Here is a 72,089-nt window from a genome sequence, read left to right on the forward strand (position 1 = left end):
AAGAGAACACTGAGGGGGAGAGATAGGTAGGACAACAGACACGATATTATCAGGATAATTTCAAGGTGCTAATGTGCATTTATAAAGGAGTACTTCATGATGATTAGGCTCTATCACTAATATTGCACTGTGCCCTATAAGGCTCACAGGAACACATGGGCTACTTGCACAGTGAACAAGTCTGTATGATCATGTTCACACACCACCAAGAAACCTGAAGACACAAAAGAGAATAGTAAAACCAAAAACACTCAGTTTGAAAAAATGTTGCAGTAATCCGCAAGTGCTAGTAAAAGATGTAAAAAACAGGGTATTTGGTTGATACGTTTTTTGCAAAAAATGTATACTAAGCTGCTCTACCAATCTTCACGGTATACCCTTATCAGAGCAGTCCTAACTAATGTATGCAATCCCTATCTGATGTATTTAAAAACCTGATCATCTGTATATAACCTGTGTGAACAGGGTTCAGAGAGGAAAAATCCATGTGTGCATACAGGGTAGAACAGCTATTGTGCAGATAGCCCAAGAGGAGTGGTGGAACTCCCCAGTCTTGTAGACACAAGAGAACAATTATGGAAACAGGAACACATGGGCTACTTGCACAGTGAACAAGTCTGTATGATCATGTTCACACACCACCAAGAAACCTGAAGACACAAAAGAGAATAGTAAAACCAAAAACACTCAGTTTGAAAAAATGTTGCAGTAATCCGCAAGTGCTAGTAAAAGATGTAAAAAACAGGGTATTTGGTTGATACGTTTTTTGCAAAAAATGTATACTAAGCTGCTCTACCAATCTTCACGGTATACCCTTATCAGAGCAGTCCTAACTAATGTATGCAATCCCTATCTGATGTATTTAAAAACCTGATCATCTGTATATAACCTGTGTGAACAGGGTTCAGAGAGGAAAAATCCATGTGTGCATACAGGGTAGAACAGCTATTGTGCAGATAGCCCAAGAGGAGTGGTGGAACTCCCCAGTCTTGTAGACACAAGAGAACAATTATGGAAACAGGAACACATGGGCTACTTGCACAGTGAACAAGTCTGTATGATCATGTTCACACACCACCAAGAAACCTGAAGACACAAAAGAGAATAGTAAAACCAAAAACACTCAGTTTGAAAAAATGTTGCAGTAATCCGCAAGTGCTAGTAAAAGATGTAAAAAACAGGGTATTTGGTTGATACGTTTTTTGCAAAAAATGTATACTAAGCTGCTCTACCAATCTTCACGGTATACCCTTATCAGAGCAGTCCTAACTAATGTATGCAATCCCTATCTGATGTATTTAAAAACCTGATCATCTGTATATAACCTGTGTGAACAGGGTTCAGAGAGGAAAAATCCATGTGTGCATACAGGGTAGAACAGCTATTGTGCAGATAGCCCAAGAGGAGTGGTGGAACTCCCCAGTCTTGTAGACACAAGAGAACAATTATGGAAACAGGAACACATGGGCTACTTGCACAGTGAACAAGTCTGTATGATCATGTTCACACACCACCAAGAAACCTGAAGACACAAAAGAGAATAGTAAAACCAAAAACACTCAGTTTGAAAAAATGTTGCAGTAATCCGCAAGTGCTAGTAAAAGATGTAAAAAACAGGGTATTTGGTTGATACGTTTTTTGCAAAAAATGTATACTAAGCTGCTCTACCAATCTTCACGGTATACCCTTATCAGAGCAGTCCTAACTAATGTATGCAATCCCTATCTGATGTATTTAAAAACCTGATCATCTGTATATAACCTGTGTGAACAGGGTTCAGAGAGGAAAAATCCATGTGTGCATACAGGGTAGAACAGCTATTGTGCAGATAGCCCAAGAGGAGTGGTGGAACTCCCCAGTCTTGTAGACACAAGAGAACAATTATGGAAACAGGAACACATGGGCTACTTGCACAGTGAACAAGTCTGTATGATCATGTTCACACACCACCAAGAAACCTGAAGACACAAAAGAGAATAGTAAAACCAAAAACACTCAGTTTGAAAAAATGTTGCAGTAATCCGCAAGTGCTAGTAAAAGATGTAAAAAACAGGGTATTTGGTTGATACGTTTTTTGCAAAAAATGTATACTAAGCTGCTCTACCAATCTTCACGGTATACCCTTATCAGAGCAGTCCTAACTAATGTATGCAATCCCTATCTGATGTATTTAAAAACCTGATCATCTGTATATAACCTGTGTGAACAGGGTTCAGAGAGGAAAAATCCATGTGTGCATACAGGGTAGAACAGCTATTGTGCAGATAGCCCAAGAGGAGTGGTGGAACTCCCCAGTCTTGTAGACACAAGAGAACAATTATGGAAACAGGAACACATGGGCTACTTGCACAGTGAACAAGTCTGTATGATCATGTTCACACACCACCAAGAAACCTGAAGACACAAAAGAGAATAGTAAAACCAAAAACACTCAGTTTGAAAAAATGTTGCAGTAATCCGCAAGTGCTAGTAAAAGATGTAAAAAACAGGGTATTTGGTTGATACGTTTTTTGCAAAAAATGTATACTAAGCTGCTCTACCAATCTTCACGGTATACCCTTATCAGAGCAGTCCTAACTAATGTATGCAATCCCTATCTGATGTATTTAAAAACCTGATCATCTGTATATAACCTGTGTGAACAGGGTTCAGAGAGGAAAAATCCATGTGTGCATACAGGGTAGAACAGCTATTGTGCAGATAGCCCAAGAGGAGTGGTGGAACTCCCCAGTCTTGTAGACACAAGAGAACAATTATGGAAACAGGAACACATGGGCTACTTGCACAGTGAACAAGTCTGTATGATCATGTTCACACACCACCAAGAAACCTGAAGACACAAAAGAGAATAGTAAAACCAAAAACACTCAGTTTGAAAAAATGTTGCAGTAATCCGCAAGTGCTAGTAAAAGATGTAAAAAACAGGGTATTTGGTTGATACGTTTTTTGCAAAAAATGTATACTAAGCTGCTCTACCAATCTTCACGGTATACCCTTATCAGAGCAGTCCTAACTAATGTATGCAATCCCTATCTGATGTATTTAAAAACCTGATCATCTGTATATAACCTGTGTGAACAGGGTTCAGAGAGGAAAAATCCATGTGTGCATACAGGGTAGAACAGCTATTGTGCAGATAGCCCAAGAGGAGTGGTGGAACTCCCCAGTCTTGTAGACACAAGAGAACAATTATGGAAACAGGAACACATGGGCTACTTGCACAGTGAACAAGTCTGTATGATCATGTTCACACACCACCAAGAAACCTGAAGACACAAAAGAGAATAGTAAAACCAAAAACACTCAGTTTGAAAAAATGTTGCAGTAATCCGCAAGTGCTAGTAAAAGATGTAAAAAACAGGGTATTTGGTTGATACGTTTTTTGCAAAAAATGTATACTAAGCTGCTCTACCAATCTTCACGGTATACCCTTATCAGAGCAGTCCTAACTAATGTATGCAATCCCTATCTGATGTATTTAAAAACCTGATCATCTGTATATAACCTGTGTGAACAGGGTTCAGAGAGGAAAAATCCATGTGTGCATACAGGGTAGAACAGCTATTGTGCAGATAGCCCAAGAGGAGTGGTGGAACTCCCCAGTCTTGTAGACACAAGAGAACAATTATGGAAACAGGAACACATGGGCTACTTGCACAGTGAACAAGTCTGTATGATCATGTTCACACACCACCAAGAAACCTGAAGACACAAAAGAGAATAGTAAAACCAAAAACACTCAGTTTGAAAAAATGTTGCAGTAATCCGCAAGTGCTAGTAAAAGATGTAAAAAACAGGGTATTTGGTTGATACGTTTTTTGCAAAAAATGTATACTAAGCTGCTCTACCAATCTTCACGGTATACCCTTATCAGAGCAGTCCTAACTAATGTATGCAATCCCTATCTGATGTATTTAAAAACCTGATCATCTGTATATAACCTGTGTGAACAGGGTTCAGAGAGGAAAAATTGTTCTCTTGTGTCTACAAGACTGGGGAGTTCCACCACTCCTCTTGGGCTATCTGCACAATAGCTGTTCTACCCTGTATGCACACATGGATTTTTCCTCTCTGAACCCTGTTCACACAGGTTATATACAGATGATCAGGTTTTTAAATACATCAGATAGGGATTGCATACATTAGTTAGGACTGCTCTGATAAGGGTATACCGTGAAGATTGGTAGAGCAGCTTAGTATACATTTTTTGCAAAAAACGTATCAACCAAATACCCTGTTTTTTACATCTTTTACTAGCACTTGCGGATTACTGCAACATTTTTTCAAACTGAGTGTTTTTGGTTTTACTATTCTCTTTTGTGTCTTCAGGTTTCTTGGTGGTGTGTGAACATGATCATACAGACTTGTTCACTGTGCAAGTAGCCCATGTGTTCCTGTTTCCATAATTGTTCTCTTGTGTCTACAAGACTGGGGAGTTCCACCACTCCTCTTGGGCTATCTGCACAATAGCTGTTCTACCCTGTATGCACACATGGATTTTTCCTCTCTGAACCCTGTTCACACAGGTTATATACAGATGATCAGGTTTTTAAATACATCAGATAGGGATTGCATACATTAGTTAGGACTGCTCTGATAAGGGTATACCGTGAAGATTGGTAGAGCAGCTTAGTATACATTTTTTGCAAAAAACGTATCAACCAAATACCCTGTTTTTTACATCTTTTACTAGCACTTGCGGATTACTGCAACATTTTTTCAAACTGAGTGTTTTTGGTTTTACTATTCTCTTTTGTGTCTTCAGGTTTCTTGGTGGTGTGTGAACATGATCATACAGACTTGTTCACTGTGCAAGTAGCCCATGTGTTCCTGTTTCCATAATTGTTCTCTTGTGTCTACAAGACTGGGGAGTTCCACCACTCCTCTTGGGCTATCTGCACAATAGCTGTTCTACCCTGTATGCACACATGGATTTTTCCTCTCTGAACCCTGTTCACACAGGTTATATACAGATGATCAGGTTTTTAAATACATCAGATAGGGATTGCATACATTAGTTAGGACTGCTCTGATAAGGGTATACCGTGAAGATTGGTAGAGCAGCTTAGTATACATTTTTTGCAAAAAACGTATCAACCAAATACCCTGTTTTTTACATCTTTTACTAGCACTTGCGGATTACTGCAACATTTTTTCAAACTGAGTGTTTTTGGTTTTACTATTCTCTTTTGTGTCTTCAGGTTTCTTGGTGGTGTGTGAACATGATCATACAGACTTGTTCACTGTGCAAGTAGCCCATGTGTTCCTGTTTCCATAATTGTTCTCTTGTGTCTACAAGACTGGGGAGTTCCACCACTCCTCTTGGGCTATCTGCACAATAGCTGTTCTACCCTGTATGCACACATGGATTTTTCCTCTCTGAACCCTGTTCACACAGGTTATATACAGATGATCAGGTTTTTAAATACATCAGATAGGGATTGCATACATTAGTTAGGACTGCTCTGATAAGGGTATACCGTGAAGATTGGTAGAGCAGCTTAGTATACATTTTTTGCAAAAAACGTATCAACCAAATACCCTGTTTTTTACATCTTTTACTAGCACTTGCGGATTACTGCAACATTTTTTCAAACTGAGTGTTTTTGGTTTTACTATTCTCTTTTGTGTCTTCAGGTTTCTTGGTGGTGTGTGAACATGATCATACAGACTTGTTCACTGTGCAAGTAGCCCATGTGTTCCTGTTTCCATAATTGTTCTCTTGTGTCTACAAGACTGGGGAGTTCCACCACTCCTCTTGGGCTATCTGCACAATAGCTGTTCTACCCTGTATGCACACATGGATTTTTCCTCTCTGAACCCTGTTCACACAGGTTATATACAGATGATCAGGTTTTTAAATACATCAGATAGGGATTGCATACATTAGTTAGGACTGCTCTGATAAGGGTATACCGTGAAGATTGGTAGAGCAGCTTAGTATACATTTTTTGCAAAAAACGTATCAACCAAATACCCTGTTTTTTACATCTTTTACTAGCACTTGCGGATTACTGCAACATTTTTTCAAACTGAGTGTTTTTGGTTTTACTATTCTCTTTTGTGTCTTCAGGTTTCTTGGTGGTGTGTGAACATGATCATACAGACTTGTTCACTGTGCAAGTAGCCCATGTGTTCCTGTTTCCATAATTGTTCTCTTGTGTCTACAAGACTGGGGAGTTCCACCACTCCTCTTGGGCTATCTGCACAATAGCTGTTCTACCCTGTATGCACACATGGATTTTTCCTCTCTGAACCCTGTTCACACAGGTTATATACAGATGATCAGGTTTTTAAATACATCAGATAGGGATTGCATACATTAGTTAGGACTGCTCTGATAAGGGTATACCGTGAAGATTGGTAGAGCAGCTTAGTATACATTTTTTGCAAAAAACGTATCAACCAAATACCCTGTTTTTTACATCTTTTACTAGCACTTGCGGATTACTGCAACATTTTTTCAAACTGAGTGTTTTTGGTTTTACTATTCTCTTTTGTGTCTTCCTATAAGGCTCACACCTAATAATATAAACCTAGATACACATTTAACGAATGGCACTTATTATTTTACCAAATTGTTTAGAGGTTATACAGGTAGATCACAAGATCAAATCTAACAACGTCTATTGCACAAATATAATACTGTGTCCACAAACAATGGTCCGTTGACCATAGAAATAGAAAAACTTATCTGCTATCGTTAAGTGATATTTAAACGGCCTCCACGAGTTTCCCTCCCATGATTAGAGTTCATCAGGAGGCAATGGATCCCAGAGTGTCAGACAATTCACGACATCATGAAGAAAAGCAGCCTGGTTGTAAGTGCGCCATTTGACTTTTTGAATATAAAATTTGCTAGAATAATTAGTGGACGCCATGTCGCGTTTGGAGAACCCCTGATGTGCCTAAATAGTGGAAACGTCCCACAAGTGACACCATTTTGGAAACTAGACCCCTCGGGGAACTCCTCTAGGTGTCTGATGAGCACCTTTTAACCCCCTGGTGTTTCACAGAAGTTAATTATGTTGAGCTGTAAAAAATAAAAAAAAAATTCCCACAAAAATGTTTTCAGTCCCAAATTTTTTCCCACGAGTTAACAGAAGACAAATTGTTCAATTTCTCGTGAGTACAACAATATCCCATATGTTGTTGAAAACTACTTTTCAGGCACAGTGCAAAGCTCAGCATGGAAGAAGCGCCATATTGGAGTTCAGAGTTTGCTTCACTGGTTTGAGGGTGCCATGTCACATTGGCAGAGTCTTTGAGGTGCCAGAACAGAACTCCCCACCCCCATTAATGACACTTATTTTACAAACCACACCTTTCAATTAATTCATCTAGGGGTGCAGTGATCACTTTGACACCACAGGTGTGTCTCACAATTTTATACCGTTGGGCAGTGAAGAAAAAATAATTACATTTTTACCAGCAAAATTTTGTTTTAGCCCCAGAGTTTACATTTTCACAAGGATAAATGGGTAAAAATGGCACCAAAATGTCTCATATTTTCTGCTGAATGTAGAAATCCGCCATATGTGGCTGTACAGTACTGCTTAGCCATACGGCGAGACTCGGGAGGGACGGAGCGCTAATTGCCTTCTGGAGCACAGATTTTGCTAGAATAGTTTGTGGACTCCATATATAGAGCCCATAAGTGCTAGAAGAGCAGAATCCCCTTCAAATGACCCCATTTTGGAGATTACACACCTCTAGGAATTTGCCTACTGATGAAGTGATGAATGTGACTCCATGGGTGTTTTCCAGAAACAAGCAGCAGTGGATGTTGCTGAGTGAAATTAATAATAATAATCATCTTTATTTTTATATAGCGCTAACATATTCCGCAGCGCTTTACAGTTTTGCACACATTATCATCACTGTCCCCGATTGGGCTCACAATCTAGAATTCCTATCAGTATGTCTTTGGAATGTGGGAGGAAACCGGAGTGCCCGGAGGAAACCCACGCAAACACGGAGAGAACATACAAACTCTTTGCAGATGTTGTCCTGGGTGGGATTAGAACCCAGGACCCCAGCGCTGCAAGGCTGTAGTGCTAACCACTGCGCCACCATTGCAGTGCCCTGTACGCTGTAGTGCATTATGCCCAGTTCATGCTCCTAGCGACACCTGTAAATTAGATGGACTCTCTCATCACTGCAGAAATGCCAAACGTGTGGATGATAAATGTGGTACAAGCACACTGTGGGGCTCAGAAGGGAGGGGGGGGCATTTGGAAGCTCAGAATTTGCTGAATTTCTTTTGGAAGGCGAGCAGCTATAGCACTTTTACAAAGCCTTTGTACTAGCAGTAATATGAAAGTTCCCTATAAATCCATTAACAGATGATAGACCTGAGTGAGAACTTGCTTTTTTTGTGGATTGATTTGAATCTTTTGTTAGGAACATTTTACATAACATTTGGGATCACATCTGGCGCTCTGCGCTGAGTTCTAACATCGGCGTTTACATCTAAATGTCAGTGATGTGATTCAGATGAAACCTCAAAGGAATCTATTCCTATTATGCGGCAGCAGAGTTAATCTGGACTCTGTCTGGCCTCTGTTCAGTTTTGTCCTTTTCAGAGGTGCATAAAACTGGCTGACCGCGTTTTGTTCACGCCTAAAAAGACGGCAGCTAAACAGTGTCCTCAGTACCTCCATCTGCCTCATAGGTGATCACACGCACACAGCCTCTGCGCGAAAAATCGCCTAGACGTACTCAGTATGTCTAAAATCTGTAAGTACCATCCGACCATGACGTATGAGTATGTACAAGGTCGGAAAGGGGTTAAAAAAAATGGCGTCTTGCTGAAAATTTAGTATTCATTTTTGGCACAATTGGAGGCCTGTCAAAATTACTAAAAAATATTTCTACTTGATTCTGTTACAGGAGAAAGGCATTTATATACTGAAAATGCGTGCAGAAGCCAGACTCAATTGACCATTTGGTTTTGGAGATATTGTGGCCAATCGGCTATTCTAGCACCATAAAGTGATTCTTCCTCGTGCTCATAGAATTTCTGCAGAGCTTCTCTCTTTTCTGGGATGAAATCTGTCCTCTCGAATGGACTCAGTCGAACGCTTCTCCAAGCGACATGAACGAGCCTCGTACCGAGTGTGAGTGTACAGCTCTTGCTGTCCAATAATCATTCCCATCATGTCCATTACTTTAACCAATTCCCGACTACCCATTGTAGATAAACATTGGCGCTTGCTGGGCTTTGTGCAGCACCAACGGTTCTCTACCGTCGGTGGTCTCGCAGCGCTGAGGACCCCCAGTGTCCTGCATATGCTGAAATTCCAGTGCAGAGCGGTAGCTCTGACGGGTGACCTCATTGGGACCTGATTGGATCACGTCCCAATGATGTTAACCCTTTGCCATCTTCTAGATGCCGCTATTGTGGCATTTAGAAGAGAGGGAGAGCGTTGATTCATCTTTCCCAACGATCCCCGTGATCACATCTCATCATGGGGGAGCCGAGTGTTGTCATGACAGGCAGAGGTCACATGACCTCCGGGCCTGCCAACTCCTGTGGCCTGTGTCAAACTCAGTCACATGCATTGCAATACATGTGTATTGCAATGCATGAGACCAGTGATCAGAAAAATAAAAATTTAAGTCACATACAGGTTTTTTAAAACTTTTAAAAAAAATCACAAAATAAATAAAAAAGAACAAATATTAAACCAATAAATACATATATTTATGTAAAAACAAAAAAGTACAGATATTTTGTATCGCTGAGTCCGGAACAACCCGACCTATAAAATTGTCCCAATAGTTAACCCCTTCAGTGAACGTTAAAAAAATGAAAGAGCAAAAAACTTTTCTTTTTCATCATACCGCTGAACAAAAAGTGGAATAAAATGCTATCAAAAAGTCAAATGGAAATAAAAATGGTACCAATAATAACATCTTGTCCTGCAAAAAAACAAGCTGTCATACAGCTCCATCAGTCAAATAGAAAAGGTAAAGCTCTCAGAATAAAGCGATGCAAAAACAATTATTTTTTTCTATAAAAAGTTTTTATTGTGTAAAAGTGGCAAAATATAAAAAAAATGATATAAATGTGTTATTGCTGTAATCGTAATGACCCGAAAAATAAAGCTGCCTTATCAATTTTACCACATACGGAACGGCATTAAAAAAAAAAAAACAATTCCTGAATCACTTGTTTTTGCTCATTCTGCCTCCCAAAATCTGACTAGAAAACGATCAAAAAATGTCATGTGCCCGAAAATGGTACCACTAAAATCGTCAACTTGTCCCACATAAAAACAAGCCGTCACATGATTCTGTTGGCAGAAATATGTAAAAATTATAGCTCTCAAATTTGGCAATGCAAAAACATGTTTTCTTTAAAAAAAAAAAAAAGTGTTTTTTAGTGTGTGACAGCAACCAAATATAAAAACCCAATATAAATCTGGTATGTCTGTGATCGCACGGACCCGAAGAATAAAGTCGTCTAATCACTTATGCTGCAGGAGGAACAGCGTAAAAAATGAAACCAATTCTTCTGCTGTTGATTTATTCATTCTGCCTCACAAAGATCATAGTAAGTCTCGGCTCACATTTATCCTGCACTCTACACTGAGCGCTCACACTGGGGCTTCTGTGTGAATCTCTGAAATACGGGATTCAGACAGAACCCCTGGCTGAAGATTCCCTATAACAAGGCAGATGGAGGCAGTGTGGACGATGTCTGATCTGTGTTCTGGCACCTTTGAAAAGAATTACGCCGCTGAACATAGGCCAGATGGAGTCCAGTGTAACTCTGCTACCTCATTATAGTGAATGAATCCCTCAGAGGTTTCATCTGAATCACGTCACCCAGGCAATTAAATGGAAACCCCAAAGTAAGTGCTCAGCGTAGAGCGCCGGATAAATGTGATCCTAAATGTTATGTAAAATGTTCCCAATAAAAGCTTCAACTTAATCTACAAAAAAAACAAGTCTCCACTTAGATCTGTCATCTATTAACTGAAATATAGGGGCTTCCATGTTACTGGTAGTACAAAGGCTCTGGAAAAGCGCTATGAATTCTCGCCCACCAAAAGAAATCAAATGAATTCTGCGCTCCCAAATCCAAATGCCCCCTCCCTTCTGAGACTGACAGTGTGCCTAAACCACATGTTTGACATTTCTGTAGCGATGAGAGTGCCTAATTTACGGGTGTGTGTCTCCAGAAGCATGGGCTGGGTACAATGTACTGGTCACTACAACCTACTGGTCACTGCAACATAATGGTGTAATTTCCAAAATGGAGATATTTGAGGGGGTTCTGCTGTTCTGGAACCCCAGGGTCTCTGTCAATGTGACATGGCACCCTCAAACCAGTGAAGCAAAATCTGCACTGTAATATGATCTGAGCTATAACCAGAGTATATACAAACACAATTTCCCCTGAGTATACAGGAAAACAAAGGCATGCCAAAAGATAAGAAAAAATACTTTATTCAATAATATATAAAATAAAAACCACAAAAATAACCAAACAGAAAAATTCTACTAAAAACAAGCAAACATAAGGCAGCACAATATACCGGTCATAATAATAGAGATATGTATAAGATATAAGTACACCAGGGAGTATATAAGCAAATATATGTATATAAACTGCAACATTGCATAATCTACTGGGCTGTATATGTAAAGCAATCATAAATTATCAAAAAATGCCCCTATAACAGGTACAATGGGCAGCCACTTGCAGCATTATAAAGCCTACAATGATGAAAAATGCTAAAAAATACACCATGGAATGTGTATATATAACAATTATAGTTATATGGACAGACATAGGCGCAGAAAAAACAAAATATTATGCACAATAACTGCCACAAGAAGCTATCTACAACAGCAGGGGATGCAATATAAAGTGCAATCAGTGCTATATAGTTTATGGTTGAGAGTCAACCCATTCAGTGCGATACATTATCCCCCTGCAAGTAATGCAAGACAATTTTAGCAGATGTATAAGTGCATCAAGGATGAAAACCGCCATCTGACCATTGTACAGCAAAATATGTGTGATGAAAAACTTACATAAGTACAAGGACCGGACTTGTGTGTCTCTGTTGCGACCCCGACAGCGCCGTTTCGCCGCTCAGGCTTCTTCCATATGGGGGCTGGTGGGGGGCTCCTGCATTTCTATAACCAGAGTAGTAGTTTTTGACCATATATGGGGTATTGGCGTCCAGAGGAGAAATTGCGTAGCAAATTGTACTGTTCATTTTCTACTATTACCCTTTTTGAAAATTGCAAACTTGGAGTCAAAGCAACAGTTTAGTGGAAAAAATAGTAATATTTAATTTACTCAGCCCAATGTTATACAAGTTTGTGTTAAAAATACATACTCAGGAAAAGTTGCACATCAAATTTTGTTATCCATTTTCTAGTGTTACCCTTGTGAAAATAAAAAAATTGGAGCTAAAACAATATTTTTGTGGGAAAAAAATTGATTTTTTCTTTATTTTCATGGCTCAACATTGTAAAATTCTGCAAATCTAAATAAATTCCTTGAGGTGTGAAGTTTCCAAAGTGGGGTAATTTGTGGGGGATTTCCACTGTTTAAGCACCTCGGGCTCACCAAATGCGAAATGGCATTGGCTATCCATTTGAGCCCAAACAGTAGTTTCCTTCCAATTATGTGGTATCGACATACTCAGTAGAAATTACACAACACATTTTTTTCTTGCTAACCTTGAGAAAATAAGAAAATTGGGGCTAAAATAACATTTTTGTGGTAAAAACTTATTAAATGTTCATTTTTTCCTTCCACATTCCATAAATTCCTGTGAAGCACCTGAAGGGTTAATACACTTATTGAATATGGCTTTGAGCACCTTGAGGGGTGCAGTTTTTAGAATGGTGTGTCACTTTTGGGTATTTTCTGTCATATATGCTCCTCAAAGTCACTTCAAATGTTTTGTGTTCCGTAAAAAAGATGGTTTTGTAAATTTTATGGAAAAATGAAAAGTTGCTGATCAACTTTTAACCCTTCTAACTTTGTAACAGAAAAAAATTCTATTTCAAAACTTGTGCTGATGTAAAGTAGACATGTTGTAAATGTTATTTCTGAAGTATTTTGTGTGGCATGACTGGTTTAAAGGCATAAAAATTAAAAGTTTGAAAATGTCACAATTTTTGTAAAATTTCCTATGTTTTCAGAAATAAACGCAAGTTATATTGAAAAAATGTTACCGCTATTATGTCGTCATGAAATGTCATGAAAAAACATTCTCAGAATCACAGGGATATGTTGAAGCGTTCTAGAGTCATTACCTCATAAAATGACACTGGTCAGAGTTGAAAAAAATAAGCCTGGTTACAAAGGTGAAAACTGGCTATGGAGCGACAGGGTTAATAATTGGCATAAAGATAATTATTGCCAAAGACGTAGCTATCTTCACAATCTTTGCATCCGAATGAAGATGTTTTTGAGCAAAAGTCCAAATAAATGAGTTGAGCTATTTGTTGTTATTTTGCATTTTTGCTTCAACACAACTTTCAGCAAATCATCCAATGACAGCTCTTCATAAATTGGCTTTTTACCTCCAATAGCTTCGAGGTGGTTTATCGTGATAGAAGGTTACCAGTGTAGCTTCAGCTTTATGCCAAGTGCTCCAGCTCTCTTTACCAGGTGAGCAGTTGTCATGTTGCGGGTTATCATCAGTGCAACTTCTATGATAGTATGTGGCCCATATTTCTGTCCTCATTTCTTTGACTTAGGGTAAGTTCACATTAGCGTTTGAGTCCGCGTGCGTCGTTTTGACGTGCCCGCCGAAAGCAAGAAAATGCAACATGTATTAGAATCTGTTTAGTTTGTTACTATCCGCCATTTTCTTGTGGAGTTCTGGCTGCTGGTCTTTTTCCTCTGGTGCTGGATTTGTCTTGGGTCAGGTGTTTGTTTCACTCTTTATTAACCAGCACCTTCCTCCCAGTCCTTGCAGGACAACAGTGTTAATCTGCTTGAGCACTAGCTTGGTGCTTTGCTTTGTGTTCTGTGTGTGTTATTTGTGCAGTGCTGGTACCTCTGGTTCTGCCAGAATGGCCGAAACGTTGTAACTTTTTATGGCAGAATAAATCTCTTTTTGGATATCTATCACCTGGTATGGATGCTGCTCTCTCTTATTCTTTTATGATCATGTGGTCAGTCACATGATGGAAAGAGTCAGGTGGTCTGGGGTTTAAGTAAATGTGCTCTGTAAGCAGTCTGTGTTCAGCAAGCTTGGGGAGAGGAGTCTCCAGTGGCTTTGTGTCTTGTAGAGGACAGACTGATCCTGCGGTGCTCCAGAGCGGGGTGCCACTCACAACGTATTGACTGTGTTGCAGCGTTTTTGTTTTTCGTTGTTGTTTTAACTGTTTTAGCCTGAAAGGCTGAGATTATTTTCCCTCGTGTTGGTTTATGTCATTTTATAATAAACCTACCCAGGATTTAAAGAGACAGTGTTCATATTTTTCCTACCTCCGTATACCGCCACGTGAGTTGAACTGCCACAGATGGACATTTAAAATTACACTAAATGTCTCCAATATACTTTGGTCTATGGGGTAAGATTTCTCCTTGTGGAGAGTGACATACCAGCTCTGGCTTGTCAAGATAAGGAGGCTTATTTGCCTTGCAATGCTCCTCTGGGAAATTTTATATGCAAATTGCCTCTTCAGAGAGAAAGTGGACTTGAACTCTATGGCGCCACCTGTTGGAAGTAGCTATCCTACAAGTCACAAGACTTGCAAGACTCGTTAAAGGGTTAATTGTGACTTGTAGAATCGCTACTTCCAATAGGTGGCGCTATAGAGTTCAAGTCCTCTTTCTCTCTGAAGAGGCAATTTGCATATCCAATATACTTTGTATTAAAACTCTGTGCTTCTCTGGCAATCTCAAAAACATTTCAGTGATAGCATCGATCTCCATTTTATTATGGAGCACGTTTCTTTGTGTGTTTCATACCATTCATGGAATTCCTCAGTTTTGTCTTCCTCTTTCTTTTTGTTCCACACACTACACGCTTGACAGAACCTACTTTTAACCGCAGCGTTGAGAACTTTTTCCGAATCTTTTCCAGTTAGAGTCGACACACCTAATACATTTTTTCCATGTTCTGTCGCTGGATACGGTTAAATGTGCTGCAACATTTCCAGTTTCTTCTGCTTGCAAACTGTGTTGGTTGCCTCAAAATATCAGTTTTTTAGAACAATATGGACACGCTTTATAATCTCTCGACCCTTTTTTTATCCATTAAATTTTTTTTTAACTTCTAAAATTCACTAATAACTTTGTTAGCATCCACTCATCTCGACGATCACCTATAGCAACTGGAGTGTAGCTTTCAGCATTGAAGCTGCTGAGGTAAAGTGAAAGCTGAGCTCTGATTGGTTGCTATGGACAACTGGAACAGTCCGACTGTGATGCAGTTTTATTAACTGAGATTTGAGATCCTTCAGAACACATTTTCATACTTGATACTTATTCCTAAGGCGGGAAAAGAACATCTGGATTGCTCTAATTATCGTCCGATAGCCTTATTAAACTCAGACTTGAAAATATTTACCCGTATGTTGGCTAATAGACTTAATCAGTGGCTACCCCTGCCTATTAGTAAGGATCAGGTAGGCATTGTCCCTTTTTGCCAGGGAGAGGACAACACCAGAAAGACAATAGATTTGATTGATGTGTCCAACAAAAATAAAACACAAAGGCTTATTTTAAGCTTAGACGCAGAGAAGGCATTTGAGTGACTTAATTGGTCTTTCTTGTTTGAAACAGTGAAAACAATTGGTATCTCGGGAGCTTTTTTTACAGCATTAAAGGCATTGTATAAATCCCCATCAGCCTCATTAAATTGCCCTTTTGTGTCTCCCCCTCTTTTCTCATCTCTAATGGCACTAGACAGGGATGCCCTCCTTCCCCCCTATTATACGTAATGTGTATAGAGCCTCTAGCAGCAATGATACATCAAAATCATATCTCAGGGGTAGAAGTCAAGAATAAGGTATTTAAGATTTCATTGTTTGCCGATGACATTTTACTGACGCTCACTAAACTTCATATAACACTCCCCAACCTCATAGTCACGTTGAAGGAGTATGGACAGCTGTTGGGATATAAATTTAATACCTCTAAAACAGAGGTCTTACCCTTGAACATTCCCCCTAATATCCTTGACTATTTAAAGACAAACTTTAAATTTAAATGGAAAACCGAGGCTATTAAATACTTGAGGGTTAATCTGTCCTCTTCCTATAACAATTTATATAATTATATCTGTCCCTCTCTTGTTGGAGAGTTGAGGAGACTTTTGACTAAGTGGATGCTACTTTCGCTCTCACCCATTGGCCGGATAGCTTCAGTTAAGATGACTCTCCTGCCTAAGCTACTTTATTATTTTGAGACTCTCCCCATTAAGGTCCCCCTTGGGGAACTTGGGTTTCTCCAAGCTGCTATAATGAAGTTCATATGGAACGAAAGATGCCATAGAATATCCAAAAGTGTTCCCACATCTCATAGATCATGAGGGAGCTTGTCTGTGCCAGATATCGTTAAATACTGTTGAGCAGCACACCTGAGGAGGATTCCCTTGTGGGCTTCATTATGGGCTTACAATCTTTGGACTAAAATAGAAAAAATATGGTTCGCTCCAATCCACCCAAACTAACTTTTGTGGTGAACTAAGTCTATTAAGATACCATTTACTTTGTTGGGCCCTATGTAGTTTACGAGGGATCTGTGGCTCTCATGTGCAAGGCGTTTTGGTTTGGCCTCTCCCAATTCCCCAATGATATCTTTTATATACCAGCCTCTGGTGCCAAACAGTTTGGAACCGACAATGGTCCACCCCCGGATTTTGGCAGGATTATTTAGATTTGCAGATTTGGTGGATGTGAACACATTGGAAGTTCTCTCGTTTGATTATATAAAATCTAAATTTTCTATAACTTATAGAGTTCTTCCAATTCATGCAGATTAAGCACCTGTCGTCTTGACTATATGGCTCAATGAAGGTTTCTCAACCGATGAAATTTGAGATGCTTTGTAAGAAAGGCACGTCAACTAAAGGGTTAATATCAGATATTTACAGGATCTTGGGTTCTCCTTGGACTGACCCTCCTTGAAACATCTGTATATGGTTAGATGGGAGTATCTTCTGGGAAGGAAGTCATCTCCCCAATGCTGTCAGAATATATGGGAAAAGGCATCCAAATCCTCTATCTGCACCCTTTATAAGGAAAACCAATATACAATTTTGATGTTTTGGTATCACACTCCAGAGCTCCTTCATAGACTGAACCACCAGCTCCCAAATATTTGCTGGTGTTATTGCTCAGCACCGGGTTCTCAGTTCTACATTTTTTGGTCTTTCCCTTGGATGGCTGGATTTTGGGAAAAGGTGAAAACCTTAAGGCCGGCTTCACACTCAGCGTATGAAAATACGGTCCGTATATTACGGCCGTAATACGCTGAAAAGTCCCGAAAATAGTGGTCCGTAGCTCCTCCGTAGGCAGGGTGTTTCAGCGTTTTTTGCGCATGGCATCCTCCGTATGTAATCCGTATGGCAGCCGTAATGCGTGAGGACAACCAGCAGAGGGCGCCTCTTATGATCTCGAGCAAGGGAGCTTTCTAGGAAAGTTCCCACGATCTAGGAACAGCCAGCAGAGGGCACCTCACCGCAAATGAAGCTAAATATAGGTCATTGACCTATATTTAGCTTCATTCGCCGGGGTTTTGCAGAAATGAGCAGCCTGCATTAGCGGAGCTCGTGTCTGCAAAATATTTTAACCCCTTCAGATGGATCTACATCGTTGGACCTTACAGATCCTCGGAAGGTAAGGATATTGTTGGTTTATTTTTTTTTTTTAATTTACAGATCGAGGGTCTTCAGTGAGTGGATTGAGAGTAGAATAAATTAATACAGCAGCCTTTGTGATTTTTTCAATAAATTAATTTTTAATAATGTGTGTGTGTTTTTTTTTAACCCTTTACTAGTATTGGATTAATAATGGATAGGTGTCATAATTGACGCCTCTCCATTATTAATCTGGCTTAATGTCACCTTACAATAGCAAGGTGGCATTAACCCTTCATTACCCCATATCCCACCGCTACACGGGAATGGGAAGAGAGTGGCCAAGTGCCAGAATAGGCGCATCTTCCAGATGTGCCTTTTCTGGGGTGGCTGGGGGCAGATGTTTTTAGCCAGGGGGGGCCAATAACCATGGACCCTCTCCAGGCTATTAATATCTGCCCTCAGTCACTGGCTTTACCACTCTGGCGGAGAAAATTGTGCGGGAGCCCACGCCAATTTTTTCCGCCATTTAACCCCTTATTTTACTAGCTAGAACGGCCAAATTTTGCATATACACACTACTGACATTAGTAGTGTGGAATATGCAAAAAAAATGGTGATATGAGATGGTTTACTGTATGTAAACCATGTCACATATCATGTCGGGTTTAGGAAGGAGAAAGCAAAAGCCGGTAATTGAATTACCGGCTTTTCACTCTAACAGCGCTGCGTATTCCTCGCAAGTCACACTGCTGGTCCGTGTGTAATCCGTATTTTTGGGGCTTCCATAGACTTTCATTGACGTTTTATTTGCGCAATACGGTGACAAACGCAGCATGCTGCGATTTTCTACGGCCGTAGAAAGCCGTATAATACGGATCAGTTTAATAAGGCAGATAGGAGCAGGGGCATAGAGAATAATTGTGCCGTATTTTTTGCGAGTTTTACGGACGTAGTTTCTGCCCTCTTACGTCCGTAAAACTCGCAAGTGTGAAGCCGGCCTAATACAAAAAGTTCTATATGTGAAGGTTGATCTGGAGCCTTCTATATACCTACTAAATGTTTCCCCTAGAGGGATTGGGAAGAATTCGACCAGACTGCTGTTACATCTGTTGATGGCAGCTAGATGTTTGATTGTCCTTCATTGAAGACAGACTACTCCCTCCTCTTATCAGACAGTTTTGGATAGAATAGCCAACATCTGCAGGATGGAGCACATGACAGCCTTATTGAATGCGAGTTTGGATAGATTTGAGATCGTATGGGCTCCCTGGGACTATTTTAGGGCCCAAAACAACATTAGCATGTTGGTTTTTGAACAGGTTTTTTCTTCCCTTCCCTATGTGTATGTCTCGTCTTATTTAGGATTGTGATTTTATAAAAATTGTAATATGAGTATGGGAATGGAGTCATCTTAACTTGGTATCATTTAGCACTGCTGTTGCACTTTCTGTCTTTTTCTGTTCTATTGCACAATATGTGTTGCTGCCACTGGGGGAAACGTCTTCCAAGAGTTCATTCTAATTGTACTCCATTCTTTCTGACCCTCTGATTGTAGCATTTTATAAAATTAAATAAAAATTACACACAAGGCAGACAGAATGCTCCATTGTACATTGTGCATTCAGAGAGGATGCCGGAGATCGCTCCCTATAAGGTGCCATAACTTTTTCAATATTGCAAATCAAGCTAAATCGTTTTACAGATCTATTGTCTACACTAAATACATGAAAAATATGGAAAAATAAATATGTTTTTCCCCGATCCGCTAGACTGGAATACCCCTTTAACAGAAACTATTTAAATGAGCTGCTGTTAGACCTTTTTAACATTGACCTTTTTAGCACTATTTTTTTCATATGTTAGTGGTTATCTACTATATAAAGCTGAATGTGTGTATGTGTGTGTGTATATATGTATGTCCGGGATTGGCATCTGCACCGTCGCAGCTACAGCCACAAAATTTTGCACAGTCACACGTCTGGACCCCGAGAGCGTCATAGGCTATATTGTGAGGTGAAATTTTAACCCCGCGCGTTCCAATTCACCAAACAATTTTGCCCCTATCTACATAATGGGGAAAAAAGTGAAAGGAAAAGTGTTGGAGGCGTCGAAGCTACAGCCACAAAATTTTGCACAGTCACACGTCTGGACCCCGAGAGCGTCATAGGCTATGTTGTGAGGCGAAATTTTAACCCCACGCGTTCCAATTCACCAAACAATTTTGCCCCTATCTACATAATGGGGAAAAAAGTGAAAGGAAAAGTGTTGGAGGCGTCGAAGCTACAGCCACAAAATTTTGCACAGTCACACGTCTGGACCCCGAGAGCGTCATAGGCTATGTTGTGAGGTGAAATTTTAACCCCGTGCATTCCAATTCACCAAACAATTTTGCCCCTATCTACGTAATGGGGAAAAAAGTGAAAGGAAAAGTGTTGGAGGCGTCGAAGCTACAGCCACAAAATTTTGCACAGTCACACGTCTGGACCCCGAGAGCGTCATAGGCTATGTTGTGAGGTGAAATTTTAACCCCGCGCTTTCCAATTCACCAAACTATTTTGCCCCTATCTACATAATGGGGAAAAATGAAAGGAAAAGTGTTGGAGGCGTCGAAACTACAGCCACCAAATCTTGCACAGTCACATGTCTGGACCCTGAGAGCATCATAGGCTATGTTGTGAGGTGAAATTTTAACCCCGCGCTTTCCAATTCACCAAACTATTTTGCCCCTATCTACATAATGGTGAAAAAGTGAAAGGAAAAGTGTTGGAGGCGTCGCAGCTACAGTCACAAAATTTTGCACAGTCACACGTCTGGACCCCGAGAGCATCATAGGCTATGTTGTGAGGTGAAATTTTAACCCCGTGCTTTCCAATTCACCAAACAATTTTGCCCCTATTTACATAATGGGAAAAAATGAAAGGAAAAGTGTTGGAGGCGTCGAAACTACAGCCACCAAATCTTGCACAGTCACATGTCTGGACCCTGAGAGCATCATAGGCTATGTTGTGAGGTGAAATTTTAACCCCGCGCTTTCCAATTCACCAAACTATTTTGCCCCTATCTACATAATGGGGAAAAAGTGAAAGGAAAAGTGTTGGAGGCGTCGCAGCTACAGCCACAAAATTTTGCACAGTCACACGTCCAGACCCTGAGAGCGTCATAGGCTATATTGTGAGGTGAAATTTTAACCCCGTGCTTTCCAATTCACCAAACAATTTTGCCCCTATCTACATAATGGGAAAAAATGAAAGGAAAAGTGTTGGAGGCAAATTGACAGCTGCCAGATGTGAACAAGGGGGACGTAAAGAGTGAGAGCGATGGCGCCAAAGAGTATGTACCGTACAGTTGCTAAGGTGGGGCCCCGACATGGGATACTCACCACACACGGGGATATGAACACACACACAAAATGCGCCACACACTACCACGTGCTTGAACACATATCACCCTCAGCACACATTTCACCACACATTCTCCAACCTCGCCACATAAAAGTCGAAACACAAAAGTCGCCGCTCAAAACTCGCCACGCGCAGAACTCGCCACATGCAAAAACTAGGCTCTTGCAAAACTCGCCACAAGTGCAAAACTCACCTCATGGAAAACTCGCCACACGCAAAACTTGCACACGCGGAAAAATTGCCACATGCACAAAAGTTGCAACACATGCAAAATTTGCCTCACACAAAACTTGCACATACTCAAAAGGCACCACACAAAACTTGCCACGCGCAAAACTCGCCATGCGCAAAACTTGCTGCACACAACTTGCTACACTAACCTGTTACATGCAACTCGACACACAAAAAGGTGCTACACGCATGTTGCCACACAAAACTCATCTCACAAAAGTCGCTACATGCATGTCGCCACACGCAACTCAACACACACAACTTGACAAATGAAACTCGCCCTAAAACACACACAAGTCTGGTCTTATCCTTCAAAAATAAAAATCTGATTAATAAGCAGACAAACTACAACAAATGTACCATATAGGAAATACGGCAGCTGTCAGTCACATGACCTGTCTATTATGTGTATGTGTGAGCTAATATATACTGCCAGGGGGAGGGCTTCCTGTTGGCTGGGGATTTATCAGGCTGCAATTTAGCTTACAAATACTGAGGTAAAAATACTGAGCAAATAACGTGTGAACGAGGTCTAATACAGGAGGAGATGACACACAGGTAGAAACTATATACAGGGAAGATGACACACAGATATATACTATATACAGGAGAGATGACACACAGGTATATACTATATAGAGGAGGAGATGGCATACAGGTACATATATATACAGGAGGAGATGACACACAGGTATATACTATATATAGGAGCAGATGACCTACAGGTATATACTATATACAGGAAGAGATGACATACAGGTATATGCTATATATAGAAGATGACATGCAGGTATATACTATATACAGGAGGAGATGACACACAGATATATACTATATACAGGGGAGATGACACACAGGTATATACAGGAGGAGATGACATACAGGTATATACTATATATAGAAGGAGATGACATTCAGGTATATACTATATATAGGGGAGATGACACACAGCAGGTATATAATATATACAGGGGAGATGACATACAGGTATATACTATATACAGGAGATGACATACAGATGTATACTATATATAAGGGAGATGACAAACATGTATATACTGAGGTGATGAGGTGAAAATGAGAGGTGTGAGGTGAAAATGAAAAGGTGTGAGTGCAAAATGAGAGGAGTGAGGAAAAATAATGGAGTGATCAGAAAATGACAGATGTGAGGTTGAAATGACAAGTGTTAGGGGGGAATGAGAGGAGTGAGGGAGAAAATGAGAGATGTGAGGGAGAAAATGAGAGATGTGAGGGGGAAAATGAAAGATGTGATTGGGAAAATGAGAGGCGTGATGGGAAAATAAGAGAAGTGAGGTGCCATAACTAACCACAGATATTTACTATGCCCAGGCAACGCCGGGCTCTTCAGCTAGTCATTTAATAAAATTGATTGTGTTTTGAGTATGCAATCATCCTCCAGTATCATACCCCTGATATGCAGATTGTAGTCTGATCCAAGTTTGTTTGTTTTTTTTATAATTGAGGGAGTACATCTCCCAGTGATATAGGCTGGATGTGAGGACTCTATTAGTGATTAGCAAGCGTGCTCTTAAAACGTTTTATCCAAGTATCTTGGGTGTGATTGGATAATACGCTGCTCAAAAAAATAAAGGGAACACTAACATACCACATGCTAGATATCACTGAATGAAATATTCCAGTTGCAAATCTTTATTAATTACATAGTGGAATGTGTTGAGAATAATAAAACAGAAAAATCATCAATGTAAATCAAAATTAATTTCCCATGGAGGTCTGCATTTGGAATGATACTCAAAATCAAAGTGGAAAATTAAATTTCCAACTGATTCAACTTCAATGTAAATGCCTCAAGACAATGAAATGATGCTCAGTTGTGTGTGTGGCCTCCAAGTGTCTGTATGACCTCCGTACAATGCCTGGGCATGCTCCTGATGAGGCGGTGGATTTTCTCCTGAAGAATCTCCTCCCAGTCGTGGATTAAAGCATCAGTAAACTCCTAAACAGTCTGTGGTGCAACGTGGCATTGGTGGATGGAACGAGACAAGATGCCTCATACGTGCTCAATTGGATTTAGGGAATGGGCAGCCCAGTCCATAGCATCAATGCTATCATCATGCATTAACTTCTGATACACTTCAGCCACGAGGCCAAGCATTATCAGGCATCAGAAGGAATCCAGGGTTCACAGCAACTGTATATGGTCTTACAGTGGGTCTGAGGATCTCATCCCGATACCTAATGGCAGTCAGGGTACCTCTGGCTAGCACACGGAGGGCTCTGCAGCCCTGCAAAGAAACACCTCCCTACACCATTACTGACCCACTGCCAAAACCGGTCATACTGAAGGATGTTGCAGACAATAGAATGTTCTCCATGGTGTCTCCAGACTCTGTCACATGTGCTCAGTGTGAACCTGCTCTTTCGTGAAGAGCACAGGACGTCAATGTTGAATCTGCCAATCTTGGTGTTCGCTGGCAAATACCAGCTGCCCTACATGGTGTTGGGCTGTAAGCACAACAGCCACTTGTGGATGTCAGGCCCAAATACTACCCTCATGAAGTCTGTTTCTGACAGTTCGAGCTGACACGTGAATGGCACTACTTCTCCTGTCTCTCCTTGCACAAAGGAGGAGGTATCGGTCCCGCTGCTGGGTTGTTTTGTGAACATTTAAAAATAAAAACTGAGTGAGGGTGTACATAGTCTTTATTATGTTTGATTAAATAGCTTCATCTTATTCCCTAACACTTTGCAGACATTATCATCACTGTCCCTGTTGGGGTTCACAGTCTAAATGTATCTTTGCATTGAGAGAGGAAAGCCAGGAAAAACAGACTTGCCGATGTCCTTGGTGACCTTTCAACCTTTTTCACATCTTGAGTCAACATATCGTATCACAATGATTGCATGGGCTTTGATTGACAGGTGGGTTTCTGCTGACGGACTTCCTCTGTTACCCCATTGCTGCCCTGCTATATGAATTTATACGTATTATTGACAAATAATAATGCTTTGGTACCCCAAAGTTATATTTTGGAAATCAACAGATTATAAAGTTTCGTACTGGGACAGGAATATTGAAGTTTGTGTTATATGAACCACAAGTTAGAAAATATTATGGTATATGCAAAAAGCCACATCAGATTTGTTTTATACCTGTACAACAGAAGATATTGCCATGTTTTTGTGTGCCCTGTTTGTTAATTGTACTTGTATGGTAATATCGAGCGGCTAGTCTCCGTTCCCATGATATTTGGGATTTTGCTTATTAATTATGACTTGATGTACTTTTAAGTTTTGTTTATCTGCTTTATTTTATTATGCCCAAAATGCTGATAAATACAAAATACAAAACTTTCTTATACTCTTAGCAATATATTCATCTCTGGAGACTTATTCAAGGTTAAAATGAATTAAATTTCTGTTTGAAAAAAAGCAAAAACAAAAAAACAGCACTATAAATTTTCACAGTGGGTACAGTATAAAACAATGAAGGCAGCAGTTTATACTCAATACATGTTTCTCCATAGGGAGCCTATCCTGCATTGGAGTGTGAATATAAACTACTTACTGTATGAAAGATCCATAGTCTTATTCAAGGACAATATGAAGAATGCGCTGGAATACCAAAGTATTCGCTCATTTAGATGTTCTTACAACACTAAACTACTGGCTCCACAATCCCCTGCAGAACAAGTGCGTGCGCTCTCATGTGTGTAGTTAGGAATAGTGATGAGCGAGATCTTATCCGAGCATGCTCGTGTCCTAATTGAGTATTTGCAATGTGCTTGAAAAAAATGCTGTTCGCCAGCCGCAACGCATGCAGGGATTGCCTAACAAACAGTCACGAGACACACAGCCTAAGCGAGTCGAGAAGTTTTTTTGAGAATGACAAAAATACTCGATTAGGACATGAGCGTGCTCGGATAACACCTTATCCAAGCACTCCCGCTCATCACTACAGAGAAAGCTAACCCCGCCCACACCAGGCTCTACATGAACAAAGTTCATAGACAGTGAGCTACTTATCACAGGAGGAGGCGTTGCTGGACTAATGAAGTCCAGCAATGTTAATCTCTTAGTGATAAATCCTTCACAGATAGTAAACAACAGCACGCACTTTGAGAAGTGACACATCGCTGAAATCTGTTTCAGCCTCCATATCCTGCTGTCTTCAGATTACATAACAAAAACTTGCTGAGAGATTCCCTTTAAGGTGCTCATTCACAATAGATATAGTTTGATTGGCAGTTATCTCTCCTGACTCCCATGCATATGAACACATGGCCGAGTACTCATGTGGTTTCCTCGAGAAGAGAGGAGGCTTATCTCCAAGGATCGGGGAATTGAATTCATACTATATATGATCCTTTTTGCTCCCAACATCATTATTGTTTAGGGCCCCAAACACATCAGATATGTATGGGGGCCCATTTGGTGCATTCATATAGGGCAAAGTGTGTGTAATTGATTAATTAATCTGAAATGTACAGTATATTATCTGTCTTTTTCTAATCTCCTCTTGCAGATTTCTTATCATAGATGACATCAAAATTGAATCTGCAGGATAACAAAGAGTCTGTAAGGTAAAATGTTGCAAAATTTGTAATTAAATGCAATTGTAAAATAATATATTTTGAACCCCAAAGACTAGTATACAGGTTTATAAAAAATGTCTACAAAGGTGGACAACCCTTTAATTTTATGGAGCGTTTTCTTTTTTTTTTGCAACAAATATGAATTTACTGTGATAGTGTTATGTTCCTTACTCTGGAACACCTTCAAATAGCTAGAGAAGAACTAACAAAAGGAAGCTCTTTCTCCAATGATCTCAGCCTGATCAAGTACTACAGTGACTGGCATATGAGGCTATGTGCACACGATGCGGATTTTGCTGTGGATCCGCAGTGGATCTGCAGCTGCGGGTCCGCAGCAGCTTTCCATGCGTTTACATTACCATGTAAACTTATGGAAAACGCAATCTGCAGTGCCCATGCTGCGGAAAAAAACACGCGGAAACGCTGCGGGTTACATTCCACAGCATGTCAATTCTTTGTGCGAATTCTGCTGCAGTTTACACCTGCTCCACAATAGGAATCCGCAGGTGTAAAACTGCAGGTGGAATCCGCACAAAATCCACATAAAAACCGCGGTAAATCCGCAGGTAAAACACAGTGCCTTTTACCTGCGGATTTCTGAAAACCGTTGCGGAAAAATCCGCAGCCTTCAAAAATACGTGTGCACATACCCTGAGACTTACCTCCGAAGCAGTGGCTTTAATTTCCGCTAATGGCTGATCACTGGGGTTTCTGAAGTCAGACCTGCCATAGAGGTTAGGCATACAGACTCCAAAGGGCGCAATTCATTATTCCATTTGTACCTTTTGTTGTCCAGTTTGTTTTTTTCTGCCTGATTTATTTTTATTTGCACCTCTTTTTTTTTTTTCATTTGCAATTTTTTAAATTCTATTTTAAATGTATTCACTTTTTTTTTATGTTCGTCCTTGGAGTTTCCAGATATTTTCTGCTGATATTTATGAACTGCTACATAAAAAGCCACAATTTTTTTGCACAAATGTACTACAATGACTACTCTGCAGTGATTTTATGTATGTCTGTATGCTTTGCTAAAATCTTGTGTGATTTTAGCCAAAAGTGATTTTTTTAATGCTCAAAATTAGCTGAAAAGTATAAAGACAAATATAAAGAACATTTTTTTTTTTTGCAAAATACATGAACCGCATACGCCAATTTTGAAGAATTTGGCATAAAAAACATCAACGAATGCAACAAGACAAAAAAACAAAAGTGATTTTAAAAGAAAAAAACGCAAATAATGAATCGGGCCCCAAGTTTTTTTCACGTCTCTTGAAGGTGGTATTCGGCGTCTCACAATGCTTCAGAAGGACATACAGAAATTCTTCTAGAAAACATCTGACTTCCTTTATTTGGGAAATAGAATACATATGCAGCAATTTACACTTTTGTATGTTAAATGAGTATGTAAGGCTGGTTTCACACTTGCGTTTTTGAACGCATGCGTTTTTAAAAAAAAACGCATGGTACAAAAACGCATGTAAACGCGTATAAACGCTGTGTTCTTTTGACGCACGCGTTTAACGCGTGCGTCAAAAAAACGCAGCGTTTACACGCGTTTACATGCGTTTTTGCATGCGTTTGCGTTTTTTTGGGGATTTAAAAAAAATAAATAAATTAAAAAAAAAGGTTACCAGACACAACCAATGGGAATAGAGAGGGCGTACATGATTGGCAATCAATATATAGACCCTAGGGGAACAGAAATTTTCAGAGCTTGCTACTGTTTCCGGTGTCATGATGGATCTTTCAATGGCGAACTTTTATTTCAAACTGGAGTTCAGCTTCAAGATTTTCCTTGCCTGTGTTTTTGCTTGGGAGCAAGACCGAAACCGCCAAAGATGGAGAAGGAGACAGCGTCGGCGTTTTTGGAGGCACCCCATCATTGAAGTGCGTGAGACCCGTGGAGCATATCACACGCTCTATGCGGAGCTGAATGCCAACCCGGAGAAATTCCAGGATTACACTAGAATGTCTCAGGATTCTTTCCGGGATTTACTGTCTCGTGTAGAAGGTTCCATACGGCGACAGGACACACGGCTCCGTAGAGCAATTCCACCCGAGGAACGTCTGTTAGTGACATTACGGTACGTTCCAAAACTAAACCAATGACAGTCCAAATTTTTGGTTTTGACATGTATTTTGGGTTGTTTTTTTTTACCTTTTTCTTATTTAAAAACACCATTAAGAGCAGATTTTAATTTTTTTTTTTGTTTCCTTTTCTTCTAGATTTCTGGCCACAGGAGAGAGTTTATCTTCCCTGCACTTCCAATACCGACTTGGAATCTCAACCCTGTCCGGAATTGTTGTGGACACCTGTCGTGCGTTATGGAATGTACTCCGTGAGGAGTTTATACCCGTACCCACCGTGGACATGTGGCGGGAAGTATCAAAAACATTTTTGAACGTGTGTGATTTTCCAAACTGTTTAGGGGCGGTGGACAGGAAGCACATCCGCATTGTTAAACCTGCCAGAACCGGATCTGAGTTTTTTAATTATAAAAAATATTTTTCGGTAGTGCTCATGGCAATAGCGGATGCGGAGTGTCGCTTCATCGCCGTGGACATTGGAGCTTTTGGCCGTGGCAATGATTCCCAGACATTCAAGAGCTCGGATATGGGCCGTCGGGTATATGGCAACAATTTTAATTTTCCCCCTCCACAGCCTCTCCCCAACACTCAAGGCCCACCGCTGCCATTTGTTATGGTTGGGGATGAGGCCTTCCAGATGTGTGAAAATCTCCTGAAGCCCTATTCTAGTAGGGACTTGGACCACACACGCAGAATATACAACTACAGACTGACCAGGGCCAGAAGAACCGTAGAGTGCAGCTTTGGCATTCTGGTTGCTAAATGGCGCATTCTTGCAACAGCCATCAATCTAAAAGTGGAAACTGTGGACGAGGTGGTCAAAGCCTGTGTGGTTCTACACAATTATATAATGGCTAAGGAGCGACCCCACATTGAACTTGATGAACCAGTTTCACACCCATTGCCAGATTTTCAGCATCACCCGATGCGGTCAACTGCAGCCGTTGGTCTTATGCGGGACCAATTTGCGGCCTATTTTGTGTCCGATATTGGACGGGTTTCATGGCAGGACAATGTTGTTTAAATGTCCTGTTGTATGTTAATGTTTACCAATTATTAAATACTGATACAAATTTTTCTAATTAATAAACTTTTTTGTGTTCACCAGGTCTCCTGTCTTTTTCCTCTCTAAAAAAAGTTTGAACAAAGATGGGCAGTAGATATGTATATCATAATTTGTAATCCAAAACCAGGAGTGGGTGATAGTTGATGAGGTAATAATTAGATTTTTTTAATCATAATTGACCTCTGTTGCACTCCCTATTTTGGTTTACAAAGAATGATATAAACACGCATACTTATAATAATGTAACCAGATTTAAATTTATTTATTGGTAATCTTCTTGACGTCATTGCGTCAAGACTGGCACGCTCTCTATACCCGTCAAGTCAAGTGTAAGAAATAATGAATTCATGATGAACATATACATGATCATGAATTCAAAATTTCTTACACCTGCCCAGGTGAGGATAGATAGTTAGCGTGTGCCAACCATTGTCCCATCAGTTTGACAAAAATTGTCACATAATGTGCTATATAGAATATGGTGAATATACAAGTCAGTAATCAACTAAACAGGTCAGGTGTCTATTTTGACATCTGACCGGTTCAGTTGAGTTCTGAACTTGATTGCCACCATTTTCTCTTTGGACAGTGACACTACACTAGTTAAAAATTAAAAATAAGAGTATGGAAATAACTGCTATTTTTTTGGCCAACTCATATCTGTATACTAAAGAAACACATATAGATGTTGTCTGGTATTTTATACTACTGGAGATATGTGTAGGCCAAAAGAATAAGTGTGTGACGAACTTTATTGGTGTGTATTGAGAGCGGTGAAAGACACAATAAACCAAACATAATTGTTGCAAATAATCTTTTTTTTTTATTGAGGAAAAACAACAATTTATTTTTTGGTACCGCGCCGGGTTGAACCACGCCGGCTTGGGGTTGAGTGACGTAACTGGGGGGTATTCAGAACTGAAGCCTGGCTCACCGTGGAGGAGGCAGAGGTGGCAGGAGAATGGGCAAGAAAACTTGAAGGGTCTGGAAGTTCGGGGATGGGGCTTAAAACATGAGGGGCTTGAGACACACTGGAAGGTTGAGACACATCGGTAGGTGATGGGGGAGGAATAATCAAAGTTTTTTGTTTTTTATGAGTTTTGCCAGTTTTACGTTGGGTTTTCCGGGTTGGGGGAAGTCTTCTGGGGCTAGGTTGTAAAGTGTAGGCGGGAGACACGTCAGGACCCGGCTCCACAATTAAACAGTCAGTCTCCATTGTGGAGCGCTCGGCAATGTCTGAGTCCAATGGGGGAAAAGATAAAGTCCCGCCTGGGTCCTGGTGCCTCGTTGGGGGGGGGGGGGGGAACAAAAACCCTCCCAGGATCCTGGTGCCTCGTTGGGGGGGGAACATAACACCCTCCCAGGTTCCTGGTGCATCGTTGGGGGGGGAACATAAAGCCATGGATGGGTCCTGCTGCATCGGGGTGGGCTGCATCGGGGTGGGTCCTGTCCGGAAAGGTATGGCTTGGTCGTGCTGCATCATGGGGGGCCCGGTGCGATACGCCATGGATGGGTCCTGCTGCATCGGGGGGTGTCCTGCCCGGAAAGCAACGCCTCGGTCCTGCTGCATCGGGGTGGGTCCGGTCCGATATGCCAGGCCTCGGTCCTGCTGCATCGGGGGTGGGCCGGTCCGATATTGCATGGATGGGTCCTGCTGCATCGGGAGGGTGCCGGGCCGATAAGCCACGCCAGGGTCCTGCGTCATCGTGGTGTGAGCGGAGGAGGTCCAAGCCGGAGCAGCGGTCGTCACGGTGGTGGCGGTGGGATGTCCAACAGCACTCATCATCGTGTTGGCGCTGTAGTGGAGTACACCTGTAGAGGGAATAGAGGTGGCCGTGCAGTGGTATGCAGCAGAGGTAGGAATAGTGTTTACTTGTGACAGTGACGGCACAGTTGGATATGCCGCCACATTACGACTCTGACTCTGCTGCATAGCCTGCACAAAAGCAACATTGCAGGCCTGCATCACACTCAGCTGGAGATCAGTGCTAAGGTGTTCCGACATGCCCTGTTCGATTTGATTAAAAAAATGATGAGCTGGCTTCTGGAGGTCGGCTTTCACTTTCATTATCAATCCGGTCGTCGTCCCGTTGTGAAACCTAAAATTAAAAGAAAATCATTTAAGTTTGCTCAACCACAGTTGGAAAAATAAGACACGAAGATGAGAAAGGGCAGGAATATGAAAGACAACTTTAAGAAAAGGATGATACAAGAAAAATGTAAAGAAAAACAAGGGTACAGAAAAGGAAAGAATATTACAATAAGGACAGTCTGCCTGGTATACATACCCGCTGCCGTCTTCCACCTGGACCTTGACTCCGCTGCTCAGTACCTCTCTGTCCCTCAGTTGAAGTGCTCTATAAAATTAAAAAAAAAAATTGCCTCATGTGTCGATGTGACAGTCAATACTTACCAAGCTGATGGACAAAAAAATTACCTCGCTCACGTGATCCACTTCTGATTGCCGTGGCTGGAACTCCTCATCAGACGAAGAAACCGGAGAAGACATTCTGATGCGTGTTGAAAGAAAAAAATTGAAGAAATTAGGACATGTAGATCCAAAAAATTGAAAATGAATGCATTGGCTAGGATATACTCACATTGCTCTGTGTCTTGTCCAACAATGCGTCCGGGCAGGGTGCTGTCTTCTTTGGAGTCTGATGAGAAGTGACCAGAAACTTCCCCCAACCTTCCTTTTATAACCCTGCTGCTATGGGGGAGGCTTATCAGTGTCTAGACATCCTTATCTACAGTTAATTCAATGGTGCCAAAAAAAACGCATGCGTCAAAAAAACGCATGCAAACGCATGTCCAAAAAAACGCATGCGTCCCCATTGACTCCAATGCATTTTTTGTAAAAAAAAACACGCATGTAAACGCATGCGTTTTTTTTGGGGAAAAAAACGCCCCTCAAAATACTACAAGTTGCATTTTAGAAAATGAACGCATGCAGTAAAAAAACGCATGCGTTCACAAACGCGTGCAAACGCGTACACCAAAAAACGCATGCGTTTTCAATGTTAAATATAGGGAAAAAAACGCATGCGTTTTTTTGGTAAAAAAACGCTGCAGACAAAAACGCAAGTGTGAAACCACCCTAAGAATTCCAGCGGACTTGTAAATTGATCTAATCTGTGGAGTACTATAAAACCTTAATTGTAGTGAGTAAAATAAGGCGTTCACATGGGAAACTCTGCACAGGAATGATCCCATTGTACAGAAAAGCAGAGTTGGGTTTCACATGAAAACTACAAATGATGCGTCCCATAGATTTTACACCCCTTACAGCTACATTCTTCACAACATAAAATTCAGTCCACCTCTGTCGGAAATTTGTATGTAGGTTTTTCATGATCATTGATGTTAAAGGTAGCAACAGACAAAGAGCAATAACCTTAATTATACACCCAATGTAATACAATTATATGACTCAGGGACAGGAAATAGTATTGGCGCAGAATGCAAACATTGCAAGGTGCAACCCCCCAACCCTTCATCCTCATACATTTCCCTATGCAAACTTTTTAACACACTACTTAGAGAAACGAGGGCATCAATTAAAGGGAACCTATTACGTCCTTTATTGCTATTAAACTGCCCCCAACATCATGCTAGTGATGCACATTCCATCACTAACATATTTGTCTCAAGCCAAATGTCCCAGTATTTAGATCACTATTTCTACTTTGGTGATTGCTCCACATACCTTCTGTTTCAGTCGCGGGGGGGGGGGGGGGCTCTAGCTTTTCAGTCACGGTCAATCAAATGCATTTTGAAATTCTCCACGCCCATCATATTAGCATTCCTTCCCACGTTACCGCAATCTCCCAGCACTCCCACTTGTGCAATGACGCTCAGGTTTCTGAGCATGTGCACTGAATCTGGATGTACATCTCAGCTAAATATCCTATGTGCGTATGCTCCGGAGCCGCTGAGTGTCCGTGGTCACATGACAGTTTGTGAGCATACACGCCTGTCTTCTCACTCACCGCACTGCGGCTCCGAAGCATGCGCACATAGGATCTGTACCTGGGACGTACACCCAGATTCTGTACGCATGCCCACAAAGCTGAGCGCCATGTACCCAGCGACTCCGGTCGCATCACACGTGCGCCTACATGGACAGGACTTCTTGCTGCATCCAGTATATTTGTTCTGATGAAGGTTCAGATGTGGACCAAAAATGTTCGACTTGCCTTTATGGATGTACATCAATAAACCTTTTGCATATGATAATTATTCATCTAGAGTGGCAAGTTTTTTTGGATTTGGATTTCATTAGTGTTTCATCGCTTTTTCTCTTCAGAGAGGAAGAGGACTAGAACTCTAGCGCCACCTATTGGAAGTAGCAATCCTAAAGTCAATAATAGGTCTTGTATACAGGGTGTTCACACTGGGATGCATTGAGAGAGTGCTGGCCAGTCCGCCTAGTCAAATAGTAAGGGTGTGACTAATGGGCTGAGAACCAGACACTATGTGTTACCTACATGTGAACAGCACCCTATACAGGCCTCTATTGTGCAAATGTATATTAAGCAGTCACCCCCTCCATGAGGCCAGTCTCACACGTCCAGATAATTCCGGTACCGGAAAAATCGGTACTGGAATTATCCATGTCCGTGTGTCCATGCGTTTATGTGGCACATCAGTGTGGCACACGTGCGGCATCCATGTGCCGCCCGTGTGCCGACTGAGTATCACACGCACCGTGCAGGAGATAGTGCTACAGTTAAGCGCTGTCCCCTGCATCTGGTGCTGAAGCCGCTAATCATTTCTTCTCTCCAGCATTGTTCGCTGGAGAGAAGATATGAAAACTCTTTTTTTTGTGTTTAAAAAAAAGATTCCTGTCCCCAACCCCCTCCCACCCCCTGTGCAACCCCCCCACCCCACCCCGCTGTTAATAAAATACTTACCCTGCTTCCCCGCTGGCGCTGCTTCCTGTCCTTGCCGCAGCTTCTCCTGTATGTGCGGTCATGTGGTGCCGCCTATTCCAGTGATGAATATGCGGCTCCACCTCCCATCGGGGTGGAGCCGCATATTCATCACTGTGTAAGAGGGTGAACTGTAGTCCCACTGAGAGGGCACTAGGACCCTGTGGTTTTTGCCTGTTGCAGCAAAGGACAGACCGTGCAAAACTCCCAGAGACAATGTGTGCTGGGGGGTGGGGTCTAATGTCTCCGGTGTAAAGTGAAACTAAGAAGTGAGAGCTGAGAGAGAAAAGGCGGGAAGCAAAAGGAGAAGCTGCTGTGAGATCTTAAAAAGAGACTGTGTGGATTTACTGCAAGTGTTTTTGGAGGAAAAGAAGCTTTTGAGAGACTTTTTGTTGCTAACGTTCCCCTGGAAAAGAGCTAACCTTTTGTTTAACTCTGTGAGAGACTTGTGTTGCTAACGTTTCCTGGAGAGGAGCTAACCCTTTATCTAAGAAAAGACTGAGACTTTACTAAGAACCCAGTACGTATTTGGAAGTCTGTGGATTCCCTGTGCATTGAGTGGAGGAACAAGTCTGGACAGACTGCTGATACAGAGACGGACGGATTGTCGTGGAAGCATTCCTAGGAGCTACAGAAGCAGAGACTACATCGTGAGACCACTAACTAAGTTCCCGGCGTTTGGGCTCGGCATCGGCCGACAAGACAAGAGGAGCTTGCTGTAACTTATTGGCGCTGAAGATAAGGACTGGCTGCAGTCTGTGCGGATTCCTGCCTGAGAGGAAATCCATCTCAGGATACGGTACCATAGTTATAGATACCCGGGTATCTCTGCTCAGAGTGTTAAATTGTTACTTTAGAGGTGTATCTTATATTAGAGTTGTGTAAGTTATACTCAATGTGCCATTCCAGGGGCTCCCTTAATAACACTACATTCAATTTACACTTGTTCCTGTTTTTAGTTGCCTGTTAGGTAAATTTCTTACTAGTCTGTTGTAGTATACAGTTCTCAGGAGACCTTGGAGTGGCACAGTGATTTCAGCTGCTGCTGAGCTAGTGTATCTTTGGGGTGCATCTGCCTTAATATTCTCCATATTACCTTGATTATTTTGCCTTTGAGTAAATACCGTTGGAGATTTCTGCCTTGGTCTTGGTTTGTGACTCACTGGATCTTATTCGGACCTCTGGTCATTACAACTGTAATGGGCGGCACCACGTGACCGCACATACAGGAGAAGCTGCGGTGAGGACAGGAAGCAGCGCCAGCGAGGGAGCCGGGTAAGTATTTTATTAACAGCGGGGGGGGGGGGGGGGGGAGGGCGCACAGGGGGTGGGAGGGGATTGGGGACAGGAATCTTTTTTTTAAACACACAAAAAAAGAGTTTTCATATCTTCTCTCCAGCGAACGATGCTGGAGAGAAGAAATGATTAGCGGCTTCAGCACCACGCGGGGGGGACAGCGCTTACAGTAGCGCTGTCTCCTGCATGGCACACGGTCTGCACACGGACAACATCCGTGTGCGGTACGTGTTTTACAAGGACCCATTGACTTTAATGGGTCCGTGTAATACATGCGCTCCCACGAACACGGACATGTCTCCGTGTTTTCCAAACGGACACACGGTTCATGAAAACACGCTGACATGTGCAGAGACACATTGATTTTAATGTGTCTACGTGAGTCAGTGTCTCCGGTATGTGAGGAAACTGTCACCTCACGTACCGGAGCCACTGACATGTGAAACCGGCCTGAACTGGTAGGTTGTGAGTGGCTGACTATTTAGTATTTTGCACTTGTGCTTTGCAACATCTTTGCTATATGGCTTGGCTGCATCCTGTACTGCATTTGTTCAGAGACCTGGGCAGGTAAGCCGTGCTGCCCATTTTTCAGCTGTATTTTTTAATTTTTGGAGGATTTTTAGTCCTCTTTTGTGGCTTTGCTACTAAGTTTAGATCAATCAACCAGAGAAAAATATGAGTACTATGTCCAAAGATATCGTAAAATATACACATTTTATTGTTCATCACATAGTAACATAGTAAATAGATCACAATTAAAAGAAACATACAAAAATAGAGAGGGATCAGATAGAAATTGGCAGCAGGTATCTCAGCATAAATATAATACAGCCGTAAAGTGCCAAGTGCTCATATTGACAAGGGAGGTATAAAAAATGTGACAATGGAGCTAATTCAATCAGTCAAGTGTATATTTTTTGCTTAGTAGCAAGCTCACAACACATATCCAAACTTAATTATCCTCACCCATCCTCTGTTTAAAGGCCAGACCCGTGCCACGCCGCCACCGACGTGCGTTTCGCTGCTCTTTTTCAAGGTGCGGTCAAGTTTAGATCAAGAGAAGGCCTTGAGTATTCACGTTACAAGTAAGCTGAGCAGCAATGTCAAACAGCAGCTGCAAAAGCAAACAAGATTTTATTGTATAAAAAGAGAGATAAAATCCCGCGATCCCAGTGTATTATTACCCCTTTATAAATCACTGGTGAGGCAACATCTAGAATATGGGATCCAGTTTTGGGCTCCACATTTTAAAAAGGATATTCAGAAGTTAGAATCAGTTTAACGACGGGCAACTAGATTATTACAAGGGATGGAAGGCTTAGAAAAAAGACGACTCAGAGGGGATCTCATTTACATGTAGAAATATATGTGTGGCCAGTACAAAACACTGGCACATGACTTGTTCCTTCCAAGGACCATGTTGAGTACTAGGGGGACCTCATTACGGGTGGAAGAAAGGTGATTCCTACAACCAAAAACGAAAGGGTTCTTTACAGTTAGAGCAGTCAGACTGTGGAATGCCCGAGCACAGGAGGCAGCAATGGCAGACACTGTAACAGCTTTTATAAAAGGGCTGGACGATTTCCATGATACACATAACATTACGGGTTATAGCTAGATTAGTGATGAAATGTACAGTTGGTGGAGAAAGGTTGAACTTGATGGAGTTAGGTCTTTGTTCAACCTATGTAACTATGTAACTGCTCTTTTTGGACTGTATTAAACATAGCGATATCTGTGAATAGAACAAAGAATTGTCCTACCTAAATGAAGATTGCTAGGAAATGAATTATCTCTTTCGTTCCTTCCTCTCCTCCCCTGTGGTATACAGCTAGCCAGTGAATTATCACTATCATTAGAGCTATTTTAACGCCAGAATTATTAATAGTAATATAATTATCCATGAAATATAGAAACTAAAAAGAAAAGTGGAGCATTCAGTCTCAGGAAAGTACAAATGAGAGGACATACTGTAATAAGCATGTGGACAGGAGCAGAAAAAATAAGGCTTTGGTATAAAGATAATTTTATATTGGATTTTTGGAATTAAAACTTGTCCTCGTAAAGCAAGGGTGGGGAATGTCCACACTTTATTTACTTGTGCCCTGTACTGCACATAGGCTTGGAGTGGCTATATGCCCTATTGGGCATACTCCTGGTGGGCCATAGTGTTCAACAGCATAATGGGGCCGATGACCCTGTTTTTCTAGCTAATTTTACAACAGGGAAGCAATGTGCGTGTACACACCCACACAAGGCTTTGGTAAATCTGTCATTGCTAAGTTGTAGCTATGAAGTCAGTTAGTCTGAGCTGAATCAGATCCTGCGGTTGCTGTTAGATGGAGCCTCTATGATTTGTAGAGAAAAGTTTCAGTGTCTCCTATGAGAAGTATACAACAGTCTCAGTGTATCCTATGTGATGTATACAGCCATCTCAGTGTACCATAAGTGAGGAATAAAGCAGACTCCGTGTATCCTATGTGATGTATATACAGCAGTCTCAGTGTATCGCAAGTGATGTATATAGCAGCCTCAATGTATTATTTATTATTATTTGTGATGTATGCTGCAGTCTCAGTGTATCATATGTGCTATATGCACAGCATTTTGTTCAGCTGCAAAGCAAAGATGTTCTCTAAACTAGTTACATCAACATCCCACTGCTTAAGGTGGATAAACTTTGCGTGAGCAGTGATGAATTCCCCATTTTGAGGAGACTTGCACTGAAATATGCTTCTGTGTTAGGAACAACTTCTGCCCAAAGTAAAGGTACCGTCACACATAACGATATCGTTAACGATATCGTTGCTTTTTGTGACGTAGCAACGATATCGTTAACGAAATTGTTATGTGTGACAGCGACCAACGATCAGGCCCCTGCTGGGAGATCGTTGGCCGCTGGGGAAAGTCCAGGACTTTATTTTGTCGCTGGATCTCCCGCAGACATCGCTGAATCGGCGTGTGTGACGCCGATTCAGCGATGTCTTCACTGGTAACCAGGGTAAACATCGGGTTACTAAGCGCAGGGCCGCGCTTAGTAACCCGATGTTTACCCTGGTTACCACTGTAAATGTAAAAAAAACAAACACTACATACTCACATTCCGGTGTCTGGTCACGTCCCTCGCCTTCAGCTTCCCGCACTGACTGTGAGCGCCGGCCGCCGTAAGGCAGAGCACAGCGGTGTCGTCACCGCTGTGCTTTACGGCCAGTGCTCAGTCAGTGCGGGAAGCTAAAGGCGAGGGACATGACCAGACACCGGAATGTGAGTATGTAGTGTTTGTTTTTTTAAATTTACAGTGGTAACCAGGGTAAACATCGGGTTACTAAGCGCGGCCCTCCGCTTAGTAACCCGATGTTTACCCTGGTTACCCGGGGACTTCGGGATCGTTGGTCGCTGGAGAGCTGTCTGTGTGACAGCTCTCCAGAGACCAAACAGCGACGCTGCAGCGATCGGCATCGTTGTTTAGATAGCTGCAGCGTCGCTAAATGTGACGGTACCTTAAGTCTGTAATAGAAGGTGCGAATAGCAACACCTAACATCACACGCCTCACCAAACAAAAGCTGTTCTAGACATCACATAAGGGGTGAGTTAATTAACTGTTTGGCCAACTAACAAGCTAATTCTTAAGTTGATAGTTCTGTATACAGGACCGCCATCAGGGCATTACAGCCGTGACTGGCGTATGGGGCCCGCTGAGCAGAGGGGGCCTGCATCGGGCCCCATCTCATCTGCTCACCGGGCCCCCCTGCAGGCGCTGTGGCACGCTATTGACGTGCGGGCGCACGCCCCTGTGTGTCCAGAATGCTGGACACACAGGGGCAGAATGCTGGACACACTGGGACAGAATGCTGGACACACTGGGGCAGAATGCTGGACACACTGGGGCAGAATGCTGGACACATAGGGGCAGAATGCTGGACACACTGGGTCAGAATGCTGGACACACTGGGGGCAGAATGCTGGACACACTGGGGCAGAATGCTGGACACACTGGGGCAGAATGCTGGACACACTGGGGCAGAATGCTGGACACACAGGGGCAGAATGCTGGACATACTTGGGCAGAATGCTGGACACACTGGGGCAGAATGCTGGACACACTGGGGCAGAATGCTGGACACTGTGACAGGGGCAGAATGCTGGACATTGGGGCAGAATGCTGGACACTGGGGCAGAATGCTGGACATTGGGGCAGAATGCGAGACACGGGGCAGAATGGAGATACAGGGCATGATTGGAGACACGGGGCAGGATGAAAGACATGGGGGCATGACTGGAGACAGATGGGGGATGATTGGAGACAGATGGGGCAGAATGGAGACACAGGGGGCATGATTGGAGACAAGTGGCAGGATTGCAGACATGGGGGCATGGTTGGAGACATAGGGGGCAGAATGGAGACATGGGGCAGAATTGGAGACAGATCGTGCAGGATCATGGGGCAGGATGGATATGATGGAGACAGATGGGGCAGGATGGAGAGATCACATGGGGCGATCATATGGGGCAGGATGGGGAGATCATATGGGGCAGAATGGATACTCATGAGGGCAGGATGGGAGAACATATGGCTGACGCCAGGAATGAGACACACGGTGGCCAGGATGGGGAATATTATTACCATAGGGGCTAATTTAGGGATATTATTACTGCAGTGATGTATTTATTTTATTTTTTGAGGACACGGTTTTAAATGGGGGGGGCGGTCCTGTTACTGTGTAGGGTGACACTATGTCGCCTCTTTTTCTTCATGTGGTGTAATGTAGAAGTTGGGAAAAATTAAGTAATGTATTCTACAAGCGGAGCTCAAGATAACTGTGTTATTTCCTGCAGAGAGAAGTCCTGGCTGGATGAAATGATGGCGGTCTGTGCTGGATGAAAGATGAAGGACTTCACCTAGAGACATCACTGGTGAGTCAGTGTGTTACCTATACACTGACACTATACACTGTATACTGTATACAGAGCTCCTGTGTATAATTTCACTAGTGATCACTGTATTATCTGTACACAGACACTGCATACTAAGTACAGATCTCCTGTGTATAATGGCACTTTAGGTGATAGTATGGTGCTTTTTTTTTAATTACTGATCAGAATTGTAGTATTCAGTCACTATGTGGTGGTAATATGTGGTCTGGACATGGTGTTGCGGGATTTGTTCCTTGTATGTGATATTATTCGATCACTGTGGTGGTAATATGCGGTCTGGTCATGGTGTAGCGGTATTTGTTCTTTGTATGTGATATTATTCGATCACTGTGGTGGTAATATGTCATCTGGTCATGGTGTAGCGGTATTTGTTCTTTGTATCTGATATTATTGGTCATTTTAAAAATTGAAAAATAAATAAAAATATACCTAAATTGTGTTGCATATTTTAACAAATATTTAATAGGTTACAGTAGAGTAGGGCCCGGCCAAAAGTTTCTACCGTGTTATGGTGGCGGCTTAAAAAATCTTTTGGCCAAAACAAAAGCTGCTGGCTATATGTGTGATCTGGTGATGGGAACTGTTAATGTGTGATAGGTGAGAAGTGGAGTTTTTCCAAGAGAGAGCGGTGGGACTGTGGACAGTTTGAGGGGTGGAGCGTGGAGGCGGGGCTGAGGTGGAACCTGGGCGGAGTCTCAAGGGGACCCCGAAAATTTTGCCAGTATGGGGCCCCGAAATTTCTAGTGGCAGCCCTGTCTGTATAGTCCTAGGAATGATGTTACAAATATTCAAATAGCCAGTAGGAGGAAATGGGTTGTCCTGGATTAAATCAAAGGATCTAATTTTTCCAGAATTGGCACTACTCTTGTATATGGTCTGTATCCAGTATTGCAGTTCATTAAAACCCAATTGATTTGAGCTGAGCTTCAAAACCAGACTCACTTACATGAGCGTATACATTGAATGAGTGCTATGCAACGTTTTTTTGATAGCACTCGGCCCAATATTATACCATAGGGGAGCGCAGATCTGATTTTTTTTCTTCTCATACCAAGAAAAAGTTGTGCACTCTGCAAGTTGCTGTCCAAATATGATTGCACTCACCTATTCAAGTCTATGAGTGCATGGAAAACATTGGACTGCACTCGTTTGTCATTCGATTGCAGTCTGATTTCCACGGACTCACGTTCTTCATCTCCTCACCTGTGATACAATACTCTCATCCGAGAGAATCGGATCACACTAAGCTTACACTGATAAGAATTTGATCTGAGTGTCATTTACATAATCGATCTGATTGTCTCACAAGAGAGAATCCGCGCTCGTGTCACCCTGGAAAGAAGGTGTTTACAGGTATTTTTGGATAAAATCTCTCTGATTAAATTTAGCAGCTTGTCTTGGTGCATAAAGCTGATCATATACTGAAAGATTATTCTTAACAATTTTATATTTATCAATAGCTGATGACAAAAAGCAGGTTTTCAAGGCTTCATATATTTCTTCAACAGGCGGGATTAAAAGACTAAGGAGATTTGAAAGCTTTGCAGTGCGCCTGTCTGAAGCCAGCAGGCATACACCCGGCTTCAGAGGATCAATGATGAGAGGGAAAGAAGGCGCGTGCATGCAGGAGGCAAACATAGCTAGTGATGACTCTGACGCTTGTAAGTTATGTTATCACGCCCACAGGTGTGTGATAACAAGCTAAGTGACCGAATAGTCTGCTAGCACCCCATTGACAAGTCAAAGCCCTCATTTACATATCATATATGGACTTCAGAAGTACTTTTTCTAAAGATCTGTTTATGTGTGTAATGTAATAAGGGGACGGATATTCAGTGTGTCTACATATGCAACTACTGGTTCTAAGGGCACAAGGGACCTGACCGATTCCATTAAAGCACACTCCTCTCATCTACCTGCCTGAAAAGGGCTGGTGAGTGTCATGTAGTGAGGGTCATACAGGACTAAGGTACCACTAAAATTGCGAGGTAGAACAGATGGGTAATCTACCTGCAATAACCATGCTGCCGCCTCACCACCACCCGAGCTGCCACCTCACCACCACCCGGGCTGTCACACCCTCGACCTTCTGTCTCTTCCCCATTATCCCGTAGAATGTAAGTCTGCAAGGACAGGGTCCTCTCCCCTCTGTTCCAGTCTGTCATTGTAAATTTGTTTACTGTAAACGATATCTATAACTCTGTACGTAACCCCTTTTCTCATGTACAGCACCATGGAATTAATGGTGCTATATAAATAAATAATAATAATAATAATAATAAATACCGTATATGCTCGAGTATAAGCCAAGAATTTCTCCTTCGCCTCATTGGGGGACACAGGACTGTGGGTGTATGCTTCTGCCGCCAGGAGGCTGACACTAAGTAAACGTGAAAAAAAGTTAGCTCCTCCTCCATCGTATACACCCTGAAACTGGCTACCAGAGACTCCAGTTTATGCTTAGTGTCTCAAGGAGGCACATCTCTGGGTCCTGGATTCTTTGGACCCGATTTTCAACATCTTTGGATTGAGGGGGTGACGGACCTTTTTGAGGGTCCGATCTCCCCAAACCATCAACGGGCAAGTACGTGCGATTTTTCTCCACGTATCCTTTCCCACTACGTGGGATCCTTCACCGGACTTGGCCCTGACCACCCTGAGGTAGCTAGACTCCAGGCTGTACAGGTGCCTGTAGATGTCCGTGTGTTCCCCCCTGATTCCTACACCCCTGCTCGGCGGTGTTAGCTGGGGTGGTGGACGGTCCCTCTCCTTATCCTGGGGATAATGGAGATAGGGTTCCTGCACCGTCATTTGTTTTCCCCCTCGCTGGAGTGCGGTGTGACAAGGGGGGCTCCTGGCATTACCTGCTGCTGCGTCCTCTGGGAGTGCGGTGCCTTTTTGGCTTTGCTGAGGTGGCTGTGGCTGTACAGGCCGCCGGCGCCGTTTCCTTCTCGGGCGGTGTGAGCTGGACCGGCGCTGCTGCGTGATCCGGCGCTGCGGCGTTAGGACAGTGGCGCTGCAGCGTGATCTGGCGCTGCGGCGTTAGGAGCGGCGCTGCGGCGGCGCTGCTATCCCCCCAGAGGCTTCGGCCTTGCCTGGCTTCCTGCGGGCGTGGGGCAGCTTCCTGGAGCCCGGGACTTCCATCCAGCAGACCGCGCTGTGAGGCCCCGCCCTCTCCGGTGCGTCACTTCCGGTTCCGGTTTTTCCTCTCTCAGAATGAGAGGGGGGGGGAAAAATTGAGGCCCCGGCTTCGGGCCTGCTTCAGGCCGCATCGTTGATTGGCGGTCCCTCCCCCCTGAGGCCTGCTGTGCATATAAGACAGCTCATTTTGGCTCCGCATCGTGGATTCAGGATCCATCGCTGTACTCGTGGGGACACAGGACTGGGGTAAGTGCTTCTCCCTCCACCTGGCTGAAGCATTCTTTTTGTCCCAGTCTCTGGCCCTGGGTATAGCTTTACGGATCATTATGTCTAGAAGGATTAAAACTCACACGGTTCTTTTTACCGGTTGGGTAGCTTGTCATGCCCTTTTTCCGCACGCCCAAAGTAATCGCCTCTGCGAGGCCTGTGACTCTGAACGCGCACAGGAGCCCCCCCCCCCCTGCCAGCTCTCCAGCAATCTCTCCGGCTCCGGCCCCTCAAGCACATGCTGGGCCAGCTCCGCCGGAATGGGTCACGTCCTTGTCGCAATCCATGGCGTCCCTTACTGAAGCGATCAAATCTCTGCAGACCCCGGTAGTCAGGGCCGGTAGTCCACCTGTCTCGGAGAGGGCCTCGGGGTCTCAGGAGCCTTCGGCCTGCAGGGGCCGCGCTCACACTAGACAGACGCATGGAAAGCGGATTCGCACAGCGTCGCCCAGACACTCAGGTGCTTCCGCATCCTGGAGTTCCGTATCTCATTCTCCTTCCCCTGCAGAAAGCGGGGAAGTTGAGACGGACTACGAGTCAGAAGTGTTGTGGATTCTGTTTTTGGGCTCCCTCTGGTGGTTACAGATGGTACTGGGTGACTTGTGTTCTCTGCGGTCTCTGGTGTCCACCTGTTCTATCAGGATATGGGAGTTTCCTATTTAACCTGGCTTTCTTGTCATTTCCTCGCCGGCTATCAATGTAATCAGTGTGTCTTGTTACCTCTGCTTCCCGCTTCTGTATGCTTCAGGACAAGCTAAGTTTTTGATTTTCCTGTTCCACGTTTTGCTTAATTTTTGTCTTAGTCCAGCTTGCAGATTTGTGATTCCTTTTTGCTGGTTGCTCTAGTGGGCTGATATTACTCCTCATGTTCCATGAGTTGGAACATGAGTTCAAGTAATTTCAGGATGGTTTTTTGTAGGGTTTTTCGCTGACCGCGCAGTTCACTTTTGTATCCTCTGCTATCTAGCTTTAGCGGGCCTCATTTTGCTGAATCTGTTTTCATAACTACGTATGTGCTTTCCTCTCATTTCACCGTCATTACATGTGGGGGGCTGCTATTTCTGTGGGGTGTTTCTCTGGAGGCAAGAGAGGTCTGTGTTTCTTCTAATAGGGAAAGTTAGTTCTTCGGCTGGCGCGAGACGTCTAGAATCATCGTAGGCACGTTCCCCGGCTACAGCTAGTTGTGTGTTGAGGTTCAGGATCGCGGTCAGCTCAGTTTCCATCTCCCTAGAGCTTGTTTTGTTTTTTGTGCTTGTCCTTTTGTGATCCCCTGCCATTGGGATCATGACAGTATAGCCGGCCCAAAAGTGGTAATCGTATTGGCTGAAGTAGGAGGAAAAGTAGTCTGAGGAAGTTTTTTTTTTTTTCCCTCAGAGTTTGCTGCATAGCCTTAATTGTAGCCTGGCTGCGTCTTACCTCCTCTTAATCCTTGAATGGCTCTGACCTCAGCTGTTTATCATGGACGTCCAGAGTTTGGCTTCCAGCCTGAATAATCTTGCTGCTAAGGTTCAAAATATACAAGATTTTGTTGTACATGCTCCTATGTCTGAACCTAGAATTCCTATCCCAGAGTTTTTTTTCTGGAGATAGATCTAGTTTTCTGAATTTTAGGAACAATTGCAAGTTGTTTCTTTCTTTGAAATCTCGCTCTTCTGGAGACCCTGCTCAGCAAGTCAAGATTGTTATATCTTTCCTGCGGGGTGACCCTCAGAATTGGGCATTTGCATTGGCACCAGGGGATCCTGCGTTGCTCAATGTGGATGCGTTTTTTCTGGCATTGGGTTTGCTCTATGAGGAACCTAACCTAGAGATTCAGGCTGAAAAAGCTTTATTGGCTCTCTCTCAGGGGCAAGATGAAGCAGAAATATATTGTCAGAAATTTCGGAAATGGTCGGTGCTTACTCAGTGGAATGAGTGCGCCCTGGCTGCAAGATTCAGAGATGGCCTTTCTGAGGCCATTAAAGATGTCATGGTGGGGTTCCCTGCGCCTACAGGTCTGAATGAGTCTATGACTATGGCTATTCAGATTGATCAGCGTTTACGGGAGCGCAAACCCGTGCACCATTTGGCGGTGTCTTCTGAACAGGCACCTGAGACAATGCAATGTGATAGAATTCAGTCCAGAAGTGAACGGCAAAACTATAGGCGGAAAAATGGGTTGTGTTTTTATTGTGGTGATTCAGCTCATGTTATATCAGCATGCTCTAAACGCACAAAAAAGGTTGATAAGTCTGTTGCCATTAGTACTTTACAGTCTAAGTTCATTCTGTCTGTGACTCTGATTTGTTCATTATCAGCCATTTCCGTCGATGCCTATGTGGATTCAGGCGCTGCCCTGAGTCTTATGGATTGGTCATTTGCCAACCGCTGTGGGTTTAGTCTGGAGCCTCTGGAAGTCCCTATTCCTTTGAAAGGAATTGACTCTACACCTTTGGCTATGAATAAACCTCAGTACTGGACACAAGTGACCATGCGTATGACTCCCGTTCATCAGGAGGTGATTCGCTTCCTGGTACTGTATAATTTACATGATGTCTTAGTGCTTGGTCTGCCATGGTTACAAACTCATAACCCAGTTTTGGACTGGAAAACGATGTCTGTGTTAAGCTGGGGATGTCAGGGGGTTCATGATGATGCATCTCCGATTTCTATCGCTTCATCTACTCCTTCTGAGGTTCCGGTATTTTTGTCTGATTATCGGGATGTTTTTGAGGAGCCTAAGCTCAATTCGCTTCCTCCTCACAGGGATTGCGATTGTGCTATAGATTTGATTCCTGGCAGTAAATTTCCTAAAGGTCGTTTGTTCAATCTGTCAGTGCCAGAGCATACTGCTATGCGGGATTATGTTAAGGAGTCCTTGGAAAAGGGACATATCCGTCCGTCTTCTTCCCCTTTGGGAGCAGGTTTTTTTTTTGTGGCCAAAAAAGATGGTTCCTTGAGGCCTTGTATAGATTACCGTCTTTTGAATAAGATTACAGTTAAATATCAGTATCCTTTGCCATTGTTGACTGATTTGTTCGCTCGCATTAAGGGGGCTAAATGGTTCACTAAGATTGATCTTCGGGGTGCGTATAATCTTGTGCGGATAAAGCAGGGTGATGAGTGGAAAACCGCATTTAATACGCCTGAGGGCCATTTTGAGTATTTGGTGATGCCTTTTGGACTTTCTAATGCTCCTTCTGTCTTCCAGTCCTTTATGCACGATATTTTCCGTGAATATCTGGATAAATTTATGATTGTGTATTTGGATGATGTTTTGGTTTTTTTGGATGACTGGGTGTCCCATGTTCAGCAGGTCAGGAAGGTGTTTCAGGTCCTGCGGGCCAATTCTTTGTTTGTAAAAGGTTCAAAGTGTCTCTTTGGAGTCCAGAAGATTTCTTTTTTGGGGTATATTTTTTCCCCTTCTACTATTGAGATGGATCCCGTCAAGGTTCAGGCTATTTGTGACTGGACGCAGCCTACATCTCTTAAGAGTCTACAGAAGTTCTTGGGCTTTGCTAATTTTTATCGTCATTTCATAACTAATTTTTCTAGTGTTGTTAAGCCTTTGACGGATTTGACTAAGAAGGGTGCTGATGTTGCTGATTGGTCTCCTGCGGCTGTGGAGGCCTTTCAGGAACTTAAGCGCCGGTTTTCTTCTGCTCCTGTGTTGCGTCAGCCAGATGTTTCGCTTCCTTTTCAGGTTGAGGTTGATGCTTCCGAGATTGGAGCGGGGGCGGTTTTGTCACAGAGAAGCTCCGATTGCTCAGTGATGAAGCCATGTGCGTTCTTTTCTAGAAAGTTTTCGCCCACTGAGCGGAATTATGATGTTGGTAATCGGGAGCTTTTGGCCATGAAGTGGGCATTTGAGGAGTGGCGTCATTGGCTTGAGGGTGCTAGACATCGTGTGGTGGTCTTGACTGATCACAAAAATCTGATTTACCTTGAGTCTGCCAAGCGTCTGAATCCTAGACAGGCTCGTTGGTCACTGTTTTTCTCCCGTTTCGATTTTGTGGTTTCATACCTGCCAGGTTCAAAGAATGTGAAGGCGGATGCTCTTTCTAGGAGTTTTGTGCCTGACTCCCCTGGAAATTCTGAGCCCACTGGTATCCTTAGGGATGGGGTGATTTTGTCGGCTGTCTCCCCAGACTTGCGACGTGCTTTGCAGGAGTTTCAGGTGGATAAACCTGATCGTTGTCCGCCTGAAAGACTGTTTGTTCCGGATAATTGGACCAGTAGAGTCATCTCCGAGGTCCATTCTTCTGCGTTGGCAGGTCATCCTGGAATATTTGGTACTAGAGACTTGGTGGCCAGGTCTTTTTGGTGGCCTTCCTTGTCGAGGGATGTGCGTTCTTTTGTGCAGTCTTGTGAAGTTTGCGCTCGGGCTAAGCCTTGCTGTTCTCGGGCCAGTGGATTGTTGTCACCTTTGCCTATTCCGAAGAGGCCTTGGACGCACATTTCCATGGACTTTATTTCGGATCTCCCTGTCTCTCAAAAAATGTCCGTCATCTGGGTTGTGTGTGACCGCTTTTCTAAGATGGTTCATCTGGTACCCTTGCCTAAGTTGCCTTCCTCCTCTGAGTTGGTCCCTCTGTTTTTTCAGAACGTGGTTCGTTTGCATGGGATTCCGGAGAACATCGTTTCTGACAGGGGATCCCAGTTTGTGTCTAGATTTTGGCGGACGTTCTGTGCTAAGATGGGCATTGATTTGTCCTTTTCGTCTGCATTCCATCCTCAGACGAATGGCCAGACGGAACGAACTAATCAGACCTTGGAAACTTATTTAAGGTGTTTTGTTTCTGCTGATCAAGATGACTGGGTTACCTTTTTGCCGCTTGCCGAATTTGCCCTTAATAATCGGGCTAGTTCTGCTACCTTGGTTTCTCCTTTCTTTTGTAATTCGGGGTTTCATCCTCGTTTTTCCTCTGGTCAGGTGGAGCCTTCTGATTGTCCTGGAGTGGACATGGTGGTGGATAGGTTGCATCAGAATTGGAGTCATGTGGTGGACAATTTGAAGTTGTCCCAGGAGAGGGCTCAGCAGTTTGCTAATCGCCGTCGCCGCGTGGGTCCTCGACTTCGTGTTGGGGACTTGGTGTGGTTGTCTTCTCATTTTGTTCCTATGAAGGTCTCTTCTCCTAAGTTCAAGCCTCGGTTCATCGGTCCCTATAGGATCTTGGAAATTCTTAACCCTGTGTCGTTTCGTTTGGATCTCCCGGCATCGTTTGCTATTCATAATGTGTTCCATCGGTCGTTGTTGCGGAAGTATGAGGTACCTGTTGTTTCTTCGCTTGAGCCTCCTGCTCCGGTGCTGGTGGAGGGAGAATTGGAGTATGTTGTGGAGAAGATCTTGGATTCTCGTGTTTCCAGACGGAAACTCCAATATTTGGTCAAGTGGAAGGGTTATGGTCAGGAGGATAATTCTTGGGTGGTTGCCTCTGATGTTCATGCTGCTGATTTGGTCCGTGCATTTCATAGGGCTCATCCTGGTCGCCCTGGTGGTTCTCGTGAGGGTTCGGTGACCCCTCCTCAAGGGGGGGGTACTGTTGTGGATTCTGTTTTTGGGCTCCCTCTTGTGGTTACAGATGGTACTGGGTGACTTGTGTTCTCTGCGGTCTCTGGTGTCCACCTGTTCTATCAGGATATGGGAGTTTCCTATTTAACCTGGCTTTCTTGTCATTTCCTCGCCGGCTATCAATGTAATCAGTGTGTCTTGTTACCTCTGCTTCCCGCTTCTGTATGCTTCAGGACAAGCTAAGTTTTTGATTTTCCTGTTCCACGTTTTGCTTAATTTTTGTCTTAGTCCAGCTTGCAGATTTGTGATTCCTTTTTGCTGGTTGCTCTAGTGGGCTGATATTACTCCTCATGTTCCATGAGTTGGAACATGAGTTCAAGTAATTTCAGGATGGTTTTTTGTAGGGTTTTTCGCTGACCGCGCAGTTCACTTTTGTATCCTCTGCTATCTAGCTTTAGCGGGCCTCATTTTGCTGAATCTGTTTTCATAACTACGTATGTGCTTTCCTCTCATTTCACCGTCATTACATGTGGGGGGCTGCTATTTCTGTGGGGTGTTTCTCTGGAGGCAAGAGAGGTCTGTGTTTCTTCTAATAGGGAAAGTTAGTTCTTCGGCTGGCGCGAGACGTCTAGAATCATCGTAGGCACGTTCCCTGGCTACAGCTAGTTGTGTGTTGAGGTTCAGGATCGCGGTCAGCTCAGTTTCCATCTCCCTAGAGCTTGTTTTGTTTTTTGTGCTTGTCCTTTTGTGATCCCCTGCCATTGGGATCATGACACAGAAGGGTCCCTTAATTTTGAGAATCCTGGGTTTCAGGAGTCTGTAGATAGCCTAATTGAGGCTGTCAATCAGTCTTTGGGGATAGAGGACGAGCTCGCCTCATCCTCAGATCATAAGGTCTCTTTTAAGCGGGCTAAACGGGCCCATAGGGTGTTTTCCTCTCACCCTGAGTTTGAGGACCTGATTCAACGCAACCGGGAGCACCCGGACAAGCGCTTTTCTGGGCAAAGAGCTCTGAAGGCTAGGTATCCCTTTGCTACTGAACTTTGTAGTAAATGGGCAGAAAATCCTTCTGTAGATCCTCCAGTGTCCCGTTTAGCCTCTAACACGTTGCTATCTCTCCCTAATGGCTCATCGATTAAGGACCCTACGGATCGTCTTATAGAGAGCTTGGCTCGTTCCGTCTTTGAGGCCTCAAGTTCGGCACTTTTCCCTTCCTTCGCGGCAACTTGGGTTGCCAAGGCTATGATATCTTGGTCAGAGTCGTTAACAAAGGCTCTTCAAGAAGGTAATTTGTCAGCAGAATTGGCGGAAATGTCATCTCACGTAGCACTGGCTGGTAGCTATCTGATTAACGCATCCCTAGACGCAGCAGATTGTGCTTCTTCGGATGCGGCTAATGCTATTGCTATCAGAAGGGCTCTATGGTTAAGATCTTGGCGGGCTGATTCTACCTCTAAAAAACCGCTTACAACCCTACCGTATCAGGGTGGTCATTTGTTCGGAGAGAAGCTGGATCAGCTCATTTCTGACTCCACAGGAGGGAAGAGTAAGTTTCTTCCTCAGCAGAGATCTAGACAGCCTTTTCGTCGCCAATTTCAGGCCCGTTTTAGAACCTTTCGCAATGTTAGATGGGCCCCACCATCAGGCTCTCCTGCGCAGGGTCGACCCAATCAGGACCGAGACGGTCGGATCTCCTATTCGGCCAGCCAGGGGGGAAGAATGCGTCCCCAGTCTACTAGATCCAGAGGATCTAGGACTCAAAGATTTTCGGCTAAGTGACTGGAGGCCTCCTCTGGGTATCTCCAACAAAGTAGGCGGACGCCTACTTTTATTTCACCAGGTCTGGCTTCAGGAAATCCACGACCGGTGGGTTGGAGAGCTTGTATCATCAGGGTACAAAATAGAGCTGGTTCGGCTGCCTCCTCCCCGGTTCTTTCCATCCCGTTTTCCCAGGTCCGAGTCTCTCCGTCAAAGCCTGTTCAATTCCGTAGAGTCCCTTCGTATCAGCGGTGTCATTTCTCCTGTTCCAAGGGAGGAAAGGTTTCAGGGCTTTTATTCCAATCTTTTTGTAGTACCCAAAAAGGACGGAGCAGTGAGGCCTATCCTAGATCTCAAACTCTTAAACAGGTTTGTCCGCGTTCGTCACTTTCGGATGGAGTCTCTCCGGTCAGTCATCGCCTCTCTGGAAAAAGGAGAGTTTTTGGCCTCAGTAGACATTCAGGATGCTTATCTACATATTCCCATCTTTCTGCCTCATCAAAGATTTCTCCGGTTTGCCGTAAACAATCTACACTTCCAGTTCACGGCATTACCCTTCGGGCTGGCCTCCGCTCTCTCTCTCCTTCTGCACTCCCGAGGTATAGTTGTCTTGCCATACCTAGACGATCTGCTGATCAAGGGACCGACTTTTCAATCTTGCAGGGAAAATGTCGGCATCACTCTGGACACCCTTTCTCGTCTAGGTTGGCTGGTAAATTTAAGGAAGTCATCCCTACAGCCGTCTCGGAAGATCTCATTTTTAGGCATGATCTTCGACACCTCTCAAGCCTCATCAATCCTTCCCCAGGACAAGGTCCTAGCCCTTCGGCGGGAAGTGAGGAATCTTCAACAACCGTACTCTCATACGATTCGGTCCGGCATGAGGGTGTTAGGAAAGATGTTTGCAGCTATAGAGGCGGTTCCGTTTGTGCAGCTTCATCTTCGACCCCTTCAACAAGCAATCCTAACAGTGTGGAACAGAAATCCTCTCTCTCTCAACCGCAGATTTCGGTTGTCTCTCCAGGTCAGGCAGGCCCTCTCTTGGTGGCTAAACAGCTCATCTCTACTCAGGGGGAAGCCCTTTCCCCCAACCAATTGGCTAGTGGATACCACAGATGCCAGTCTCCTGGGTTGGGGAGCAGTGTTTTTTCACCACACAGCTCAGGGATGCTGGTCTCCTCGGGAATCAGATCTCCCCATCAATATCTTAGAGATTCGAGCAGTTCGGCTAACCTTGTTACATTTCCACCATCTTCTGGCGGGTCGCCCTGTCCGAATTCAATCGGACAACGCCACAGCGGTAGCCTACATAAATCACCAGGGGGGCACCCGCAGCAAGGCAGCCATGCAGGAGGTAAAACAAATTCTACTCTGGGCAGAGAGAAATCACTCTGTGATCTCAGCAGTCCACATTCCGGGTGAAGAAAACTGGGCGGCAGATTTCCTAAGCCGTCAGGGTCTAGCCTTCGGGGAATGGTCTCTCCATCCCGAGGTATTTTTGCAGATATGCCATCTTTGGGGGACTCCGGACGTGGATCTAATGGCGTCCAAGGTGACCTCTCCTCCTTGCTTACCAAAATCCCGCACTGTCTGTCTGCCATTTCAGCCTTCTTTTCTGCTCGCTTTCTACAACTGAACATGGACAAAACAGAATTCATCATCTTTCCCCCATCTCACTCTACCCCTCCACCAGACCTATCCATCAATGTCAATGGCTGCTCACTATCCCCAGTCCCACACGCCCGGTGCCTCGGGGTGATCCTCGACTCTGCCCTCTCTTTCAAGCCACATATCCAAGCCCTTGCCTCCTCCTGTCATCTCAAACTCAAAAATATTTCCCGGATCCGTGCTTTCCTTGACCGCAACACTGCAAAAACGCTAATGCATGCCCTTATCATCTCCCGCCTCGACTACTGCAACCTCCTACTCTCTGGACTCCCCTCTAGCACTCTGGCACCACTCCAATCCATCCTACACTCTGCTGCCCGACTAATCTACCTGTCCCCCCGCTATTCCCCAGCCTCTCCCCTGTGTCAAGCACTTCACTGCTTGACACAGTCTCCTCCGTACATCTGTGACATGGTCTCCCGGTACCTACCTACACGCAACCTCCGATCCTCCCAAGACCTCCTTCTCTACTCCCCTCTCATCTCTTCTTCCCATAACCGCATCCAAGACTTCTCCCGTGCTTCCCCCATACTCTGGAACTCTCTACCCCAACACATCAGACTCGCGCCTACCATAGAAACCTTCAAAAAGAACCTGAAGACTCATCTCTTCCGACAAGCCTACAGCCTGCAGTGATCCTCAACCTACTGAACAGCCGCACAGCCAGCTCTTCCCTCTCCTAGTGTATCCTCACCCACCCCCTGCAGACTGTGAGCCCTCGCGAGCAGGGTCCTCCCTCCTTATGTACTCGTGTGCCTTGTTATCTGCTCATGTTTAATGTATTTGTCTATATTTGCCCCGTATTCACATGTAAAGCGCCATGGAATAAATGGCGCTATAAAAATGTATAATAATAATAATAAAATGCCAAGGTGCCCAGTTTTGTCTCTCGGTACCGAGACCCCCAGGCAATCGCCATGGATGCGCTGGTACTGTCTTGGAACCAATTTCATCTCTCTTATCTATTCCCTCCTCTGGCACTGCTCCCGAGGGTAATCAGGAAGAACAAATCAGAGAGAGTACCTGCTATCCTGATCACCCGTATTGGCCACGACGGACCTGGTATGCAGACCTGGTACAACTTCTTGCCGGGATTCCATGGCGGCTCCCCGATCGGCCGGATCTTGTATCTCAAGGGCCGATCTACCACCAGAACTCAGGGGTCCTACGTTTGACGGCCTGGCCATTGAATCTTGGGTTTTAACTCAGGCAGGGTTTTCTCAAGAAGTAGCTGATACCATGATCAGTGCACGTAAGTCCGTTTCGGCCAGGATTTATTATCACACTTGGAAGGTTTTCCTTTCTTGGTGTAGAGAGCGCGGGCTGCCTCCTCTGCGTTTTTCCGTTCCAAACATTCTAGCCTTCCCTTCAAGCAGGCCTAAATTCTGGGCTTGCTCCAAGTACCCTTAAAAGGCAGATTTCGGCTTTATCAGTCCTTTTTCAGAGCAAGATTGCTACTAATCGTCAGGTCAGGACTTTTTTCCAGGCAGTCGCTCATAAGGTCCCTCCTTATAAGACTCCTTTGGAAGCTTGGGACCTTAATCTGGTCTTAAGGGCTTTACAGGACGCTCCTTTTGAGCCTCTTCAAGATGTTTCTTTGATGTTTCTTTCTTGGAAAGTCGTATTTTTTGTGGCCATAACGTCCATAAGGCGGGTATCGGAGCTGGCAGCCCTTTCTTGTCGTACCCCCTTTTTGCTTTTTCATCAGGACAAGGTAGTGCTAAGACCAGCACCGTCCTTTTTGCCAAAGGTTGTTTCATCATTCCACATCAATGAAGATATTGTTCTGCCCTCTTTTTGTCCGGCACCTACGCACCGTGTAGAAAAAGCTCTCCATACGTTGGATCTGGTGAGGGCTCTGAGGAGGTACGTTTCCCGAACGGCTTCTTTTCGCCAGACAGATGCTCTGCTTGTCCTTCCGGAGGGTCACAGGAAGGGATGCGCGGCTTCAAAATCTACCCTGGCCAGGTGGATAAGGGCGACCATTCAGGAGGCCTATCGCACCATGGGCGTGATGGTTCCGGCCGGAATCAAGGCTCATTCGACTAGAGCAGTGGGGGCTTCCTGGGCCATTCGGCACCAGGCCTCAGCAGAACAGGTTTGCAAAGCTGCGACCTGGTCTAGTCTGCATACGTTTGTCAAACATTATAATGTCCACTCCCAGATCTCTGCGGATGCAAGTCTGGGTAGAAGGATTCTTCAAGCGGCAGTGGCGCATTTATAGACAACCATTATCTGGATGTCTTTTACTGGTGAGTTATATTTCTCACCCAGGGACTGCTTTAGGACATCCCACAGTCCTGTGTCCCCCAATGAGACGAAGGAGAAATAGGGATTTTTTGTGTTACTCACCGTAAAATCCTTTTCTCCGAGATGCTCATTGGGGGACACAGCTCCCTCCCTGGTAGCCTTATGGCTGCTTTGGTTATATCTGATTACATTAGTCAGTAGGATCTTTTCTAGACATAAGTTTTCTGTATTTATGCTGTTATATTATTTTTTGTGTTTTGTTCTCCTACTGCTTTTTGCACCAAACTGGAGTCTCTGGTAGCCAGTGTCAGGGTATATACGATGGAGGAGGAGCTAACTTTTTTTCACGTTTACTTAGTATCAGCCTCCGGGCGGCAGAAGCATACACCCACAGTCCTGTGTCCCCCAATGAGCGTCTCGGAGAAAAGGATTTTACGGTGAGTAACACAAAAATCCCTATTTCAGCCCATTTTTGGGGGCTGAAATTTCCCCTCTCGGCTTATACTCGAGTCATTCCCAGGGGTCGGCAGGGGAGGGGGAGTGGCAGCTGTCTAATCATACTCACCTGCTCCTAGCACGGTCCCTGCACATCCCTGACTCTCCGACGCCGACAGCTTCTTCCTGTATTGAGCGGTCACGTGGTACCACTCATTACAGTAATGAATATGTACCCGACTCCACTCCCATAGGGGTGGAGCCGCATATTCATTACTGTAATGTGCGGTACCATGTGATCGCTCAATACAGGAAGAAGCTGTGAGTGCCCAGAGAACCAGGGACATGCAGGTACCGTGCCAGAAGCAGGTGAGTATGACTGAGGCAGTGAGCGATATTCACCTGTCCCCCGTTCCACTATCGGCGCCGCTCCGTCTTCCGTGTCCTATGCAGTGACGCTCAGGTCAGAGGGCGCGATGCGCGAGTGTGCCCAGCGGTGAAACACAGATAGGTGACTATAGCAAGTGCCGAGGGCCTGAGCGACGAGAGGTGAGTATGTCATATTTTTTTTTTAATCGCAGCAACAGCATCTGGGGCATAATAGTCTATGGAGCATCTTATGGGGCCATAATCAACATTTGTGCAGCATTATACGGGGCAAATATCTCTATGGAGCATCTTATGGGGCCATAATCAGCATTTGTGCAGCATTATATGGGGCAAATATCTCTATGGAGCATCTTATGGGGCCATAATCAGCATTTGTGGAGCATTATACGGGGCCAATGTGTCTATGGAGCATCTTATGGGGGCCATAATCAGCATTTGTGCAGCATTATACGGGGCAAATGTGTATATGGAGCATCTTATGGGGCCATAATCAGCATTTGTGCAGCATTGAATGGGGCATTTATTTGTATGGAGCATCTTATGGGGCCCATCATAAACTGTTTGGAGCATTATATGGGGCTCCTGATTCAATATGGATATTCAAAAACACGTAACCTACTGATGTCTCAATTAATTTTACTTTTATTGGTATCTATTTTTACTTTTGACATATACCGGTAACTGCTGCATTTTCCACGCTAGGCTTATACTCGAGTCATTACGTTTTCCCAGTTTTTTGTAGCAAAATTAGGGGTCTCGGCTTATACTAGGGTCAGCTTATACTCAAGTTTATACGGTAATAATCTATGGAAGCAAAAATATATGCAGCATGGGAATCTCACATACACCCAGCACCCAGACACTTCTCCCCACTGACACTTTTTTTTCTACCAGTCCTCCTTCTCATAGATCTGTGGTTGCGGTGATAGTAACTGGTTGTTTCTTGTTCTGGGCACAGCAGTGATAGGATTACACATAACACAACATTACATATAGACCTCATTCATCAAAGCTTTTACGACAGAAAACTGAAGTGAAAATCTTTGAAAGTCACAACATTTTTGCACAATATGAGGCTGTGAGTTTTGGCGCTTTAATGCCATTTTTGCAGGAAAGAGGCATAACAAGATGTAGTGATCGCAGCTCGTTAAGTTCATGATGAGCGGTGGCATACCTTAAGTCACAAATCTTTTTCCAGGTTAGGGCACAAATCTTACTACAGTCACTGACCTGAGTAAGAAGTGTTGTAAGATTTGTGGTGAGGCACGTGGAAGTGCACAGTATTTGTCAGTTGTGCCTGATTCTTTAACCCCTTTACCCCCAAGACTTTTTGCACGTTAATGCCAAATTTTACAATTCTGACCACTTTCACTTTATGAGGTAATAACTCTGGAACGCTTCAATGGATCCTAGTGATTCTCAGAAAGTTTTTCCGTGACATATTGCACTTCATGATAATGGTAACATTTATTCGATATAACTTGCGTTTATTTGTGGGAAAAAAATGTTAATTTGGCAAAAACATTTAAAATGTTACAATTTTCAAGCTTTTATTTTTTATGCCCTTAACTCATAGTAACATAGTTAGTAACATAGTTAGTAAGGCCGAAAAAAGACATTTGTCCATCCAGTTCAGCCTATAACTCATAGAGTTATATCACACAAAATAGTCAAGAAATAACATTTCCCACATTTTTATTTTACATTAGCACAATTTTTTAAACAATTAGTTTTTGTTAGGAAGTTATAAGGGTTAAAAGTTGACCAGCGATTTCTAATTTTTTTCACAAAAGATTTAAAAAAACATTTTTTGAGGGCCCACATCACATTTGAAGTGATTTTGAGGGGCCTATATGACAGGAATATACCCAAAAGTGACACCATTCTAAAAGGCACACCTCTCAAGGTGCTCAAAACCACATTCAAAAAGTTTATTAACCCTTCAGATGCTTCACAGGATTTTTGGGAATGTGGAAGGAAAAAATTAACATTTAACTTTTTGTCACAAAAATTTTACTTTAGACCCAATTTTTTTATTTACACAAGGGTAACAGGAGAAAATGCACCCCAAAATTTGCTGATCAATTTCTCCTGAACATACCCCATATGTGAGGGACAACCACTGTTTGGACACATGGCAAGACTCGGAAGGGGTGGAGCACTATTTGACTTTTTGATTGAAAAATTTGCTGGAATAGTTAGCAGACGCCATGTTGCGTTTTGAGCACTCCTGGCACTGAGACACAGGTGTCAGCTGTCAGAATCAGTTGACATCCGGCAGTGATCGCGCATGCACAGCCTCTGTGTGCGCAAAATCGCCTAGACCTAGCCGTACGTCCAAGGTCGGTAAGTATCAGGCGACCTCAACATATGGATACATCTAAGGTTGTAAAGGGGTTAAGAAGCGTGCAGCTCTTAATGAATCAGGTGCCTAACATTCCACCCTGACCCCTTATCAAGACCAGGCATTGCTTTTTGGCCATATCACAGAAAAAAGGCAGCCTTACTTAACAACACCAGGTTACAATACCAATGCTCTAGCAGGATGCACCAGACACTCAAGATAAGGGTGGGCGCAGCACAGGTCCAAAATACTGATGAAACAACCATTCACGCACCTACCAATTCATGGAGGGGGTGGTTGCCTCACATTATCAATGTATACAGATGAGCCTTGCAAAGGGCGTCAGTCACACAGGTACTTATGATGTACAGTCTCTTGCTTACAGCCTATTGATGACGCCCATACTATTAGATCAAGCTTACCTTACAGCCATGGTTGGGGATTCTTAGGTAGGTAGCTTCCAATATCTTATATAGCTTATTCCTCCAACAAAATGTATCTACTATATTCAGTTAAGGTGATAAATGTATGGTTGGAAGGGATCCTGACCATTAAGGCTACGTTCACATTTGCGTTGTGCGGCGCTGCGTCGGCGACGCAACGCACAACGCAAATAAAAATGCACCAAAACGCACGCTAAAACGCTGCGTTTTGCGACGCATGCGTCCTTTTTTGCCGAAATTTGGACGCAAAAAAAAGCAACTTGTTGCGTTTTCTGCGCCCAACGCTTGCGGCAAAAAAAACGCATGCGTCGCACAACGCAGCACAACGCATGTCCATGCGCCCCCCATGTTAAATATAGCGGCGCATGACGCATGCATCGCCGCTGCGGCGCCCGACGCAAACACGCAAAACGCTAATGTGAACGTACACTAAGATCCCCATCGTTCACAACAATGGGGGTGACAAATCCCCTGTGTGAATGGAAAGGTTGTGCACAAATGCAGGCCATTACCCTATTCTTTGTCTATGTAATATATGTGCCCTACCTCTCCCAATGACCCAAGTGAATGGAGCAATGGTCACATGTACCCACTACCACTTTATTCACAGGGGGGAAATATGATGCCCATCCGATCTCATGACTGGTAGTGGACCTAGCATTTGAAGCGCCCACAATCATTAATTTGTTCCTTATGGATAGGTATTACATTTTGTTCATGGGTGAATGTTTTTATACCTAAAGAAGCCTAGAGGAGTTTGATCATCCAAGCCTAAAAACAGTATATGGTACTTATGTTGCCTGATGCTTTGTGTATATCCAGTGATTAGTCTGGGAGAAGTTACTGCATTTCCCACCATGCAATTTCTGATACGGAGGCACCAGATGCATTCTCCTGAAATGGCACATTGCTATCCAATCACTTTAATACAGATTGTTATGTCTATGGCTGGAAACACACATTGCAGTTCTCTTCACAGACTCATAAATGCAGGTTCCTGTGTCTGAATATTTGTGATCGGTTCTTAGAGATGTAAGTAAGAAGACCGAGCTGCGTGTACATGCATTGAGACGGATCCGGAACTGTCAAGGCTGTGTCCCCAGTTGCCCAGGGGAAAAAATTGGGGACCGGACAGGTCCCATGACCCACGAAGATTGGGCGGGTTTAAGCTGAAAGCGCGTGAAGCGAGAGAGTTTCCCGCCGGCAGGGAGAGTGCAGCAGGGTGTGCAGCACGCTCCGCTACCAGGCTTACCCGAATGCTCCAACGGCGCAGTGACAGAGGACAGCTTTGGGCGTCTGGATAAACGTCGGGCAGTGCTCGTACGGAGAGGTGTGGGCGGGTTACAGGGCACTGAGGTGCGCTTCCCACTGCTGGCCACCGTGCATCAGCCCACTCTCGATACAGATGCTCCTGCAGCTTCCTTCACTTTGGCTGCACATGCTTATGGACTAGGGGCTCAGCAGATAAAACCGGAGACCGCCCGCTGCTGCTAGAAGTTGGACCTTTGACAGAGGACCCCATCTCAGGACCCTACACCGGGCGTTACTGGCACTACAACCTCCATCGGACTGTATATCAAGGAGGACCAGCAGGAGTCACGATAAGTGCTGTTTAAACCTCAGACTGTCACATTAATCTTTGTTCTTCCTTTAATTCTTGTTTAGTGTTCATTAACTCCCTGCGAGGAGAATACTTTCATCTCTACAGCTAAATTTAATAATACTGTTATACTGCATTGCTCTGCGATCTCTGCGCACTGCATCTCATCACCGGCTTACCGAGACACATATAGAGACACAGAGACAGAGGAAAAACAAATACAGCAAATACATGAATATTTGGCATTGGGTCTACCGTAGTGGCACCTAGCAGCTTACACCCAGAATTAGGATCCAACGCATCGGCTATCAGGATGGAGAACTGCAGAGGGGTCCAGTATATACAGAGATCCTGTGTGTACTAGATGTATGTTTTCATAGCACATAACTGGAGCTTATATTCCTGAATAGTTCAGTTTGAAGTAATAGAAAATAACTAGCGGGTGGCATTATGGGTCAGGGAATATGAAAGATGAATTGGTTTCTTGTAAACCAATGCTCATATAAAGCAAATGTAGGTCTGCATAGCTGGACTATTGATGTCCACATTATGCCTTTATACTACGTGACTGGAGCTCATGTTCAGAAGCTACTAAATGAGAAGTAATGCGAGAGTGAATCAGCAGGTGGCATTCTGGGTCAGTAGATCTGAAAGATTCCATTTACTCCTTTGTTCTGAGTAGTCAGAGGTGCATTGATCTGCTACGTGTCAGTAGGGCTTCTGAATTTGTCTTTCAGGACACATGTCCCCCTGACATCTCCGGTTTCAAGGTGATCGCCAAGCAAAAATTTTTATTGAAATCATTTCCCATTTATGTTGTTGAGAACCTGAAGGATGTCAGGAATTAGTGAGGAATTACTCACCTGATATCAGCAAGACAAGGCTGAACAGTCTGCCCTGATTGTCGATAAAATCCCTTAGGGCTCCTACTCACTTGCGAGAAATACGTCCTAGTCTCGCAGGTTGAAACCCTGCTCTGGTGCCAGCACTCCAGAGGGGAGTGTGCAGCCGCACAGCAATACATGGAGCTGCACACTCCACTCTGGAGTGCCGGCGCCAGAACAGGGTTTCAACCTGAGAAGGAGCCCTTAAACCCAAGATATCAACCATTGAATTCCCCATGGAAAATTATCCTCCTTAATATCGTATCTTCAGCCTGAAGCCACCGCACAAGTTTTACCAGCCTTGGCATGTCAGATAGTGATGTTTCCTTTGCCAATGTTAACATCTATATTCCGACAAAGTCGTTTTAGACAATAAATTAAACCTGTAAAAGAAACGGCTTGTAATAACAGTGTCCAGAATTGTTGTGTATTTTTTCCAGAGTATTTCTGCGGATCGCAATTATTAGAAGCTGCTGCTGTGTAAGAAGTCTAGTTTACCAAATGTTTGTAATAAGATTCTGCAGTGAACGGACTACAAATTTGCCACCTATTGGAAATGACAGTTTCAGAGGATAAAACCTTTTCAGTATACTCCCTGCATCAGAAAGCATAAGGAAAATACAAGTTCAGTGGATAAATATCTGTCCTGGATATGAGATGGGAATACAGGTGCGTTCTAAGGCTTCATTCACACGTCAGTGATATTTTTTCTATCCAAAAAAATCATCTGCGCTGCATCAGTGTTTTTGATCATCAGAGTTTGGCCAGTGTCAGTTTTTATCATCAGAGCATGGTCATCAGTTTTTCTTCAAAAGAGAAAAAAATGAGAAGTTTCTAAAGCATCTCATATCGATTAGTTTTGTTCGATTTTTTTGATGATCCATAGACTTGCCTTGGAGTATTTCATCCAACACTTGGATCAATAACAGACATGTCTTTATGCTGTTGTCAGAACCACTTGGTTCGAGAAAAAAATTGGATATGTGAACTACTCTATAGACTATCATAGATATGGGTGCTACCCTTGGAAAAATACGGATAACACTCCTATTCTTTTACTTGCGTAGTTTTTAGAAACAGAAGACTCTTTAGAAAAATGGAGGCGGTGAATTTCCTGCAGCATCCAACAGAAAAAACAGAAAACTGACAGCACTCACAGTACTGGGGCGCCCGTTCAACATTCGGGGAACCGTCCCGAATATAGCCAAATCAATCAAAGAAGAATGAACAGCGCTCCATCCAGGTGTAGAAATCTTGAAAATTAGCTTTATTAAGCCATGACACAGCAACGTTTCGACCACCACTTGGTCTTTGTCAAGCATTTCCTGCAGCATCTTCTTTGGCGTTTCTTTTGTCGTCTCGGTGGTGGCCTTGCCCCCAACATTTTTTTAAATGTACATATAAGATAATGGTGGGTTGCAAACAGAAGCCACCTCAACAATAGTCAGGTCATTTATTTTAGATGCTTCACAGGCTTCAAAGCCCAAAGCAGTTAAATTAAGTTACGAAACACTAAAAATGTGCAAAGCAACTTGTTTTGATATTGTTGCGCATCTGTGTGTTATTTTTAACATTTACTGAGCGCTTTTTCAAGTGGGTTCTAGGCAGAATCTGCATGAAGAGATGCCGTATTCACATACCCTAAGGCTGCTTTCACACTAGCGTCGTACGACGCACGACGCAATGCGTCGTGGCGACATACCAACGCATGCTGTGAAAGCGCAGCACAACAGGGCAGCGGATGCAGTTTTACAATGCATCCGCTGCCCCATTGTGAGCTCCGGGGAGGAGGGGGCGGACACAACACACCAAAAAACATTACATGCAACGTTTTTTGGTGCCGACGGTTCACCACAACACGACGCAACCGTCGCACGACGGTTGTGACGTGTGGCAATGCGTCGCAATGCGTCGCTAATACAAGCCTATGGAGAAAAAACGCATCCTGCAAACAACTTTGCAGGATGCGTTTTTTCTGCAAAATGATGCATTGCGACGTGCGTCATACGACGCTAGTGTGAAAGTAGCCTAAGGCCGGTGTCACACTACTGTGTTTTACGGACGTAAGAGAGGTGCTGAAAATACGGATTGCATACGGTATAATGCTTCTCTATGCCCCAGCTCCTATCAGCCGTATTTTACTGATCCGTATTATACGGTCTTCTACGGGCGTAGAAAAACGCAGCATGCTGCGTTTGTCACCGTATTGCGCAAAAAATATGCCAATGAAAGTCTATGGGGGCCAGAAAAATACGTATTACACACGGACCAGCAGTGTGACTTGCGAGAAATACGCAGCGGTGTTAGCAGCGTCGGACTGGAGCACCTTGGGCCCACCAGAGAAAATCATTCTTGGGGCCCACTATGTAGCTACATAGAAATAGATACAAGACCACCAATTGTGCGGTAAAAAGCGCTAATATCAGGGTATAATATAAGGTAGTTCACGTCTTAATAATGTAGCAAGGGTTGGGGTAGCCCACTCACAGAATATAATGCAGCCCCCTCATAAAATATAATGCAGTCCCCTCTCATAGAATATAATGCAGCACCCCACAAAATATAATGCAACCCTCTCAGGTATGACGCAGTCCCCACCATAGAATATAATGTAGCACCCCATAGGGTATAATGCAGCCCCCCCATATAGTATAATGCCACCCACCACAGAATATAATGTAGTCCCGAGAGAATGCAGTTCCACCACAGAATATAATGCAGCCCCCCCATAGAGTATACTGTAGCCCCTCATATAGTATGATGTAGCCCCCATAATATTATGTAGTACCTTGAGTATAATGCAGTCCCCCCACAGAATATAATGTAGCCCCCCAGGGCCGTATTTAGAGTTTCTGCTGCCCTAGGCACTTTTAGTGCTGCCTCCCCTTTTGGTGAGTATGACACTATCGGCATAGACTTTGGCAAGAATCGCTGATGTGAAAGTCGCCTTTTGCAGCAGATCCTACAGTTTTTCTGCATCTGCCGCGTAACGGATCACTTACGGCAACACTGCGTTCGGCCTCATTCATTCCCTATGGGATTTGCGGCACTTGCCGTGATCTGGCAAATGTGGTACCATACCTCCCAACTTTTGAAGAAGGGAAGGAGGTATAACGTTTGCGGCGCGCGTAGTGCGCTGCGGCAAATTTTAGGCCACGCCTCTGGCCAGACCCATTTCACAACTAGTCACACCCATATCCACGTCCCAACCGCAGCCGTTTAGCACTGCTGATCACACTGTTTGCTTATAATTATTGTATATAAAACAAAAATATGGCCACACAGTGCTCCATACTGTATAATGGCCAGACAGTGCTCCATACTGTATAATGATCCCACATAATGCTCAATACTGTATAATGGCCACAAATGATGCTCCATACTGTGTAACGGCCACACATGATGCTCCATACTGTATTATGTCCATTGGCCACACATGATGCTCCATACTGTATAACGGCCACACATGATGCTGAATACTGTATAATGACCCCCCTCCTGTATGCATGGCTCATCTCCCTCCTATCCCATATACATAGCTCATATTACCCCCCCCCCTGTATGCATGGCTTATATTCCCCCTGCATGGCTCATATTCCCCCTTGTATGGCTTATATTCCCCCCTGTATGGCTTATATTCCCCCCTGTATGGCTTATATTCCCCCCTGTATGGCTTATATTCCCCCCCGTATGCATGGCTTATATTCCCCCCCGTATGCATGGCTCATATTCCCCCCCGTATGCATGGCTCATATTCCCCCCCGTATGCATGGCTCATATTCCCCCCCGTATGCATGGCTCATATTCCCCCCTGTATGCATGGCTCATTCCCCCCTGTATGGCTTATATTCCCCCCTGCATGGCTTATATTCCCCCCTGCATGGCTTATATTCCCCCCCTGCAAGGCTTATATCCCCCCCTGCATGGCTTATATTCCCCCCTGCATGGCTTATATTCCCCCCTGCATGGCTTATATTCCCCCCTGCATGGCTTATATTCCCCCCTGTATGGCTTATATTCCCCCCTGTATGGCTTATATTCCATTCCCCCCTGCATGGCAGCTTATCTCTCTGCACCAGCACCCGCTCCTGCTCCTGCTCGGCGCGCCGGCTTATGTCCTCCTTCATCCCCTCCATCCCCCCCGTCCCTCATACTCACCTGTTCCACTGCACGGCCGTGCCGACATCCCTCGCGCTCTGTTCCGACTCCAGGCGGCGGCGCCGGCGCAGCAGCTTCTTCCTGCTCGAGCGGTCATGTGACACCGTTCATTAAGATCATGAATATGCGCATATTCATGATCTTAATGAGCGGTGTCACGTGACCGCTCGTTCAGGACGAGCTGCAGTGCAGACGCCGAGACCATCGCTGGAACAGGGTGAGTATTCAAGGCGGGCGGCGGGGGGGGCCCTGGAGCGGGGGGGCCCTGCCAGTAGGTGTCAGTGCCAGGGCCCACCGGAGGATCCTCCGGTTCCCCGGTGGGCCAGTCCGAGCCTGGGTGTTAGAGAGAAAAGCCGGCAATTCAGTTCGGTGTACAGTAAAATCACACTGACAGCTTACAATAGTATAGGTAGAATAAATGTGTACACATAGAATAGGTATATATACAGTTAGGGCCAGAAATATTTGGACAGTGACACAATTTTCACGAGTTGGCCTCTGCATGCCACCACATTGGATTTGAAATGAAACCTCTACAACAGAATTCAAGTGCAGATTGTAACGTTTAATTTGAAGGGTTGAACAAAAATATCTGATAGAAAATGTAGGAATTGTACACATTTCTTTACAAACACTCCACATTTTAGGAGGTCAAAAGTAATTGGACAAATAAACATAACCCAAACAAAATATTTTTATTTTCAATATTTTGTTGCAAATCCTTTGGAGGCAATCAGTACCTTAAGTCTGGAACCCATGGACATCACCAAACGCTGGGTTTCCTCCTTCTTAATGCTTTGCCAGGCCTTTACAGCCGCAGCCTTCAGGTCTTGCTTGTTTGTGGGTCTTTCCGTCTTAAGTCTGGATTTGAGCAAGTGAAATGCATGCTCAATTGGGTTTAGATCTGGAGATTGACTTGGCCATTGCAGAATGTTCCACTTTTTGGCACTCATGAACTCCTGGGTAGCTTTGGCTGTATGCTTGGGGTCATTGTCCATCTGTACTATGAAGCGCCGTCCAATCAACTTTGCAGCATTTGGCTGAATCTGGGCTGAAAGTATATCCCCGTACACTTCAGAATTCATCCGGCTACTCTTGTCTGCTCTTATGTCATCAATAAACACAAGTGACCCAGTGCCATTGAAAGCCATGCATGCCCATGCCATGACGTTGCCTCCACCATGTTTTACAGTGGATGTGGTGTGCCTTGGATCATGTGCCGTTCCCTTTCTTCTCCAAACTTTTTTCTTCCCATCATTCTGGTACAGGTTGATCTTTGTCTCATCTGTCCATAGAATACTTTTCCAGAACTGAGCTGGCTTCTTGAGGTGTTTTTCTGCAAATTTAACTCTGGCCTGTCTATTTTTGGTATTGATGAATGGTTTGCATCTAGATGTGAACCCTTTGTATTTACTGTCATGGAGTCTTCTCTTTACTGTTGACTTAGAGACAGATACACCTACTTCACTGAGAGTGTTCTGGACTTCAGTTGATGTTGTGAACGGGTTCTTCTTCACCAAATTAAGTATGCGGCGATCATCCACCACTGTTGTCATCCGTGGACGCCCAGGCCTTTTTGAGTTCCCAAGCTCACCAGTCAATTCCTTTTTTCTCAGAATGTACCCAACTGTTGATTTTGCTACTCCAAGCATGTCTGCTATCTCTCTGATGGATTTTTTCTTTTTTTTCAGCCTCAGGATGTTCTGCTTCACCTCAATTGAGAGTTCCTTTGACCGCATGTTGTCTGCTCACAGCAACAGCTTCCAAATGCAAAACCACACACCTGGAATCCACCCCTGACCTTTTAACTACTTCATTGATTACAGGTTAACGAGGGAGACGCCTTCAGAGTTAATTGCAGCCCTTAGAGTCCATTGTCCAATTACTTTTGGTCCCTTGAAAAAGAGGACGCTATGCATTACAGAGCTATGATTCCTAAACCCTTTCTCCGATTTGGATGTGGAAACTATCATATTGCAGCTGGGAGTGTGCACTTTCAGCCCATATTACATATATAATTTTATTTCTGAACATGTTTTTGTAAACAGCTAAAATAACAAAACTTGTGTCACTGTCCAAATATTTCTGGCCCTAACTGTATATATATATATATATATATATATATATATATATATATATATATATATATATATATATAATATACTAGCGAAAAAGGGAGCATGAACACCAAAAATTATACAAAATATAAAGATTTTATTAATATCCAAAATTCAAAAAAGTACCATACAAACAATGAACATACATGACAGAATATACATAAAAATTCCAACATGTGGGGAAAACCAGCCAGTACAATAGAAGATAGGACACAGATCCATAATATGACCTGGGTGAGTATCAAAAGTCCAAAAAGTAACCCATACTCCTACAATGAGGAAGCATCTCTAAATGACCAACGTCCCATATTAGACTATACACCAATATGTCCTAGTATTCAATGTATCTTAGAGGCCTTCCGTCGATATGTCCCATGATGTAAATCCATCTGAAGGGGTTAAATTATTTTACAGGCAGGAGCTCTGCTATAATGCAGCTGTGCTCCTGCCTGTAAAACCCCAGCAAATGAATGGAATGTAGGTCAATGACCTGTAGTTACCTTCATTCGCAGTGGTGCGCCCTCTGCTGGAAGTCCTCATATGACCTCGAGGCTGGGAAAATATTCAGAAAAGTTCCCACGCTCGAAGGACATCCAGCAGAGGGCGCATCACCGCGAATGAAGGTAACTACAGGTCATTGACCTACATTCCATTCATTCCCTGGGGTTTTACAGGCACGAGCACAGCTACATTATAGCAGAGCTCCTGCCTGTAAAATAATTTAACCCCTTCAGATGGATTTACATCATGGGACATATCGACGGAAGGTATGAGATATTGTTGGTTTATTATTTTTAATTTGTTACAGGTCGAGGGTCTTCAGGTGGATTGAGAGTGGAATAAAATATTACAACAACCTGTGTGTTTATTGTTAGGGGTCGAGTTCCCGCTTCTGCACAGGGGGAATCTCGAGCCACTTCCGCTGCGGTCTCCCATTCTTGTCCAGCCGCAGTGGAGCCTGCTCAGCAAGGACGTCGGTCCCAGCGTCTTGCTCATTCTCACTCTGTTCTGAGAGTTAGTGCTGCTTCTCCAGTCTCTGCCATTAAAGTCAGTGCTGGTCAGCAGCGAGCGGACTTCTCTGGGACTAAGTCCTTGTCTGCATGTACTGAGCATGCCCAGCGTAAGGTCTCCCGTTGGAGATCGAGGGTCATGTGCTCAGGCGCTGCAGCACATTCCATTGGTCCTCTTGGCAGGTCCTAGAAGGGCAAAAGTGCTGTGGCCACTTCCTGTGCTGCTGCTATATAAACTGCGCATGACCGCACGGCCATGCGCTAGTATTGTCTTACAATTGCTTATGTGTGTATGTTGTGAGTGCAAGTCGTCCTTGGAAACCCCTACCCTATTGAATGTCTGTTCGCGGAAGGTGTATGGCTGCTATCTAGCGCCCGACTTAGCCTACAGCACTAAACACACATCACAGCGTCCTGTAGCTGTGCCTGCCAGTACGGCGCCGTGCGCCTGCCTTGCGCTTTCCATACCCGAGTCTGGGTGGTTAGTGGCGTCCGTTAGTGCGGCATCGCTCGCACTCTTGTGCACATAGATTTCTTAAGGTTCTCTACACACCCAGTTGCGGTGTTACGCCAGCAAGGGTCTAATCGGGCTCCAATCCCTTCTGGGGTTAAGTCCGCTGACCACTTGCTCGCGCACTAGTGCGGTACTGCGGTCCTGTGAATTAACAGGATCGCTTTCTTCACGCTGGGAGAGGTCTAACCCACGCGTGTATACTTTAGTGTACCGCCATATTGTCTGCAAATTGCTAGCAGCAGGTTCTCACCTGCACGGTGGACCCCGGACTGCGAACGCACCTTTATCATCTGTCTTGGTGCGTTCCGCCAGTCCTAACAGAATACTAGCGCCAGGGTCTGGCTAGTAAAAATGGCGGACGACCAGCGTTTACAGCGGTACATCCAGCAGCTGGAGGGAAGGTTGGCGGCTCTTGAGCGTACAACCTCAGCTGTGGATGTCACTGCTGTAGCTGTGCAGGCTGCAAGTGTAGCCGCAGCCAGTTTGTCCACTGCCACCCCTGCTCCGACTTTATCCCGTCTCCCACTACCTGACAAGTTTGCTGGCGACAGCAAACATTGTCGTGGATTCGTGAGTCAGTGCTCTATACATCTTGAGCTCCTAGCGTCACGTTTTCCTACGGAGCGGGCGAGAGTGGGATTTATCCTATCTCTCTTGTCGGGCAGGGCGTTGGAGTGGGCAACGCCACTCTGGGAGCGAGATGATCGTGTGGTACAGAGTGCTCCTCTCTTCTTGGACACTCTGAAGCAGGTCTTTTTAGGGCCTCGGGTTACCCACGACACCGCACTCCAATTGTTGTCCATTACACAGGGTACCTCCGTGGTCAGCCAGTTTGCCATTCAGTTCCGGACTCTAGCTTCAGAGTTAGAGTGGCCAGACAAAGTTCTTATTCCGGTGTTCTGGAGGGGACTGGCAGACCACGTGAAAGACGCCTTGGCCACTAGGGAGATACCGGCCACACTAGAGGAACTTATTTCCGTGTTTACCCGCATCGACCTCCGTTTTCACGAGCGGAGGTTGGAGCGGACCCAGTGTAGGCAGAGGTTTCGGCTGGCTCCAACTTTCGCCAGACCTCTGGAATCTCCTGTCTTGGCGTCAGATTCTCATGAGGCCATGGAGGTTTCTCGAGCGGGACCTAAATCTCTAGCCGCTCGAGTACCCGTAGTTTGTAATAACTGTCGACAACATGGACATTACGCCAATAAATGTCCGCGGCGGTCGGGAAACGATCGCGTCTAGTGGCCATTGGGGGAGGTTCACTAGACACAGCAGCATTCTCCTCCAAACTGTCCTTTAAAGGGACAATCCTGTTAGGCTCCTCCACTCTTACAGTCGAGCTTTGTGTGGATTCAGGAGCAGAGGGAAGTTTCATGTCCTCTGCTTTTGCTACACGTCATGCTATACCACTGGTCATGCTCGCCAAACCAATAACGGTTAGAGTTGTGAATGGGGCAACACTCCCACTGCAAATCACGCACCAGACAGTCCCGTTATCGCTGTCCATGTCTCCTTCCCACCAGGAGATTATTTCCCTTCTTGTCCTTCCTGAGGGAATGGATGAGATTTTGCTGGGAATACCCTGGCTCCGTTTCCACTCGCCACATATTGAGTGGTCCTCAGGGAAAATATTGGGCTGGAGTAAGTCATGTTTGGGCAGATGTGTGAGTGAGTGTGTACAGGTCTCTACTACCCAGGTACCGGCAGATCTCTCGTCGCTTCCCAAGTATTATTGGTGTTATGCAGACGTGTTCTCTAAAAAGGCTGCTGAGACTCTACCGCCCCATCGCCCTTACGACTGTCCTATCGACCTCTTGCCGGGAGCTGAACCTCCTAGGGGAAGGGTATATCCCCTCTCTCTCCCTGAGACGGAGGCTATGTCTCAATACATTCAGGAGAATTTAGCAAGAGGATTTATAAGGAAGTCAGTGTCTCCGGCAGGGGCGGGATTCTTCTTCGTGCAGAAGAAGAACGGAGAGTTACGTCCTTGCATCGATTACAGGGGTCTCAATGCTATCACTATTAAGAATAAATACCCATTGCCCCTGATATCGGAGCTCTTTGACAGGTTAAGGGGAGCTAAAATATTCACCAAGTTAGATCTGCGGGGTGCCTACAATCTGATTCGTATCCGTGAGGGGGACGAGTGGAAGACGGCTTTCAATACCAGGGATGGGCACTATGAGTACCTGGTGATGCCTTTCGGGCTCTGTAATGCCCCAGCCGTTTTTCAGGACTTCGTCAACGATATCTTCCGGGATATGCTTTCTACCTCGGTCGTAGTCTATCTGGATGATATTCTCATCTTTTCTCCAGATATTGACTCCCACCGGAGAGATGTTGGCAGAGTCTTCGAACTCTTACGGGCAAATTCCTTGTATGCAAAGTTGGAGAAGTGTGTGTTTGAACAGGAGTCCTTGCCTTTCCTGGGCTATATTGTCTCGGCCCAGGGATTGGCTATGGATCCTGCCAAACTACAAGCAGTGATGGACTGGCAGGAACCCCATTCTCTTAAAGCGGTGCAGCGCTTTATGGGGTTCATAAATTACTATCGCCAGTTCATTCCCCACTTTTCAACTTTGGTAGCTCCCTTGGTATCCCTCACCAAGAAGGGAGCGAATCCCAAATTGTGGTCCGAAGGGGTCTCCAAGGCCTTCTCTTCTATAAAGACCCATTTTGCCAGCGCTCCTATCTTACATCGTCCCGATGTGGGTAAGCCATTCCTTTTGGAGGTGGATGCCTCATCCGTTGGTGCTGGAGCAGTCCTCTATCAAAAGGATGCTCAGGGTCGGAAGCATCCATGCTTCTTTTTCTCTAAGACCTTCACACCAGCGGAGAGAAATTACTCCATCGGGGATAGAGAGTTGTTGGCAATGAAGTTGGCCTTTTCAGAGTGGAGACATCTCTTGGAGGGTGCCCGATTCCCATTCCAGGTTTTCACGGATCACAAGAATTTGGTCTATTTACAAACAGCCCAGCGGCTGAATTCTCGTCAGGCCAGATGGTCCTTGTTTTTCTCCCGGTTCCACTTTACCCTACATTATCTCGCCGGGGAGAAGAACATTCGTGCCGACGCTCTCTCTCGCTCCTTCGTGTCAGCTGAGGAGGAGGAGGACGAGCCTCGGCTCATTGTCCCTTCGGAGAGTCTGAGAACTGTAGCTCCGGTTTCGCTGGAGTCTGTGCCCCCGGGCAAGACTTTTGTTCCCATCAATTTGCGTCCGGAGGTTCTCTCTTGGGCTCATTCGTCCAGAGTGGGTGGACACTTTGGGGCTAAAAGGACCTCTGAGCTACTGGCGAGAACGTA

At 44.2% G+C, this 72,089-nt stretch overlaps 1 long non-coding RNA gene across 1 annotated transcript; it reads left to right on the top strand.

Moving 5' to 3' along the window:
• The first annotated feature begins 8,288 nt into the window (after window positions 1-8,288).
• On the top strand, window positions 8,289-40,231 carry LOC138638350 (uncharacterized). The gene is made up of 3 exons (XR_011312487.1): window positions 8,289-13,645; window positions 25,932-25,989; window positions 40,220-40,231. It is a non-coding gene; the product is annotated as an uncharacterized lncRNA (long non-coding RNA).
• Window positions 40,232-72,089: the final 31,858 nt, after the last annotated feature.

This window comes from Ranitomeya imitator, chromosome 5, assembly GCF_032444005.1.
Source record: "Ranitomeya imitator isolate aRanImi1 chromosome 5, aRanImi1.pri, whole genome shotgun sequence".
NCBI lineage: Eukaryota > Metazoa > Chordata > Amphibia > Anura > Dendrobatidae > Ranitomeya > Ranitomeya imitator.